The sequence below is a fragment of the Salmo trutta genome, chromosome 16 (assembly GCF_901001165.1).
Source record: "Salmo trutta chromosome 16, fSalTru1.1, whole genome shotgun sequence".
NCBI lineage: Eukaryota > Metazoa > Chordata > Actinopteri > Salmoniformes > Salmonidae > Salmo > Salmo trutta.
In genome coordinates, this window is record NC_042972.1 from 52,659,165 (window position 1) to 52,718,490 (window position 59,326).

At 42.0% G+C, this 59,326-nt stretch overlaps 3 protein-coding genes across 9 annotated transcripts; 2 read left to right on the top strand and 1 right to left on the bottom strand.

The window, feature by feature from the left end:
* The first annotated feature begins 2,514 nt into the window (after window positions 1-2,514).
* smpd2b (sphingomyelin phosphodiesterase 2b) lies at window positions 2,515-17,354 on the top strand. 3 transcript variants are annotated; one of them, XM_029694905.1, is made up of 11 exons: window positions 2,515-2,819; window positions 4,011-4,237; window positions 4,351-4,447; window positions 10,952-11,028; window positions 11,804-11,897; window positions 12,009-12,098; window positions 14,061-14,143; window positions 14,233-14,365; window positions 14,527-14,631; window positions 14,813-14,987; window positions 15,151-17,354. In XM_029694905.1, the coding sequence occupies exons 2-11, from the start codon at window positions 4,188-4,190 to the stop codon at window positions 15,573-15,575; spliced, it is 1,329 nt and encodes a 442-aa protein (XP_029550765.1). In that variant the 5' UTR covers window positions 2,515-2,819; window positions 4,011-4,187; the 3' UTR covers window positions 15,576-17,354. The 3 variants fall into 3 exon arrangements, with proteins under 3 accessions (XP_029550765.1, XP_029550764.1, XP_029550766.1); XM_029694904.1 differs by having other exon boundaries at window positions 4,089-4,237; XM_029694906.1 differs by having other exon boundaries at window positions 4,089-4,237; window positions 14,813-14,966.
* A 1,867-nt stretch (window positions 17,355-19,221) lies between these two features.
* On the top strand, window positions 19,222-39,012 carry LOC115151014 (plakophilin-1). The gene is made up of 13 exons (XM_029694903.1): window positions 19,222-19,508; window positions 25,976-26,073; window positions 27,237-27,718; window positions 27,824-27,965; window positions 28,059-28,266; window positions 32,016-32,175; window positions 32,614-32,731; window positions 32,997-33,176; window positions 33,382-33,552; window positions 33,744-33,897; window positions 34,331-34,517; window positions 35,746-35,830; window positions 37,117-39,012. The coding sequence occupies exons 1-13, from the start codon at window positions 19,316-19,318 to the stop codon at window positions 37,189-37,191; spliced, it is 2,253 nt and encodes a 750-aa protein (XP_029550763.1). The 5' UTR covers window positions 19,222-19,315; the 3' UTR covers window positions 37,192-39,012.
* A 10,120-nt stretch (window positions 39,013-49,132) lies between these two features.
* tnnt2b (troponin T type 2b (cardiac)) lies at window positions 49,133-58,347 on the bottom strand. 5 transcript variants are annotated; one of them, XM_029694916.1, is made up of 14 exons: window positions 58,217-58,347; window positions 57,992-58,033; window positions 57,841-57,851; window positions 57,418-57,438; window positions 55,415-55,441; window positions 55,235-55,256; window positions 55,073-55,142; window positions 54,691-54,807; window positions 54,372-54,449; window positions 54,159-54,260; window positions 53,938-54,050; window positions 53,639-53,729; window positions 53,082-53,122; window positions 49,133-49,476 (listed from the first exon to the last, which is right to left on the bottom strand). In XM_029694916.1, the coding sequence occupies exons 2-14, from the start codon at window positions 58,018-58,020 to the stop codon at window positions 49,437-49,439; spliced, it is 762 nt and encodes a 253-aa protein (XP_029550776.1). In that variant the 5' UTR covers window positions 58,021-58,033; window positions 58,217-58,347; the 3' UTR covers window positions 49,133-49,436. The 5 variants fall into 5 exon arrangements, with proteins under 5 accessions (XP_029550776.1, XP_029550777.1, XP_029550778.1 ...); XM_029694917.1 differs by lacking the exon at window positions 57,418-57,438 and having other exon boundaries at window positions 55,235-55,259; XM_029694918.1 differs by lacking the exon at window positions 57,418-57,438 and having other exon boundaries at window positions 58,217-58,346.
* Between the last annotated feature and the right edge of the window lie 979 nt (window positions 58,348-59,326).

Sequence of the window (59,326 nt, forward strand, 5' to 3'; positions counted from 1 at the left end):
ATTTCTCTTCTTAAAATCTAACTTTATACCCAACCTTACCACACTGCTCATCTTATTCCTAACCTTAAATTAAGACCAAAAAGCATATTATAGTTCCAATAAAGGGAACTTTGTGGCTGTGGAAACTACTGGAAACACGCACAGGAAGCAATGATTTAAACTCCCATAGAGTACCACAGTATGAGTCAAAATACCCATAAAACCGAGCAATCAAACAGGAAAATGGTTCCAATTGTTTTTCCCATAGGGGATGTCAGAAACACTTCAAATAAGAGCTGTGTTTGGTGTAGTCTTACCCCGGTGTGACGTTTTGATAACCATGTAAATATCTCCAGGACAAGGTGATTTTAAGCAATATATTTGCGTTGTTTACCCGCAAAGAAATGAAATGCTAATTGGCTGCTAATGTGGCTATCGAAGAACTACAAATACCATAGTGATCTGGACGAGACTGCCAAAGCGAGGCAAAGGTAAGAATCTCTGGATTAACTATCTAATGTTAGCTAAATGTAGTAATGAATAAATTGGCAATTGTGTGAACTGCAAGTTTTAAATTGACACAATACCTGTTTAGCGAAGGTTTCAGCTGGAGACAACGTGCAGGAGCGTTGTGGGATTTTTAGTCTTGCATGAAGGCTACTTTAATGTTAAGTAGCAGTTTCGAATATGAAAGTAAAGAGCCGAATATGTAACCTTTATTTAACTTGGCAAGTCAGTTAAAAATAAATTCTTATTTACAATGACATACTACTGGGAAACAGTAGGCTGTCATTGTTCGGACAGAATGACAGCTTTGCACCTTGTCAGCTCAGGGACTTGATCCTGAGCTGTGGCCCCATCATCGGATGGGGCCACAGTGTCTCCTGACCCCTCCTGTCTCAGCCTCCAGTTTTTATGCTGCAGTAGTTTATGTGTCGGGGGGCTAGGGTCAGTCTGTCACATCTGGAGTATTTCTCTTGTCTTTTCCGGTGTCCTGTGTGAATTTAAATATGCTCTCTCTAATTCTCTCTTTCTCTCTCTCGGAGGACCTGAGCCCTAGGACCATGCCTCAGGACTACCTGGCTTGATGACTCCTTGCTGTCCCCAGTTCACCTGGCCGTGCTGCTGCTCCAGTTCCAACTGTTCTGCCTGCAGCTATGGAACCCTGACCTGTTCACCGGACGTGCTACCTGTCCCAGACCTGCTGTCCCAGACCTGCTGGAACCCTGACCTATTCACCGGACGTGCTACCTGTCCCAGACCTGCTGTTTTCAACTCTCTAGAGACAGCAGGAGCGGTAGAGATACTCTCAAAGATCGGCTATGAAAAAGCCAACTGACACTTACTCTTGTGTTACTGACTTGTTGCACCCTCAACAACTACTATGATTATTATTATTATTATTATTATTATTTGACAACGCTGGTCATTTATGAACATTTGAACATCTAGGCCACGTGCTGTTATAATCTCCACCCGGCACAGCCAGAAGAGGACTGGCCACCCCTCATAGCCTGGTTCCTCTCTAGGTTTCTTCCTAGGTTTTGGCCTTTCTAGGGAGTTTTTCCTAGCCACTGTGCTTCTACACCTGCATTGCTTGCTGTTTGGGGTTTTAGGCTGGGTTTCTGTACAGCACTTTGTGATATCAGCTGATGTAAGAAGGGCTACATAAATACATTTGATTTGATCCAGCAGCCTTTCGGTTACTGGCCAAACACTCTAACCACTAGTTACCTGCCGCCCCGAATATATTGATAAGTAACCTTGTCCAAGAGATTTACATGGTTATCAAAACCTCATGCCAGGGTAAACCTAAACGAAACAGAGCCCTTACTTTAAGTGTTTCTAAAATTCCCTATTGGAAACATTTATGGTGGGAAAAGGAATGAAACCATTTCCCGTTTGACCGCAGGGTTTTATGGGTATTATGTCACCGCTACTGTGGGGCTCTATTAGACAGTTCTGCAAGCATTATAATGTCAATATAATTTTGTTACTCACCAAATATGAAGTTTCGCTGAGCAACTATCTTCATTTACTCCCGGTACAGCCAGTATGTACTTCCAAAAACGTTCTGAATAAAAACGTACAAGCAAACAAAAACAATCCTCTTCGGCACCTCCAATGTATTGAGCTGTTGTAGACTTCCGACCTGTGCGTGGCAGTAATGAGGGATTTAGGCCTACATTGGCGGTGCCGAAAAGTCGTTTTTTTTCGGGCGCTTGTAAATTTGTATTTTTTTTAGAGAAGATACACATCATACATTCACGACATCTCTAACGCACAAATACTGGGGCAGGTTTCGTAATGCTTACGATGTTACGAGTGTACTGATATAAGTAGGACACGTGACATCACGACAGTTTGAAAAAAAAAATACTTTATACCGGAGTTGTTTCGAGATAGCTATGCATATTAATGACACGAGGCTAGTCGCGTAGCATCTCTCTCTCCATTGAATACTGTTGGTTGACGTCAACAACCCTCATCGAATATTCCACCCAAAATTACAAGCTTGAGATGTGTCCACCAATCCAAAGAAAGGATAGGCGGTCGCTAGACAGCCCACAGTGCCGCTTTGTGGACAACGACTCCCATTGTTAGGGCGGAGAGACATGTATCTTGTCAGAATATTCATAATCTTTGGTCAAGCACAGCAGCGATGGGACAACTGCATTGGCTGGAAACAAGCTGTTTGTCAGTAAATAAAACAAAACCCAAAGTAAGGTATTATGACGAACAGGGTTGCAAAAGTATCACCCTGTTTTCTTGACTTGTCAGCACTCGACATGTGACCAATTGCAGTCACACGGAACTTGCTAGTAAGCCTGCTTGTAAAGGTTGGTAAATTCATTGAAATCATTGGCTATCTAGCTAAAATAATTTGGTAGCTTGATATATTATTATTAAAGTTAACTCGCACCAAGTTGTCACCCATCTGCTCCATTTATGTAACTAATGTTAGCTAGCTAGAGTCTATAAACAGTTAACAGTAAGGGTCTGTTTCTGTGTCATGAAAGTCAAAGCCTGCTACCTAGCTAGCTAGCTAAAGTCTGTTTTGCTTTATGTTGTGTTAGCTAGCCATGTTGATGGTGCACTAACTTAGATTGTCTCTGGTTGTCATTGCAAACTAGCTGTAGTGGTGGTCAATTAGCCCGCTAAGGATAGCAAGCTGGTCTCGAGACAGTCCTACTCCCCGTAGAACGATGTCTCGAGCTCTCTGGCGCCTAGCTAAGAATTTAACTCGTATTGTAAAACGTCTTCTCTTTTCAGCCATATATATTGCTATCTGGCGCCTAGGGAAGGCAGTTGGCTGTGTCTAACTTTAGGATCATAAACGTATGTTGCCTGCAAGGTTATCTATCTGTTTTGAATACATAGCTAACGTTAGCTAGTTACATTATTGCATGCGCAAATTGACAAATCAGATACTTTGTGTGTGTTTGGTAACATTTAAAAAAATGTTTTTATAATAGTTTCAATTCACATAGGCCAATCATCACATTAAAACATACATCAATTAGGGGTATATACAACCAGTTTTGGATTCACCTGATGTTTGTATGGCCTACCTATTAAACAAAGAAAAGACCTCCTTTAGGAATGCGTTTTGCTTTTGTTGACTACGGTAATGAGTATTGACGCTGGGTTAAGCTTAGGCCCACTCTTTGTATTCAGTGGAAGGCCTCTCATTCTAACGTAACCCTCCAGGTCTTTTCACCGGCTCTCATTCCTGTGTCAGTGTGTCTCCTATGTCAGCAGTGTGTTGGCTTAGGTTAGGTCAGTCTGCTATGCCCCCCCTGCAAGAGAGGAGACAGACAGTGAGTGTGGTGGCCCGCTGCTTTGTTGGACTGTGTGGGTTAATGATTTAGTGCTGCCAGGTATATTTACATAGCTGTTTTATTGAACTTCCAAGTAATGTTCTCTCCTCTCTCACATAGGATTGTGAGCATACAATAAAAGTTGCTTAGGCTGGCTATAGACACTTAGAGAGCATTCAGCCTCAAAGTTGACTAACTCTGCTCTGTCAGTGTTTTGTCTTGTTGGAGTTCCAGTCATAGTCCTCACTGCTGATCCTAACCAGGCATGTGGCTTCATCCACACAACAGGGACTAACCTCAGCTGCCACACAGGGACTAGCCTAACCACACAGGCAGGCATTGACCACCGTTGAAGTCTGCCATCACTGTTCATTTATTCCTATAACCATGGCTGACAGCAACACCATCAGGCTCCGAGTCTTCTCCCTCAACTGCTGGTGAGTGCTGTTTTGTTTTTAGTGTGTGCAGAGTAAGCATATATATTTTTGCATCGCACACATACTAGGGCTATAATGTGGTAATGTTGTCTGTCTGTCCTTCCTGTTCTCAGGGGTATCCGTTACCTCAGCAAGCACTGTCGGGAGCGCTACGCCATGATCGGAGAGCTTTTGAGCAGAGAGGAGCATGATATTGTCCTGCTGCAAGAGGTTGGTGCATACTGGTCTGTTCTGCTCATATTTTGGTGAAGGAGGTCCACTGTGTTACACCCCATTCCAGCACTCTCACAGCTGTCTCCACTGTCTGGGCATTTTGCCAACGATCAGATAGATATAGATATATATATATATATATATATACTGCTCCAAAAAATAAAGGGAAGACTTAAACAACACAATGTAACTCCAAGTCAATCACACTTCTGTGAAATCAAACTGTCCACTTAGGAAGCAACACTGATTGACAATAAATTTCACATGCTGTTGTGCAAATGGAATAGACAACAGGTGGAAATTATAGGCAATTAGCAAGACACCCCCAATAAAGGAGTGGTTCTGCAGGTGGTAACCACAGACCACTTCTCAGTTCCTATGCTTCCTGGCTGATGTTTTGGTCACTTTTGAATGCTGGCGGTGCTTTCACTCTAGTGGTAGCATGAGACGGAGTCTACAACCCACACAAGTGGCTCAGGTAGTGCAGCTCATCCAGGATGGCACATCAATGCGAGCTGTGGCAAGGTTTGCTGTGTCTGTCAGCGTAGTTTCCAGAGCATGGAGGCGCTACCAGGAGACAGGCCAGTACATCAGGAGACGTGGAGGAGGCCGTAGGAGGGCAACAACCCAGCAGCAGGACCGCTACCTCCGCTTTTGTGCAAGGAGTAGCAGGAGAAGCACTGCCAGAGCCCTGCAAAATGACCTCCAGCAGGCCACAAATGTGCATGTGTCTGCTCAAACGGTCAGAAACAGACTCCATGAGGGTGGTGTGAGGGCGCGACGTCCACAGGTGGGGGTTGTGCTTACAGCCCAACACCGTGCAGGACGTTTGGCATTTGCCAGAGAACACCAAGATTGGCAAATTCGCCACTGGCGCCCTGTGCTCTTCACAGATGAAAGCAGGTTCACACTGAGCACGTGACAGACGTGACAGAGTCTGGAGACGCCATGGAGAACGTTCTGCTGCCTGCAACATCCTCCAGCATGACCGGTTTGGCGGTGGGTCAGTCATGGTGTGGGGTGGTATTTCTTTGGGGGGCCGCACAGCCCTCCATGTGCTCGCCAGAGGTAGCCTGACTGCCATTAGGTACCGAGATGAGATCCTCAGACCCCTTGTGAGACTATATGCTGGTGCAGTTGGCCCTGGGTTCCTCCTAATGCAAGACAATGCTAGACCTCATGTGGCTGGAGTGTGTCAGCAGTTCCTGCAAGAGGAAGGAATTGATGCTATGGACTGGCCCACCCGTTCCCCAGACCTGAATCCAATTGAGCACATCTGGGACATCATGTCTTGCTCCATCCACCAACGCCACGTTGCACCACAGACTGTCCAGGAGTTGGCGGATGCTTTAGTCCAGGTCTGGGAGGAGATCCCTCGGGAGACCATCTGCCACCTCATCAGGAGCATGCCCAGGCGTTGTAGGGAGGTCATACAGGCACGTGGAGGCCACACACACTACTGAGCCTCATTTTGACTTGTTTTAAGGACATTACATCAAAGTTGGATCAGCCTGTAGTGTGGTTTTCCACTTTAATTTTGAGTGTGACTCCAAATCCAGACCTCCATGGGTTGATAAATTGGATTTCCATCGATTTATTTTTGTGTGATTTTGTTGTCAGCACATTCAACTATGTAAAGAAAAAAGTATTTAATAAGATTATTTCTTTCATTCAGATCTAGGATGTGTTGTTTAAGTGTTCCCTTTATTTTTTTGAGCAGTGTATATATATATATATATTAGTTGAAGTCGGAAGTTTACATACACCTTAGCCAAATATATTTAAATACAATTTTTCACAATTCCTGACGTATTATCCTAGTTTAAAATCCCTGTTTTAGGTAATTTAGGATGACCACTTTATTTTAAGAATGTGAAATGTCAGAATAATAGTAGAGTGATTTATTTCAGCTTTTATTTCATCACATTCCCAGTGGGTCAGAAGTTTACATACACTCAATTCGTATTTGGTAGCATTGCCTTTAAATTGTTTAACTTGGGTCAAATGTTTTGGGTAGCCTGCCACAAGCTTCCCACAATAAGTTGGGTGAATTTTGGCCCATTCCTCCTGACAGAGCTGGTGTAACGGAGTCAGGTTTGTCGGCCTCCTTGCTCGCACATGCTTTTTCAGTTCTGACCACACATTTTCTATAGGATTCAGGTCAGGGCTTTGTGATGGCCACTCCAATACCTTGACTTCGTTGTCCTTAAGCCATTTTGCCACAACTTTGGAAGTATGCTTGGGGTCATTGTCCATTTGGAAGACCCATTTGCCACCAAGCTTTAACTTCCTGACTGATGTCTTGAGATGTTTCTTCAATATATCCACATAATTTTCCTTCTCATGATGCCGTGTATTTAGTGAAGTGCACCAGTCCCTCCTGCAGCAAAGCACACCCACAACATGATGCTGCCACCCACGTGCTTCACTGTTGGGATGGCGTTCTCCGGCTTGCAAGAGTCCCCCTTTTCCCTCCAAACATAACTATGGTCATTATGGCCAAACAGTTCTATATTTGTTTCATCAGAGCAGGGGACATTTCTCCAAAAAAGTACCATCTTTGTCCCCATGTGCAGTTGCAAACCGTAGTCTGGCTTTTTTATGGTGGTTTTGGAGCAGTGGCTTCTTCCTTACTGAGAGGCCTTTCAGGTTATGTCGATATAGGACTCGTTTTACTTTGGATATAGATACTTTTGTGCCTGTTTCCTCCAGCATCTTCACAATGTCCTTTGCTGTTGTTCTGGGATTGATTTGCACTTTTCGCACCAATGTACGTTCATCTCTAGGAGACAGGACGCGTCTCCTTCCTGAGAGGCTGCGTGGTCCCATGGTGTTTATACTTGCGTACTATTGTTTGTACAGATGAACGTGGCACCTTCAGGTGTTTGGAAATTGCTCCCAGGGGTGGACCAGACTTGAGGTCTACAATTTTCTTTCTGAGGTCTTGGCTGATTTTCTTTTGATTTTCCCATGATGTCAAGCAAAGTGGCACTGCGTTTGAAGGTAGGCCTTGAAATACAGCCACAGGTACACATCCAATTGACATCATTTATCAGAAGCTTCTAAAGCCATGACATAATTTTCTTGAATTTTCCAAGCTGTTCAAAAGTACAGTCAACTTAGTGTATGTGAATTTCTGACGCACTGGAATTGTGATACAGTGAATTATATGTGAAATAATCTGTCTGTAAACAATTGTTGGAAACATTACTTGTCATGCGCAAAGTAAATGGCCTAACCGACTTGCCAAAACTATAGTTTGTTAACAGTACATTTGTGGAGTGGTTGAAAAACAAGTTTTAATGACTCCAACCTAAGTGGATGTAAACTTCCGACTTCTACTTTGTGCATGACAAAAGTAATTTTTCCAACAATTGTTTACAGACAGATTATTTCACTTTCAATTCACTGTATCACAATTCCAGTGGGTGAGAAGTTTACATACACTAAGTTGACTGCCTTTAAACAACTTGTAAAATTCCAGAAAATTATGTCATGGCTTTAGAAGCTTCTGATAGGCTAATTGACATAATTTGAGTCAATTGGAGATGTACCTCTGGATGTATTTCAAGGCCTACCTTCAAACTCAGTGTCTCTTTGCTTGACACCATGGGAAAATCAAAAGAAATCAGCCAAGACCTCAGAAAAAAATTGGAGACCTCCACAAGTCTGGTTCATCCTTGTGAGCAATTTCCAAATGCCTGAAGGTGCCACGTTCATCTGTACAAACAATAGTACGCAAGTATAAACACCATGGGACCACGCAGCCGTCATACCTCTCAGGAAGGAGACGCGTCCTGTCTCCTAGAGATGAACGTACTTTGGTGCGAAAAGTGCAAATCAATCCCAGAACAACAGCGAAGGACATTGTGAAGATGCTGGAGGAAACGGGTATAAAAGTATCCATATCCACAGTAAAACGAGTCCTATATCGACATAACCTGAAAGGCCGCTCAGCAAGGAAGAAGCCACTGCTCCAAAACCACCATTAAAAAGCCAGACTACGGTTTGCAACTGCACATGGGGACAAAAATTTTACTTTTTTGGAGAAATGTCCTCTGGTCTGATGAAACAAAAATAGAACTGTTTGGCCATAATGACCATAGTTATTTTTAGAGGAAAAAGGGGGACGCTTGCAAGCCGAAGAACACCATCCCAACAGTGAAGCACGGGGGTGGCAGCATCATGTTGTGGGTGTGCTTTGCTGCAGGAGGGACTGGTGCACTTCACAAAATAGATGGCATCAGAAGGCAGGAAAATTATGTGGATATATTGAAGAAACATCTCAAGACATCAGTCAGGAAGTTAAAGCTTGGTGGCAAATGGGTCTTCCAAATGGACAATAACCCCAAGCATACTTCCAAAGTTGTGGCAAAAATGCTTAAGGACAACAAAGTATTGGAGTGGCCATCATAAAGCCCTGACCTCAATCCTATAGAACATTTGTGGGCAGAACTGAAAAAGTGTGTGCGAGCAAGGAGGCCTACAAACCTGACTCAGTTAAACCAGCTCTGTCAGGAGGAATGGGCCAAAATTCACCCAACTTATTGTGGAAGGCTACCCAAAACATTTGACCCAAGTTAAACAATTTAAAGGCAATGCTACCAAATACTAATTGAGTGTATGTAAACTTCTGACCCACTGGGAATATGATGAAAGAAATAAAAGCTTAAATAAATCATTCTCTCTACTATTATTCTGACATTTCACATTCTTAAAATAAAGTGGTCATCCTAACTGACCTAAGACAGGGAATTTTTATTAGGATTTAAATGTCAGGAATTGTGAAACATTTAAACTCAGTTTATTTGGCTAAGGTGTATGTAAATATCAGACTTAAACTGTGTATATATACGCCACAAAGTTATCCCTATCTATTGAACAAGCTTTTCAACACTTGTCTTGATGCTATAAATTAGCATGGTGAAGCCTTTGCTAACGGAACGCTTGTTATTCAATGTCTTCAAGTACAGTGCCTTCAGAAAGTATTCATACCCCTTGACTTTTTCCATATTTAGTTGTGTTTCAGCTTGCATTTAAAAATGAGTACATTTAGATTTTTTTGTCACTGGCCTACATAATACCCCATAATGTCAGTGGAATTGTTTTTCCAAATTCATGAAAAATTAAAAGCGGACGTTTCTTGAGTAATTAAGTATTCAACCTCTTTGTTATGGCAAGCCTAAATAAGTTCAGGAGTAACAATTTGCTTAACAAGTCACACAATAAGTTACATGGACTCACCGTGTGGGGTATACTAGTGTTTAACATCTCTGTACCCCACACATGCAATTATCTGTAAGGTCCCTGAGTCAAGAAGTGATTTTCAACCACAAAGACCAGGGAGGTTTTCCAATGCCTCGCAAAGAAGAGCACCTATTGGTAGATCGGTGTAAAATAAAAAGCAGACATTGAATGTCCCTTTCAGCATGGTGAAGTTATTAATAACACTTTGGATGGTGTATCAATTTACCCAGTCACTACAAAGATACAGGCTTCCTTCCTCATGCAGTTGCTGGAGAGGAAGGAAACTGCTCAGGGATTTCACCACGAGGCCAACAGTTACAGAGTTTAATAGCTGTGATGGGAGAAAACTGAAGATGGATCAGCAACATTGTAGTTACTCCACAATACCAACCTAATTGACAGTGGGGGAAAAAAGGAAGCCTGTACAGAATAAATCCAAATATTCCAAAATATGCATCCTGTTTGCAACAAGGCACTAAAGTAATACTGCAAAAAATGTGGCAAAGTAATTTGTTCTGAATACATGGTGTTATGTTTGGGGTAAATATAATACATTACTAAGTACCACTCTCCATATTTTTAAGCATAGAGGGAGCTGCATTATATTATGGGTATGCTTGTCATCGTTAAGACTGGGTAGTTTTTCAGGATAAAAAAAGAAACGTAATTGAGCTAAGCACAGGCAAAATACTAGATGAACACATGGTTCAGTCTACTTTCCACCAGGCACTGGGAGATTAATTCACCTTTCAGCAGGACAATAACCTAAAACACAAGGCCAAATCTGCTCTAAAGTTGCTTACCAAGTAGACCGTGAATGTTCCTGAGTGGCTGAGTTACAGTCGTAACTTAAATCTGCTTGAAAATCTATGGCAAGACTTGAAATGGGTGTCTAGCTATGATCAACAACCAATTTGACAGAGCTTGAAGAATAATGGTCAAACATTGTACATTCCAGGTGTGCAAAGCTCTTAGATGCTTACCCAGAAAGACTCACAGCTGTAATCACTGCCAAATGTGATTCTAACATGTATTCACTAAGGGGTGTGAATGAGATTTTAATTTTCAATACATTAACATTTCTAAAAACATGTTTTCACTTTATCATTATGGGGTATTGTGAGAAGGGGAAAAAAAGCTATTTAATAAAGGTTTTATTCAGGCTGTAACACAAAATGTGGAATAAGTCAAAGGGTATGAATACTTTCTGAAGGCACTGTGTGTTCTCAATGTTCCCTTGGGTTTATTTTTCAGGTCTGGAGTGAAAAAGACTTCCTCTGCTTGAAAAGGAAACTTTCCTCTACCCATCCGCACTCCCATTACTTCAAAAGGTACCATTTTAAATCTGGTTCAATCTGTTGGTGTTGCTGGCCCTATAGGACCTCCATGTAGTTAGTTTTCCTAGTAATCCCTTCATAAACTCTCAGAACATATGTGGAAAATATTTAAAATCCGACTCCAAGTTTTCATTTATTTAAGGACTTAATTTAATGGGAACACAGCAAACACACTGATCCCTGTGCTTTGTATTGTACACTGCGTTTTCATGTCAACCACAAGAAACATTACTATTCATTTGTAAGAATTATTTTGTAAGAGAATGACCTCAAAGCAGGAAGATTAGTTAGCTATTGCGCAATGGAATTTCTCCAAGTTAAGCTTAATACTTGCTTGACCTCCCATACCAAGGCACAGGGTTGAGATTAGTTCAAAAGCCTTGCGTTTCTAATCCTCTCAGTAATTCACTAAAAGAGTGGAGGAGATATTTAAGTCTGCAGATTTGAGTGAGTTGGTTCTTACATTTTAGTCAGAGGTGGATTACACTTTTCAGCGTATTTACTTTATCTGGACTGGTGTAGTTTGCAGTCTTATGTCTGCAGCTGCTAGACATAAGAGAAACGGGACTAAACACTTTACTTGAACAGTACCTACATTAGAACTTCATAACCCATGCATACCACATTCATAAGCAGTACATAGGTATGAATGTGTTATAAAGGCCTTCTGTATGTAGCCTACCCTTAAAGTAAGGTGTGACCAAACCCTCTAGTAACATTTGGTAGCCTACACATGTATCTTAAGGCTGTACGTTGTTTGTCTCCCCAGTGGAGTCATAGGCAGTGGAATGGCCACGTTCTCCAGACATAGAATCCATGACGCATTTCTCTACCGCTATTCATTAAACGGCTACCCATACATGGTAAGTCATCTAGTCCTCAGACATTTGTGTGTACGGTATGATGAGTTTGGCTTTGGTAGGTAGTCAGGCATTCTCTTCAGTCCTCACTGTGTATCCTGTCCTCTGTTCCAGGCCCACCATGGAGACTGGTTTGGAGGCAAGGCTGTGGGGATGGTCATATTAAACATAGGCAGTCTGGCAGCACACGTCTACATCACACATGTAAGTGTTTCTATCCAGACTTCTCATCCACACCTGGGAATAAGATAATGGTGCCCTGGTCCAAGGGCAGTTTAGTTCATTTCTCCATAATGTTTTAAAGGGAAATCTGTAGTTGCTACATACATTTTGTTTTTTAAGAAAATGACTTATACCGTGCATTTGGAAAGTATTCAGACCCTTTGACATTTTCCATATTTTATAACAATACAACCTTATTCTAAAATTGATTAAATACATTTTTACCTCAATACACCATAATGACAAAATGGATTAAAACACAGAAATACCTTATGTACATAACTATTCAGACCTTATGCTATGAGACTTGAAATTGAGCTGAGGTGCATCCTGTTACAATTGATCATCCTTGATGTATCTACATGTTTGGAGTCCACCTGTGTTAAATTCAATTGATTGGACATGATTTGGAAAGACACACACCTGTCTATAGAAGGTCCCGCAGTTGACAGTGCATGTCAGAGCAAAAACCAAGCCATGAGGTCGAAGGAATTATCCGTAAGCTCTGAGGCACGATTGTGTCGAGGCACAGATCTGGGGAAAGGTACCAAAAAAATGTCTGCAGCATTGAAGAACCCCAAGAACACAGTGGCCTCCATCATTATTAAATGGAAGGAGTTTGGAACCACCGAGACCCTTCCTAGAGCTGGCCGCCCGGCCAAACTGAGCAATCGGAGGAGAAAGGCCTTGGTCAGGGAGGTGACCAAGAACCCAATGGTCACTCTGACAGAGCTCCAGAGTTCCTCTGGACATGGTTGTCCTTCTAGAAGCTTCTCCCATCTCTGCAGCACACCACCAATCAGGCCTTTATGGTAGCATGTCCAGACGGAAGCCACTCCTCAGGAAAAGGCACATGACAGCCCTCTTGGAGTTTGCCTAAAGGACTCGGACCATGAGAAACAAGATTCTCTGGTCTGATGAAACCAAGATTGAACTATTTGGCTTCACGTCTGGAGGAAACCTGGCACAATCCCTACGGTGAAGCATGGTGGTGGCAGCATCATGCTGTGGGGATGTTGTTGGGACACTAGTCATGATCGAGGGAAAGATGAATGGAGCAAAGTTCAGAGAGATCCTTGATGAAAACCTGCTCAGGATCTCGGACTTGGGCGACGGTTCACCTTCCAACAGGACAACGACCCTAAGCACACAGCCAAGACAACGCGGGAGTGGCTTCGGGACACGTCCTTGAGTGGCCCAGCCAGAGCCCAGACTAGAACCCGATCAAACATCTCTGGAGAGACCTGAAAATAGCTGTGCAGCAGCGCTCCCCTTCAAACCTGACAGAGCTTGAGTCAATCTGTAGAGAAGAATGGGAGAAACTCCCCAAATACACTTGTGCCAAGCTTGTAGCGTCATACCCAAGAATACTCAAGTTTGTAATAGCTGCCAGTGGTTCTTCAACAAACTACTGAGTAAAGGGTCTGAATACTTATGTAAATGTGATAAACTAGCAAACATAAAAAAAACATTAAAAAAAAAAAAGTTTTTGCTTTATTATGGGGTATTGTGTGTAGATTGATGAGGGGGAAAAAAACTATTGAATCAACTTTAGAATAAGGCTGTTACGTAACAAAATGTCAAGGGGTCTGAATACTTTCCGAATGTACTGTACATGACTCATGAGCTTAGTTCCAACTGTAGTACCCCATCAGAACCCTAAATATATAAGCTTTTTCAAATCAAATGTATTGGTCACATACACATGGTTAGCACTGTCAATGAATTTGAGAGTGCTTACATTTCTCCAAACCCATCCCTCAGCAGTGGTGGGGAGTCCGCTTTGTTGTTTGAACTGCAGGTTGCCCTTTTTAAGGTTTAGATTTTGGGGAGTTTGCTGATCCTGGATCTGTGCCTAGGGGTAACTTCTACCTGTAGCATACAGATGCATATGAGATGTATCTATCGCCAATGTGGTGTCCTCTTCCTGTGTGTGTTGTCCAGCTGCATGCAGAGTACAGCAGGGAGAAAGACTCCTACTTACCTCATAGAGTGGTACAGGCCTGGGAGCTGCAGCAGTTTATTCGGTAAGGAAGCTAACGCTCAATGCACACTGCCTCTTGCCATTTTATTTCAGTGCCATTTTAATGGGTGTTATTTTGATCTATTCTGTTAGTCATACCTCCAGTGGAGCAGACCTGGTGATTTTGGCCGGAGATCTGAACCTGCATCCCCAGGACCTTGGCAACCGGTTGCTACGGACATACACTGGCCTCCGGGACAGTTACACAGAGACTGCTAAGTTTGATGTATGATGATCAGTCCAGTGTCATTCTTTTTTTTTTTTCACTTGAAATCGAACTGAAATATCTTGCAGAGGAGAGGTTGATTATGTTTTATTAGTTGTGGACATGCCTCTAATGCTTTATTAAAATGAACTGAAAAGCTTTTAATCATCTTTTCACCGTAGGGCTGTGAGGACGGCATCACTCTTATAGCAGATAACCCTTTCATCAATCCCAAAGAGCTCTGCCCCTTCGAGAAGGGCATCAGAATAGATTACATCCTCTACAAGGTGACAGTGGGAGAGATTGTTGGATATCTGGCTTTTGTTGTAGTTTCTAACAAACTTTCATATTTGACTAACAGTCTGCCAATATGTACTGGATGTTAAATGTGCCTACTTATTATAAAATAGACATTGATCATTGTATTGATGGTACATCTTGTACACTAAAATGTGTTGTCATTCCCAGGGGTCAGGAAGAGTGTCTATCCAGTGTGAGTCTCTGTCAACCACCAAGGGTTCTGTCCCCGACCATCCCTTCCCTTACTCTGACCACGAGGCCCTGAGCGCAGAGCTGCAGCTGCAGACCCTGACCCAGCAGGCAGGAGGAGATGAGACCAGAGGTGAGCAGGACTGTGCTACAGGTACTCATTCTAAGCCCAGATGTGGTTCACAATGATTTGAAGTGTAACTTACAGGTTTTTAATATTGTCATTACAACTCTTAAAGCTGATGTATGCATTTTGTCAGTAATCTTCCAAATGTGATGGCCTAGGGTTTGACTTGCTATTTCCCTCCTTCCCTCAGGTAAGCTGGCTGAGCTGGTGGACATTGTGACGGAGGCCCGTACTGAGGTGAAGGTGGGCCTGTACTGTGCTGAGAGGATGCGCTACACGGCAGCTCGTACCGGGGTGATGGGCCTGGCCCTGCTGCTGTTGGAGCTGGCCATTGCTGCTGTTCCCTGGCTGGCCCTGGGAGCTGACCAGCCCTTCCCCCGGGCCTCCTTTTACCTTCTGGGGGTGCTGTGCTTTGCCATCCTGATCACTACCTTCCTGCTCTACATCTTCTACACCATGGAGGTGAAGTCTCTACAGGGGGCAGAGGACCAGATGAGGCTGGCTGTGGGGAGCCTCCAGGAGCGCCTGAGGCGATTCCCCCTTGCCCAGCCTCTGAACCCCCTCTGTAGGCCACCGGACAGACAGGACCCCTGCCCTCTGGAGCCAGAGGAATAGAGGGGGGAGGGGGGTATAAAATGAACGGTAAGGAACTGATCTTAAAGATGGTATCTGCAGTAGGGGAAACAATGCCCAATGGCTGTTTTTGTTGATGAAGCAGCGGTGGGGAGCGTCGCGGATTAAGATGAAACAAATTACAGTACATATGCCGCTGTTCTATCGCGTATTGAATGATGTCCGATGGGGAAAAAGTGTTTGCAGTTACTTATTTGCTGTTGTAATATTGCAAATGGACGTGGCGGTTTCACATTTAAGGATACCAGCTTTAAAGAGGTCCTGGGACTTGTCTGTCTGCATCGACTGAATGTACTTTATGCTATTGAGGATTCACTGCAGTAGAAGCATGCAGCATAAGGTTTGACTTAATGACTTTAACCGAAAGAAAAGGACATTTCTTGAAGTGGTTTTGCTCATGTGCTTAGCTGCTATGTTTTGTTTAGTTTTAACTTTGTGCATCTGTAAATTCCACTCGACAATCTTTGGATTGCGCCGCACTTACTCATCTTCCCTCTCGAACAATGACAGCTTCTCGTGACAATTGGCCATGAGACAATCGGGTGATAAACACATTCTTAACGTACATCTTTCCTATAGTCCAGACCTGAGGATTGCATTGGCGCTAGGAGGTTCCTCAGGTCTGGCTTGCATTCCACCACTCAGGGTGTTGGTGGGACCAATTCTTTCCTCTGTTTCATGAATTCCTTTACAGTGCATAGCAGCTTAGAGCCTCTTTAGCACAACTCGGGGACGGTGTATGACGTCTGCTTTTAGTGAAGCCATGTTTTGTTCAGTTGTTGTGAATATTACACTAAGTTCCAAATTGATCCCCCTAGCCCTTACACCCTAGGCACTCCTGTTGATTTGAAAGGCTTGGATAGGTAGATGCATTGCTGTAGTAGCTTTGTCTTCTGATTGGATGGGTGGAACTATTACCATATTGCTTCCACCTATCCAAGTCCTCTCAGATCAGCAGGAGTGTCTAAGGAGTTGAGTCTTAAGGGTCAATTTGGAATTCAGCATCCGAGTGCCCTGCAGGACAAGAGCTCCTGTGACATGGCCAGTTTTTCAAATGGACTGTGGGGGACAAAGCACAGTTCCCCTCTTGAGCTGTACAGTAGGCTTTTATTTCATAGACGTGTTGGAGGTTGATGATCAGATCTCTTGAGCGGTGGCTGCACTGTCCCAAAGGGAGAGATTTGAACGCATTCGCTTGTCTTGTGTAGTGTGTTTTTTTTAGAAACTGTTGATTTAATCAAGTCATTTGCTCTAATGATTTATTTATGACATTAACAAATTGATGTGGTAACCAATCAATGCACACTTGTAACGATTCACATAGAGTTGAGAAGATCAAGTTGTTTGGGTACCTGCACTTGATTAGCAAGATAAAGCTTTTAATGTACCTACCTTGTAATTGAATGTACTGTAGGCCAGTGCTGCATATGCAGAGATCGTCAATTTAAAAGCACAGAACTGTAACCCTGTCCTGCTTCTTTCAGGGGTTCAGTTTATTGCAATTAATGATGGGAAAAGACTGAATAATTTGTTTTTTATATTACACATAGATACATTAAATTATCTTCACAGATGTGGGCTAGTTAAATGTATTTTGGCACTCCTTTGAATCATCTTGGTTGAAATGGAACTCTACAATATTAGCTATAGTTACTAACAATCCATGGTAACATTTCAGGCAGTATTCAATCCACTTGATTATATGGATTGTTATTGACAATTGAAGGACATGATTGTAAATAATAAATCATCTATACAAATATTTGGATTTATGTGAACTGTGTTAGTGTGATTACTTCTTAGGATCTGTAAATGAATGACAATCCACTTAAATGTTTTTACAGTTTGTCATTTTAGCAGATGCTCTTATCCAAAATGACTTACAGTAGTGGGTGCATACTTTTTCAGACTGATCCCCCATGGGAATCGAACCCACAACCCTGGTGTTGCAAGTGCCATGCTCTGCCAACTGAGCCACATGGGAATCAACACTCAATGACACATTGACGCTGCAGCTTTGGAAGAGCCAACAGTCTTTCAGACATTCTGTTCATATCATCTGCTAAGCTTAGTTAGTAACTTAGTCGGTAGAGCATGGCGCTTGCAACACCAATGGTTGTGGGTTCGATTCCAGTCACAGTGTGCCATTCACTTTGGAGTAATGCGGTATAAGATATCTCCATTTCTTTGTGGTTCTAATTGACCGTTTTACCACTAGAGGGCAATGTTGCACATGTAGCAGATACTGACCACCTGAGGATAGCAATACAATTCTAATGGCAAACCAAACAAATAGACAGGCAAGATAAGGTGACCCATGTGATATACCTTTCAAAGATTAACCATGTGATGTCTCCCATCTGTGGTATAGTCTTTGCTGGAAATGCAGACACTTACACACAAAGATCTTCAACTTTAAGAGAAATAGATGTATTTTGAAATACGGACCTTTTGTACATTTACTTACCATATATAGGTATCGTTTCTCTGTTTACACTGACATTTGGGTTTATTACAAGGTAATCATATAGCCGACCACTGACTTCTGGAAACTACAAACCGTGAGTGTGCATAGAAAGTATGATTGAAAGATAGAAGTGTTGTTACTTCAACACAAAAGTTAAACTCTGCTCTAATAAGTAATTTAACATGTCTGAACATCAACACCTAATTCCATTTTAGGGTTTCTTCAGGTGGGAAATGAATGCTTGGTGCAGATTGCCAGGTGTAGTTTGGCCACCACCCATAGCAATAACTGCCCTAGGGCGCTAAGCTGTGCCCATGGGTGTGGTGCTGCTTTGTTTTGTCTACACCAGAGCATTTTGCCAGTGAAGAGGAGTTGCCTGGCCTAACAGCATATAATCTGACAATTGGGTATTTTCCCATGGTATTCTCACAGCCTTTGTTCTTCAAAATCGGGTCTGTTTGATCAACTGTCGTAAAGAGATAAGAATCATTAGACAAATAGGTTCACCATATTCAATATCACATTTGGGAGAGTGTTTTTACAAAAGACTCCGTGAAGGCTTATATCCAATGTAATTCATTTCAATTTCATTGCTCCAGAGTCTGACCTTTGCTCTCACACGTTCCTCATATAAAATCTGATTGTCTATCACACCTAGCCTTGTCTATCTCGCTTTGTTAGAAGTGTGTCACCGGCTTGAGAGATATTGAATAAGACGGTACAGAATGATCTATTCATGAACATATTGAGGGTCAAAAGGATGAAGAGCATAATTATTAATTCAACCAGTTGCCAGACTATTTGATTACTGAACTCTCTACCTTGCTCTGGGTCTGGTCTTGGGTGGAGATCACATCATGGATGTTGGCTACCTTAAACAGTCTTATGATGAATGCAGTGATCACTAGTGAATTCAGTTCATTTATCAAATGTTATTATTGAGCATATTGTTATTATTAAGATATTATTGCCTGGGTTGCCGGTTTGCCTGGGAGGGGGTCCCTGGGCAAGAAAAGGTTGAAGATCCCTGTTCTACAGAATCTTCAGTCGGCAGCCGCACAGGAAGACTAATATTTCCTAGTAAAATGAACCCTTACTTCATTCACACCCACATTCACAACCGTGTTATTGCTTTACAATGGGCGTGGTTCGTTGTTCAGGGTAGGGCAAGGTGCGTTGTATATTAGATTGCACGTACAAACGCCACCTGTACAGACCGTCGCATTTTTCGAATTACAGCTGGAAACGGACCTTCATGATGACAATGGACCCGTTGAAATCGGCCATGTCCATCGGGAATGTGGATGAGACATCTCTTGCTTTGCCTTCCGATAAAAAACTTCGGTCCAAACAGCAGCGAGTCTTGGATCAGGTGCAAACCATCAAGAGGGGAAAGTCGAAGTACAGTAAAAATGGATCTGTGTCGTCGCCAACGACATCCCCAACGAGTAAGCAGAGGTCTAATTATTATTATTATTATTATTATAGAAACATAGCCTAATAAGTTATTTGTATGCTATTTGATTTGACCTAAAGTCCAATCTGGTTATGGTTTCATTTTTTTAATTTTTTTTAATTTTTTTTACATACGATGTGCATTGTTGTGAATGATTTAGCGTATTCATTGTCAAATAGGAAAACAGCACAAATAAAATATCAGCAACTGCACTTTTGTAAAGTCTGTTAAGTTAAAAGTGCACCATTTGTCATTTTAATATCAAAATAAACATATATTTAGGCCAACTGATATATATTTCGAATCCTTTACTATTGAACCAATACAAACATCGACTTATTGATGACTTTCTTTACCTCATTGTACTCCTGCTTAACGTCAAAAAGTTATGAAACCTGTACAGAGCGATTAAAGCGTCACATTTGTTAGAGTTGCTCTTTGAGATGTATTAATTGATATTAGAAGCACCCCTATTTTTTTTTTTTTACACAAGCCAATGTACGGCCACAAATACTGAATCAGATTTTAGAAATGTGATATTACTGTTGACTTTTTGTAGCCATATATAATACAAATCTTGTGTATTTGTAAGTAGCACTGGAACAGTCTTATATTTCATAGCCAACCTGCCTAAAGTGGAAGGAATTGCCAGGAAACACCTGAAATCAACCTGTACACCACTCAAATATTGTTGAACTACTACATGAATCACCTCAACAAATGTCTTTAAAGGGTTAAAAACCTGTTATGTTATCAAGGTAAAAAAAATGCCAACACACCCAAGCAGTTACCATATATAGCAAATATTTTGAGAACATGGCTTGTTTCCTCTGAATATGACCTTAAACTAACATAGGCTTTTACATTACGCTACGATTTATGTAAAATCACCTTGATATGAAACTGTTACCCAGTGGATTTAAGCCTTACATTTGAAAGAGATACTCTTTGGGATGTATTAATTGCTATTAGAATGGATGCCCAAAAATTGGGGCATGGAACCCTGCTTCTTTTCAACATAATAATCCATTATAGTCGCCAATACTGAATCAGATTTTGGAAAGGGGATATTACTGTTGAATTTTTGTTGCCATTTATAATAAAACATATTGTGGATTTGTGAGTAATGGACCAGTCTTCAACAATATGCCATTATATTTAATAAGCAATGTGACCTAAGTGGCAGAAATCTATCTATAAACCACTTTTGTTGAACTACTACATGAATAACCTTAACAAATGTCTTTAAAAGGTTAAAAATGTCATGTTATCGAGCTTAAAAATACCAACAGACTCCAGGAGTTGCATTATTTAGCTAATTGATTGGGAACAAGGATCATTTCAAAATTACTTTAAACTGGAGATGGTCATTGTAACATAGGCTTTTACATAACCCTAGCCATGTCAAGAAAAGCTAGCCACAGTTTTTGTTCACCTAAAATATTAGTCTTGTTGGTTACCTAGCTAAAGGAAAACAACCGGCAACATATACTGACCAAAAATATAAATGCAACATGCAAAGTGTTGGTCCCATGTTTCATGAGCTAAAATAAAAGATCCCAGAAATGTTCCATATGCACAAGCTTATTTTGTCTCAAATTGTGTGCATCAATTTGTTTACATCCCTGTTAGTGAGCATTTCTCCTTTGCCAAGATAATCTATCCACCTGACTGGTGGGATATCAAGAAGCTGATTACACAGCATGATCATTACACAGGTGCAACTTGTGCTGGGGACAATAAAATGTGCCATTTTGTCACACAACACAATGCCACAGATGTCTCATGTTTTGAGGGAGCGTGCAATTGGCATGCTGACTGCACAACTGTCCACCAGAACTGTTGCCAGAGAATTTACTGTTTATTTCTCTACCATAAGCCGCCTCCAATGTCGTTTTAGAGAATTTGGCAGTACGTCCAACTGACCTCACAACTGCAGACCATGTGTAACCACGCCAGCCCAAGACCTCCACATCAGGCTTCTTCACCTGTGGGATCATCTGTGACCAGCCACCCGGACAGCTGATGAAACTGTGGGTTTGCACAACCGAAGAATTTCTGCATAAACTGTCTCAGGGAAGCTCATCTGTGTGCTCGTCATCCTCAACAGGATCTTGACCTGACTGCAGTTCAGCGTTGTACCCAACTTCAGTGGACAAATGTTCATCTTCGATGGCCACTGGCACGCTGGAGAAGGGTGATCTTCACGGATGAATCACGGTTTCAACTGTACCGTGTAGATGGTGTGTATGGTGTCGTGTGGGCGAGCGGTTTGTTGATGTCAACGTTGTGACCAGAGTGCCCTATGGTTCCGGTGGGGTTATGGTATGGGCAGGCATAAGCTACGGACTTTGAACACAAATGCATTTTATCTATGGCAATTTGAATGCGCAGAGATACCGTGATGAGATCCTGAGGCCCATTGCCGTGCCATCACCTCATGTTTCAGCATGATAATGCACAGCCCCATGTTGCAGGGATCTGTACACAATTCCTCGAAGCTGAAAATGTCCCAGTTCTTCCATGGAGAATATGGCAGTAGTGTCTTCCTGCCTTGGGTAGAGCACCAGTTGAAAAACTGCAATAGAATTGATATTGTGTGGGACACTCAACAAGAGAATCTAGGAAAATGCAACCGAATTAAAGTTGGGAAACAATCAAGCTTCCATGTAAATTATCCGATTTTCTCAGAAATCCTACTAACAAACAGGAGCTTTTCAAAATGATGACACAGACTGTGTGTGCCAATTAATTTGAAGATGGAAAAGAGATCTACAATATGTGACCAAGCAAGTATAGTGTAGAAAATCATTGTACCATCGAAACTTAGACTTGCTTTCAATGAGAATGACAGATCTATAACTCACATTTCTATGTGAATTTGGTCGGGCTCCCAAAAAGTTCCATATTGCAGCTTTAATTGAAGTGAGCATGCACCACTTTTGTTTGGTTAGCAGTGTTTCGGTAGTGCACACACACACAATGGAGTTTGCAAAACAAATGCCCATCTGGATTGATGCAAATAATCATGATTCTGCCAGGTAGGCATAGGTTACTTTGTAGTAGATAGAACACCTTTCCTTTTACCTGAAGACGGTTATCATTAGCATTGCAAATGGCTATATGCACCGCATACACACAGACGGGGGCATTCCTGTGCCGTTGCCTCTTCAGAAAGTTGCAGGGAATATGAATCACTGATGCATTCTGTTAATGTTTTATGATAAACTTCGGCAAATTAATACATATTCTAATAAATTCAATACATTATACTGGTTTCCAAATGTGAGATTCTTTCGGTTCATCTATCAAATGTAACAAAATTCTAGCACCAAATCGTTTTTCATGTTGTAGTGTCGAAAAAGTACAGAAGTTTCGGTGTACTGTGCGACACTAAGGGCTGCAAAAGCTGTCGGAAATATCAATGCCAGGATGCTGGATTATCATGCACTCCATTATGCCATTGTGCTGGCACATCTGAACCAGCGCCCTAAATCTTTTATTTTCTCCACTAATTAGAATACATTTGAAGTATAATTACTCAATTTCATTTTATGAAAATGTCATTAAAATCAACATCAGAGGCCAATTTTAATTCTGCCGCTTCAATGCATTTGCAATGAGCACCCCATTGCACATCATGGAAGGCCATGTCCACACCCATAGAATGATGTCCACACCACTCAGGCCTGTTCTACGTTTTCAAAAGGAAATTGAGAATTGACTATAGCTAATGTTCTCCATCACTAACTGTCTACGTAGCCTACATTGTAAATCTTACTCAACTGTATTTATTATAATAAGTAGCCTACATTGTAAATCTTACTCAACTGTATTTATTATAATAAGTAGCCTACATTGTAAATCTTACTCACCAGAGCTCTCACAATAAACCAATTTCAAGAAAGCAAGTTCAAGACAAATATGTACAGACATACAACAAATAAGCAATTATTTTACTTAAGTACTATAGCCGAACAATTTTTACATTACATTGGAGTAATTTAGTAGACACTCTTATCCAGAGCAGGGTTGGGCTCAAATCCGAATTTAATTGAGAATGCCTCATAAATTCCAATTCAATTATTGAATGTGAATTTGAATTGAAGTAGTAAACAGCACACATAGTTGCAATTATAATAACAATGAAAGGAAATAGAATTGAATTCAGTGAAATTCAAATGCCTCTGCTATTCTGTGTTAGGTGTACCCTATTTAAGTGATAATGCCAGAGAAGCCGGTGTTTGGAGGATATATTGGCATGGGGGTGTTGTTGAGGGCCGGCAAACCGTGCGGATATATCCTCCAAACACCGTCTTTGAGGGCATTATCACTTTTATACGGGTTACCAACATATTCTGATAATGATTAAAATGTTTTCATAATTTTTTAAATGTTGATTCATTTATTCATACTATTTCATCCTTCCACGAGATATAGTCCCGATACAAATCTGGAGTTGCTACCCAAGCCGGCTGGTCATTCGTTCTATCGATTCGGTTGCCAGAGACACAACCCAGTATTTCAGTATTTTTGTTCTGCATCTATGGAACAAAAAGACTTATGTATCTTTAGAACGAACGACTGTATCCAGTCGTTCGTTCTAAATGTTCCATTACCATACTGGCTGGCAACGTTCTTATCGCTTGCTTGCTAGCTAGCCAACTACGGCTAACTTATAGTCACATTAAAAGTGCAGCCAGAATAACAGCAAAGTAGCTGCATTTGCATTTGTTTAAGCTGTTTTATAGTGACATTTATTTGGATACATCCATAACAATGAGCTAATTAGGCGCAATTTCGCCTGGCATAGAAAATGTGTTCACTCGTCAGAACACTGTTGTTCAGAGGAGCTAGCTAACAACACAGCTAACGCAATCACTTCAAACTGAAGCTGGAAAGACTGCAAACTAGCTGCACTTCATTTCGTTTTACCTTTTTTCAATTGACATTTCTTTGTATATATATCCATAAAAATGATGCCAGCTGATTCATGGTTTCGACTAGCTGAGAAACGTTGCCTGGCTGTTTCGTCCTGACTCCCGACACGTTCATTACTATGGGACAGCTGGAGATCGAATTTGAATATTGAAACAATGTTGCAAATGTCAGAGAGACAGACAGCAAGGTTTATACAAATCTCCTCTGTTGAAAACTAAATGTTAGTCAAAAAAAAATGTGAGATAATGTCTAGATGCTTTTTATAGTGGAGATCAAGTTTATAAATTGCCTGGCTGGGCTGATGAAACAGTGGATTGCACGGTCAGATGGAGCAGTGTAAATAGGCATTTTAATGTCTTAGATTTAGCCAGTGGTAACTTGTGGAATAGACACCAGCTGGAATGCACTTTTAACCAATCAGCATTCAGGATTAGACCCACCCGTTGTATAAACAAATATACATACTGTAATGTACATAACATCAAACTTGTCATTATATGCATATAAAATATTGTTGAAACAACTGATTTTCAGAAACTCTTAAAATGAATGATCAATGAAAACAAAACCTGAATGTGAATGTTCTATGTTATTTAAAAAGAAAAATCAATATGGGGAAAATACTACCTTTCCAAGAATGCATTAGTTTGACCCTCATGTTGACCCTGAGGCCTTCAAAAGAAGTCTAAGAAATGAAATGGTTGGTGGAAACATAATTGGGTATTCTAAGCACTTAAAATAGTTTATGAACATTGTTTCCAGAGAAAAGTTAAATGTTCTTTGGTATCTGGAAGTGTGACTTGTCAGATTCAATGAAACTCTCATGTTCTATGACTGAGTGGAATTTATTTGAATTGCACTGAATTAAATTCTACTTCATGTCATTCAAATTCAAGTTATACCTCCTGTGGGGTGCGGCCAATTTATATTTGAATTTCAATTCATGAGTTGAATGGGAGTCAATTCCAAAGTTCTGAATTAAGCCTAACACCGATCCAGAGCGACTTACAATACATATTTCACTAGAACGCATAAGTTCCCTGTTTATTATCTGAAAGCATAAGACACTGTGGATGGCATGGCAATGATGTTAACAGTTCAATACCAATCATTTGTTTTTGTCAAAACAACAAATGGGTATAATACTTGGTTGGCAGGCTCATATGGAACATGTTCGAAAATGCATTTTGTCCCACCAAAACACATTTGATGTTTGACAGTTGGAAAAACATGGCAAAACATAATTACTGCATCTCTCATCAGTGCATCTCGTAATGTGATTAAAGATTTCAAACGTATTAGTCATTACAGCTTACAAGCTCACATTACGAGATGCACTGTGATGAGAGATGCCGTAATTATGTTTGCCATGTTTTTCCAACCTGCTTCCTCAAGCCCTCAATTTAATCACACCAAAGCAATAAACAGTGTATCTTTTCTCACACTCAATATTTTACAGTGATAACTAATATTAACAGATTTTAAGAGCCATTTACAATCTCTTGTTTTTCTCCGTAGGTCCTGTGTACGTCAACATATTCGCTGACTCCTTTAAGTCACCTACCAGTCTCAATGGAGGTGCCTTCTTTAATGGTACAAATGGCCTCTCAAAAACGGTATGAAGCTTTTCATATTTCACATCACATTCCCTTTTGTTTTAAATACAAAGACAGAAAACATTGTCCCATATTTTTGATAACTGTGCTTGGTTTATCAGTTGTATTTATCAGTATATCATTTAAGGATAAATTATGGTTCAGTGGTGATCAACAAAAATCCCCTAAAATCTCTTTTAAAGCTTTAGGCGCAGTGGATATTAATATGAAAGCAGTGCCATGGTCATCATGGGGTAGTAAATCTGAGACTATTCTCGGAACCCAGAACCATATCTCACATGGCCAGCTACTCAATGTATGTGAACATGAGAGTCTGAGTCAGGTGTAACCAGGTGCTGGAGATTACTGACTAACCACAGGACTGGGTGTGAATGTGAGATACTGCCCAGTCATTATTGCTCCAGAAATCTGGGGAGTGTTGTTCAGCTTTCTCTCCATCACAAGTGAGAAAAGTGAGGCATCCTCCCATAATGGCACCTGACTCATTGTTGAAACTGACTTCTTTGTCTCAATCATGTGCTTTTACTTATCCACCTCACACAGGTGAGGCATGATGAGTACTCCAAACGGAAATCTGGCCCATGCCAAGTTTCCACCTCAACCGAGCTCTGGAGGCCCTCGTTCTTGTTCATGAACAAAGAGAGAAAGAAATCCATATTGACACTGAACATATTATATAAATTAAACTGTAAATTATCGTCACACATTACCCTTACTTTTACTTAATACTATTACTAATTACTACTGTCTGTAAACCATTTCTAACACATTATTTACAAATGATATCTCACACAACTCACAGTCGGTGAGAAAAACAAGCATTCACAAAACGTTCTGTTTGTATGTCGTGTGTCTCGGCCTGTCCTGTTCCGTCATGATGATGCTTATCGCAACTGTTTATGTAACATAAATCTTATTCTGCCCACTACAAATCGTATATGAATAGTTCTGATTTCCTGATTTCCCACTGCCCTCTGCCAATTAGACAAGTCTAGAATAGTTATCAATAACAGTAGATTGATTAAATGCAGTACACTGTATTTATCTTCACCCAAAGTGGGTCTAAGCCTTTGTGTGTATTATGATTTTGGAATGAAGTTGAAAGTGTTACAATATTCCTGCTTTGTGTCTGCTAGCATTTACTAAATTCCTTCGTCCTGCAGCTCAGCTATGAGAAAAGCACCAAGCAAAGGGTCGTGGCCTCTAAGGAATCTACGGTTCAGAGGAACATGAGCAGCTCCAGCCAGTGGGAGAGACGATTCCCTCTCAGCCCCACCATAGGCAAGCACAACAGCAGCCGCAGTGTGCCTGACCTGGCCCCCTTCCCTACGACTACTATTACCACCAACACCACGCAGCAGCAACTGCAGTCCTCAGCCCCCGCCCGGCAGCTCCAGCCCAACAGGTCCAGCGTCTTCCTGACCGAGAGGAACAGCAGTCAGGTCATCTCCAATGGCAACAGCTCCTCTCAGGTCGCTGTCAAAGGCAATGAGGTGCAGAAAAGGAACAGCCAGTTGATTGGCACGCGTCAGACGAAAAGTAGCGGCCAGATTACCAGCAACCAAGGTCGTATTGAGAGGGCACCCTCAAACCTCTCCATGGCTGAGTCCAAGATATCAGGGATCAAGAGCAAGGGTGAAGCGGGGTGAGTGGAATGAGCGAGTGTGTAAATGCTGCTTTGGGCTTTGATGAGTTGCATTTCAAATGTTTGTGAACAGGTGTTGATACGTGTATGTGCTTTTCCCAACAGGATTAATGGTAATGGCCAGATAGCTGATATAACCATGAAGGAGGCGGTGGAGTACCTGTCCAGTGGAGATGAGAACTACCAGCTCTGTGGAGCCTCCTTCATCCAACACGCAACCTACTCAGAGGACAAGGCCAAGCAGGAGGTGTGGACACGCATCTGGGTCTCTTGGACCAGGATTAAACAACTCTGTCCTGTCCTGAATTAGGATGTCTTAACAGTTTTACATGTCTCTCAGGTGTTGCGGCTCAAAGGGATCCCCCCTTTGGTGAACCTGCTTAGGAGTCCCAGTCCCCAGGTCCAACAGACTGCCTCCGCCGCCCTGCGGAACTTGGCCTTTAAAGATGCGGACAACAAGGAGGAGGTCCAGCGCTGTGGGGGCATCACTGAGGCACTGGCCCTGCTCCGAGACACAGACTCTACCGAGACACAGAAACAACTCACAGGTAGAGAACACTATTCTATTTCTGTACACAACACTTCTCCGTCTAGTGACATTACAGAATGCTGACGCTTTGCAGACATGTGCCCCAGTGTGAATGCAAGCGGTATGAAAGCGAAACACGCTTGTGTTGCTTTCTGATGCCAAAACATGCATATTTACATTAAATGTATTCGTGCCGTAGAGCACAGGGAAACACTCTCACTAAACACGCTCCCCTTAATCCTGATCAGATCCCGCTGTCAGTCACACCAGTGTTCTCTTTGTGCTGCATTGTGTCAGGGGAACTTGATAGGTGAGACATCTCACAATAGTCTGTTCTGGAGGCTAGACCAGCCTGCTCTCACTATTGTTCCGTCTTCCAGAGGCTGTGTTTAATCAACTGGCTCTTGTGTAATCAAATATTTACCCTGGTTCTTGACTAGCAACAGTACATAGCTACAGTATCTTTGATATATATGAATCAAATCAAATTGTATTAGTCACATGCGCCGAATACAACAGGTGTAGACCTTACAGTGAAATGCTTACTTACGAGCCCCAAACCAGCAATGCAGTTTAAAAAAATATGGATAAGAATAAGAAATAAAAGTAACAAGTAATTAAGAGCAGCAGTAAAATAACAATAGCGAGACTATATACAGGGGGGTACCGGTACAGAGTTAATGTGCGGGGGCACCGGTTAGTTGAGGTAGTATGTACATGTAGGTAGAGTTATTACAGTGACTATGCATAGATGATAACAACAGAGAGTAGCAGAGGTGTCAAAGAGGGGGAGGAGGTCAGAGACCTGGCTGTGTGGTGCCAGGACAACAATCTCTCCCTCAACGTGATCAAGACAAAGGAGATGATTGTGGACTACAGGAAAAAAGAGGACTGAGCACGCCCTCATTCTCATCGACAGGGCTGCAGTGGAGCAGGTTGAGAGCTTCAACTTCCTTGGTGTCCACATCACCAACAAACTAACATGGTCCAAGCACACCAAGGCAGTCGTGAAGAGGGCATAACAAAACCTTTTTCCCCTCAGGAGACTGAAAAGATTTGGCATGGGTCCTCAGATCCTCAAAAGGTTCTACAGCTGCACCATCGAGACCATCCAGACTGGTTGCATCACTGCCTAGTATGGCAACTGCTCAGCCTCTGACCGCAAGGCACTACAGAGGGTAGAGCAAATGGCCCAATACATCACTGGGGCCAAGCTTCCTGCCATCCAGGACCTCTATACCAAGCAGTGTCAGAGGAAGGCCAGGTCTCCTCCCTGTCTCGTCATTGTCGGTGATCAGGCCTACCACTGTTGTGTCATCGGCAAATGTAATGATGGTGTTGGAGTCGTGCCTGGCCGTGCAGTCATGAGTGAACAGGGAGTACAGGAGGGGACTGAGCACGCACCCCTGAGGGCTACCTGTGTTGAGGATAAGCGTGGCGGATGTGTTGTTACCTACCCTTACCACCTGGGGCTGGCCCGTCACGATGTCCAGGATCCAGTTGCAGAGGGAGGTGTTTAGTCCCAGGGTCTTTCGCTTCTTGATGAGCTTTGAGGGTGCTATGATGTTGAACGCTGAGCTGTAGTCAATGAATAGCATTCTCACGTAGGTGTTCCTTTTGTCCAGATGGGAAAGGGCAGCGTGGAGTGCAATAGAGATTGAATCATCTGTGGATCTGTTGGGGCGGTATGCAAATTGGAGTGGTCTAGGGTTTCTGGGATAATGATGTTGATGTGAGCCATGACCAGCCTTTCAAAGCACTTCATGGCCACAGACGTGAGTGTTACGGGTCGGTAGTCAATTAGGCAGGTTACCTTAGTGTTCTTGGGCACAGGCACTATGGTGGTCTGCTTAAAACATGTTGGTATTACAGACTTGGACAGGGAGAGGTTGAAAATGTCAGTGAAAACACTTGCCAGTTGGTCAGCGCATGATCGCAGTACACGTCCTGGTAATCCGTCTGGCCCTGCGGCCTTGTGAATGTTGACATGTTTAAAGGTCTTACTCACATCGGCTGCGGAGAGCGTGATCACACAGTCTCCCGGAACAGATGGTGCTCCCATGCATGTTTCAGTGTTATTTGCCTCGAAGCGAGCATATCAGTAGTTTAGCTCGTCTGGTATGCTTGTGTCACTGGGCAGCTCGCAGCTGTGCTTCCCTTTGTAGTCTGTAATGGTTTGCAAGCCCTGCCACATCCAACGAATGTCAGAGCCGGTGTAGTACGATTCGATCTTAGTCCTGTATTGACGCTTTGCCTGTTTGATCGTTCGTCGGAGGGAATAGCGGGATTTCTTATAAGCTTCTGTGTTAGTCCTGCTCCTTGAAAGCGGCAGCTCTAGCCTTTAGCTCAATGCGGATGCTGCCAGTAATCCATGGCTTCTGGTTTGGGTATGTACGTACGGTCACTGTGGGGACGACATCATCAATGCACTTATTGATGAAGCCAATGACTGATGTGGTGTAGTCCTCAATGCCATCGGAGGAATCCCGGAACACATTCCAGTCTTTGCTAGCAAAACAGTACTGGAGCTGAGCATCTGCTTCATCTGACCACTTTTTTTTATTGATCTAGTCACTGGTGCTTCCTGCTTTAATTTTTGCTTGTAAGGAGGATAGAATTATTGTCAGATTTGCCAAATGGAGGGCGAGCGAGAGCTTTGTATGCGTCTCTGTGTGTGGAGTAGAGGTGGTGCAGAATTTATTTTTCTCTGGTTGCACATTTAACATTTTGATAGAAATTTGGTAAAATTGATTTAAGTTTCCCTGCATTAAAGGCCCCGGCTATAAGAGCGTTTTCTTCTTTGCTTATGGCGGAATACTGCTCATTCAATGCTGTCTTAGTGCCAGCCTCTGACTGTGGTGGCATGTAAACAGCTATGAAAAATACAGATGAAAACTCTCTAGGTAGATAATGTGGTCTACAGCTTATCATGAGATACTCTACCTCAGGCGAGCAATAGCTCAAGACTTCCTTAGATATCGTGCACCAGCTGTTATTTAAAAAAATACATAGTCCGCCGCCCCTTGTCTTACCAGACGCCGCTGTTCTATCCTGCAGGTACAGTGTATAACCAGCCAGCTGTATGTTGAAAGTGTCGTCGTTCAGCCACAACTCTGTGAAGCATAAGATATTACCGTTTTTAATGTCCCATTGCTAGTTTAATCTTCCACGTAGGTCATTGATTTTATTCTCCAAAGATTGCACGTTTGCTAGCAGAATAGAAGGAAGTGGGGGCAGCCCGAACTTCGGCCCCTTTTTCTCCGCCTTCACGCAAATCACAGGGATCTGGGCCTGTTCCCGAGAAAGCAGTATATCCTTCGCGTCGGGCTCGTCAGACACGTGAAAGGAAAAAAAGGATTCTGGTAATCCGTGGTGAGTAATCGCAGTCCTGATGTCTAGAAGTTATTTTCGGTTATAAGAGACGGTAGCGGCAACATTAGTGACAATGACAGAGCTGTACTGTAGTTAAGTGAAAATTAAACACCTCGTATTTCGTGTCAACCCTGGTCGTGGGGACTCGAAGGGTGCGCAAGCTTTTGCTCTCTTCCTAGTTATGCTGTGGGTAGTACACGCCGTGCCCGTGTCATAACAGTTTGATCCATGCGCACTGTGTTGGCTATCTAGTATTGCTTGTGTTGAATTTATTGTTTGTGTTGAGCTTGCTAAGATCAATGGTAATAATGCCACATGAGTAGCAGGTACCAGCAATTTGAACAACTGCTGCTTCTACTACCACTGAACTACTGCAACTTTGTCCTTTCTCTTCAGGTCTCCTTTGGAACCTGTCATCTGCAGACAGTCTGAAGCCAGAGCTGGTGCGTAGTGCTCTGCCTGTCCTGACTGAGACTGTGGTAGTACCATACACTGGAGATGAGACAAACAACAACCAGGACCCAGAGGTCTTCTACCATGCTACGGCATGTCTACGGTGAGACGCATCAATCAATGCTGTAGACCAGGAGTGCACATTGCACAGATCAATACTGGCAGTTAGCCAGGAAGTTAGAGAGACAGATTTATGAACTGGCAATGGGAGGGGCTAATGATGACAGATCCCAGGTACCATCTACGCTTGTTTTGGCATTGAGTGATGCGCTTAATTAAATTTGTTCCAGTGGCACTGTGCTGGCTGAACCTGTAGCTTACTCTCGATACTACTCCTAGCCTCTTAAGTTGTGTCTGTGCCAATCTCAGAGGATTGGGTGAATAGCATAATACAAATTCTTACTGTCACTCATGGATGAAAGTACTGTTTTGTTTCAGTCTGTATTGTTATCCACTGTCAGACTATACAATGCTGGCCTGACCTGCCTCTACCTGATGTATGACAAGACCAGTTTTTCATTTTCCCCGACTGTCCCAACAGAAACCTGAGCTGTGCGACTCAAGGCAACAGGCAGGCCATGCGTAACTGTCGAGGCCTCGTCGACTCTCTGGTCAGTTACGTCCAGCGTTGTGTGGCTACAGAGAGGCCAGATGACAAGGTGAGCATGGAACATTGAATTACTTCAAATAAAGTTTAAACAAGTAATGTTGAATTCATGGAATATAATTATTATTATAGAAAGTCTAGCTCTAACTGCATGTGAACGTTTCATGGAATACATTTTCTCCAATGGTTACATGTTTGTTGGTACCTACTTTCTAACTTGGAGTTGGATGGATCATACTATGAACATGTGTGTGCTACAATAGAGACACAGTACATGCTAAGCTAACCCTTTAATACTTTGCCTCTGTCTGTGTCAGTCTGTGGAAAATTGTGTGTGTGTCTTGCACAACCTGAGCTTCCAGCTGGAGAGTGAAGCCCCGGCCCTCTTCAGCAGGATCACTGCCCTGGCCAGGACCCCCAGCAGGGCCAACACCCCCAGTGAGACCGGCCCCATTGGGTGCTTCAGCCCACAGAGCAGCAAGGTCCAGGAGCAGGAGGTGAGACAGGCATATTGGTCAAATAAAATCCAGGGAGAGCGGAGAGAGACGGATACACAATAACATATCGTATTGAACGAACTATACACTTTTTATCATTACACACTGCAATTACATGTACATCAACTTCCGTCGTATATTTTCCATCACCTAAAAAAATCTGATGATTGATAATAACTTGGTCCTCCTCTTTTTACTCTTGTAGAGTCACTTTGACTACCCTGTGATAGAGGAGCAGAACCCTAAAGGAGCAGGCTGGCTCTTCCACTCTAAGACCATGCAGAGTTACCTGTCTCTGCTGTGGTCCAGCCAGAGAGAAGAGACCCTGGAGGCCTGCTCTGGAGCCCTGCAGAACCTCACTGCTAACAATGGCATTGTATGAACAACACTCATCATTTTGATTATTTCATTATTTATTCACGCAAAAAGTATTTTAAATGCAATAAATGTATAGAGAAAAACATGCACCAAATGTGTGTAGAAAAACAACAACATTCACATCATGGTCCCACTTAACTTAATATGCTTTATAAACCCTTCATAATGTCTTCATCTCTGTGTCCACAGGTATCTAGTGTGATAAGCCAGAGCATCGTGCAGAAGCTGAACGGCCTGCCTCACATCTCTCCCCTGCTGCAATCCTCCAACCCCAGCCTCCAGAAAACTGCTGTGTCTCTGGTAGGGAACCTGGCCAAGAACCAACGCCTTCAGAGCACCATGGGTGAGCATGGACACCAATCATAGCCCTGTTCTTTGTAGAACAGATGGAACCTAGAATGTTTGGTCGGAGGCAACCTTGTTTCAATGATTGTGTAGTTTGCATTGAGAGCAAACATCTCGCAGGGCCAGTTTATGCAAATTTTCTCCTGGTATTTTAACGCTGCCTTCCCCCACCTCTCTGATTCTATCTAAGCGGTTGGGTAGTTGGGTTAAATGCGGAAGACACATTTCGGTTGGATACATTCAGTTGTGCAACTGACTAGGTATACCCTTTCCCTTCACTTTCCCCTTCCCTTCAGAGAGGATTAAACATTTAATTTACACCTGACCTTTTGGCTGTTTTAGCTTTTAACATTTTGTGGTTGAATTAGCAACACTTCATAGAGTGCGTTTGCTGGAGGTGAATGACCTAATGGGATGTGTCTTGTCTGAAGCCCGACAGACCCTACCAGAGCTAGTTGGCATCCTCAGCTCATGGACCAAGGAAGAGACGCCGTGTGACGACACCCTGGCCACGGTGTGCCAAACCAGCCACAGTCTGCTGATGAAGGAGCCTGAGCTGGGGAAACCCCTGCTGACCAACAAGCTGGTCAACTCAGTTAACAACCTGAGCAAGAACAGGTAAGGTCTGGTCAATATTTTGTATTGCAAAAAAATGTTTAATGTTGGCCGTAGTTATTCCTGCGGCTAAGGAGTTGGACCCGTGGCTGGAAAATGGCCGGTTCGATCTGGCAAATAGATGGAGGGCTGCTGGGCTCACATCCTCAAGGATACAGAGACTATGAGGACCCTGGCAGCATCTCTGATCCAGTGCCACTATGACTATGCTTGTATCTCATGGTTCAGTGGCATAACAACAAATCTGAAAGACAAACTTCAAACAGCCCAAAATAAACTGATGAGAATTATACTCAAGCTCAGCCCTAGGATGCACATTGGTCCTAATATTTTCAGGGAACTGAACTGGCTTCCAGTTGAAAATCAAACTGTGAATGGTTTTTAAAGTTACACATGGCCTTGCCCCCAGTTACCTGTCTGGTTATTTTCATTTCATTTGAGACTCATAGCCAGTCATTCTTTTTTATTTTTTTTGAGCCAGTTTTGCCAATATCAGACCGGTGCACTATAGAAGCATAGCTGAAAAAAGCTATTTCCTTAACACTGGTCAGGTGCACAGGAATGGAATGGTGTACCAATCCGTATAAAATCCATCCCTACGCTAGGGAGTTTTAAGGTAAACCTTAAGAAATGTTTTATGGAAACAACACTTTAAAACTGCACATACTTGGTCATCTATTTTATTCCTTTTACTGTTCCCTCCCTACTGATGAGATGTATTTGAAATGTATTTTGTTTTCGTGTTGTGTATATTTATTTTTTCATGTATTTTCAACAGGACCACAATGGAAATGCGTGTTTGAACTTTTTTGTCATCCTCAATGATTTGAATGGCATTGTACTGTATCCACATGTGTGGTTGTATTGTGTTTAAAACTGTCAAAAAATGTAATAATAATCCCCTCCCATTCCACTACCTTTGGGCCCTTGAGCAAGGCCCTTAACCCTACAACATGCTCTCCATCCAGGGGCACTGCAGCTTGACCCTGTGCTCGTCTCAACTGTGTGTGTGCTGCCTAGGGCAGAAGACATTTCCTTGGTTCACTGTAACTATTGGACAATACATTAGAGCAGTTTGCAATATACAATACTATATAAAGAAAAATGTTTAGAAATCTAACAGTTGTGGGCAGCCACTTTGGGGACATTCTAAAGAACCCAGATAACAGAGGTTTTGAGTATAATAGAAAGAATACCCCAGTCTTACATGGATTGTTCTTTCTCTTGATAGGGATTTCCCAAAGGCCAGCAAAGCTGCTGGTGTGCTCCTCTACAGCCTCTGGTCAGAGAAGGACGTACAGAGTTTCCTGAAAAAGGTACCAATTTTGGGCTGATATTTCAAACAAATTCTGTTTTTGTCAGATGCAATGTGATATCCCTGTTGCAGATGTTGACCTCTTTTGTCAGATATGCATTTTATCTACCAGTTTACTCCTCAATACCAAATGAAATCGAAGACAACACGTGATTGGGTGGGTTTTACAATGGAGGCAATAGAAAGGACAATCTGAATAGGCAGGCTCAGTCAGGTCAAATACAGTAATCTGTGTGATGACTCATCACCCCTTCCCTGAAGGTAGTTGCTATTATTTCTGCAGGTTCTTTTTTTTTATGTTGTGAAAACACAGTATAGAGATCCACAGTATCTGTCTGTACTCGACTGGGTGGGGTGTGTCGAGGGTGTGTCGAGGTTATTTCCTCAGTTCTGTGAACCTGATCCACTCCCCAGTCAGGTAATTATCCAAAACAGTGGAGGACGGATGGAGAGGTTTTGTTCTGTTTGGTGGTATTCTGTACACCTGAAAAAGATGCACGGGAACCATAGAGACTCATATCTCCCTCACTAGCTTTAAGCACCAGCTGTCAGAGCAGCTCACAGATCACTGCACCTGTACATAGCCCATCTGTAAACAGCCCATCTATCTATCTACCTCATCCCCATACTGTATTTATTTATTTATTTATCTGGCTCCTTTGCACCCCAGTATCTCTACTTGCACATTCGTCTTCTGCACATCTACCATTCCAGTGTTTAATTGCTATATTGTAATTACTTCGCCACCATGGCCTATTTATTGCCTTAACTTACCTAATTTGCACTCACTGTATATAGACTTTGTTTTCTTTTGTTCTACTGTATTATTGACTGTGTGTTTTTGTTTATTCCATGTGTAACTCTGTGTTGTTGTATGTGTCGAATTGCTATGCTTTATCTTGGCCAGGTCGCAGTTGCAAATGAGAACTTTATTCTCAACTAGCCTACCTGGTTAAATAAAGGTGAAATAAAAATAAATAAATAAATAGGGGTGCTGAAATGGTACAGCCAAGGAATCCAGAGAAACCGGTTCGACGGTGCTCGGCTCTGCAGACCTAGGACATCTTATCCCTTGTCTTTTAACCTTTAACTGATAATGACTACAGTTGGGTCTTGATCTCTTCCATCAGTTGCTTGACATTTCAGCTTCACTTGGGCAACACTTGGTGAGAAACCTGCTGTGAGCTAGTAACTGTAACTATGCCATAACTTATTATTTTGTCAAGGGGGGGAATAGTCAGTGTCAAGGGGGAACTCTAATGTCTATTTTAATCATTTTTCCTACAGCAAGGGATGAATAAGGGTTCCTTTGTGAACGACATCACCAGCGCGGCTCATCGGTCTGTGCAGGTCATTGAGTAACCAGACAACTGGCATGGATCTCTTGGCACAACCTCCGGATGTTACTAATGAACTTGTGGACCTAATAAACCTACTACGGTACATATCAGATTGGGTCCAGTTAATCTGATTACAACATTTTTACTTTAGATTTTGAAAACAATTTCTAGCTAATCAGAATGCCTAGCCATTGTGTTTAGTTGTGTCATTCATCTCACGTCAGTATAAAGGTTTGATCTTGCACTTATCTTTCTGTTATTTTCTAAGCTCTTTTGTGTTTACTAGAAATCATTTGTTTCTGTTTTTCCACTATAAACATGATGATTTTGTATTGATAATGCCTGGTTACTGGGATTGCTTGAATAGGGCCCCTTTGCTTGCATGGCAATTATGGTTGATAGCATAAAAGCTAACATGGGCTACTGAAATGATCAGATGTAACTCATTTCATTTAATTGTATTTATCTAGCCAGGATAGTCCACTCAGTAACAATTGCCACTGTTTGTCAGGTAGTCCTGAGGGTATACTACAAAGCAGGATCAAGGAGTTAGCCAGCTAACTTGCCTGAATATATATATATAACAAGTTTGAAATGGGCATGGTCAAATTGATTAATCAAATTAAACATATCTAAGTTTAGCTTTTTAATGAACCAGAAAATCAATAGTTATTTCTGGTTGCTTATCAAGGTTAGCTGGCTAACTAATTGATCCAGCATGCCACTCTGGGTTCCACAGAATCGAAAAAATATATATAGAAAAACGTACACATCACAAAATAGACATTGTAACGTCACCGATGTTTAACCTTGTGTAGCTACTGTGCTCCTCCATATGGTATATTCATACTTTAAGCATGTTTGCTACATTGATGTTTTTGTCCATCACTAAATGGTTTAGAATTTTTTTTTTTTGTCACTTGACATTTTAGTCACTAGCTAGGTCACCATCTAATTGGCGTCAGATTTTCATGCAAATATTCAAAAATCTGCATAAAAACAATATGCACATTTTCCAACCAGAAATGTGTTTCCATCAAATTGACTTGTTGCAGATAAAAGGCTGTGTGTGTGATGACGTAGTGCACATACAAATATTTTTTGCTTTAAATTCCCATGTACCTAATAAAAATACAAGTTAAATGGTTTTCCATTGCATTTTGAAATCTACATATGGTTTTCTCACAGTTTTTGTTTTGTTATATAGGGAGTTTGTCCACTCTGGTATTGGCACGTGCTCTCTAGCCACGTATAGGCTACATGATGAGATTATTATGGGCAAAAGAGCAAAATTATTTGTATTTGTCAAACTGCAGCCAAGCATCGATGATCATGTCACCAGAGTAAGACCCTCAATAATTATTGGAAAGGAGCATCAAGCTTATTACCTTGCACTTTCACCACCCCCGTGAAGTTCAATTTATTTAATCTGTAGCCTAATAAACTGTGTGCTTTCTCGATGAGTCGTAATGGAAGGACCACACATGTCATCGCGTGACTCCAAGTTTACTTTGATATGATGGTTATTATATCAATATTTGCGCATAAACGCGTTTCCACCGACATTTCTCGCATAATTCATTTTACAACACAAAAAGATCCCACCTTGTCTAGCGTGTTTTGTCAACTTTTGGAAAGTTTACAGAAAAATGTTCTGTTTCCATCAGGCATGTCATGACATTTTTTATCCAACATGTACTTTACTCTCATAAAAAGGTTGCTGAGAAACTGGTTACTACTGTGTATTTTAAATTCAGATGAGGTATTGTAAGTGTAATGTATCACCAAAGATATTTGCTGTTCTGTACTCATTGGATAATGGATAAAGTATATTTTCAAAACATTTGTTCATGAGAACTCATTATGCTTGTTAGCTTAGTGTTTTTTTTCCCAAGTTCACGTTAGATGATACATACCAGTACTCGTGTGAGTACATGCTATACTTAACAGAACCATAACAACCATTGGCAGAGGTAGTAGTTCAGCAACTGGGGAATGAAACTATGTGAAGCCTGAAGACAAATGTGTTTGAAACATGAGAATAGAAATTCCAGAAATGAAAAATATATTAGGGGGCAACGGAACTGACACCAGGTGAAAATTATTTTATGACTGATTATTTTATGAGGTAGTGTGGTGCGCGATGCACGCATGTTGTGATGAGTAACCTTGGCAGGGATCGGGAAAGACTTGTCTTACCTTCCCAAGCTAATGCTTAGGCTTAAACTCGGTGTGTTAACATAGGCCGGGATTCAATACAAGTTATCGGGTGAAAGCGCTGTTGACAATGTGCCTTTTTAAATGCAATGTTCCTGACATTCACAGAGATCGCGTTCACGGTAAACGCTGCAGATGCCGGCTCAAAATGGAAAAATAGCAATAAATGTCAAGCACACTACAACACGCGTTGGATTGCATCCCGGCCATAGTCTCAAAGTCTCGAGACACAGAGACGACTCCCGATACCCACTTGGTCAAACAAGGACTTCATAAAGCCTTCATAATACCTCCATAAGCACTACATAAACATGTTACAAAGCATCTATAACCGTATGTCATGTTTTATGAAGGGTGTAATAAATGTAGAATGTCACTATGTTAAATATAATCTAAACGTGCTTTAAAAAGGACGACATGTTGTGCTGAAGGAGGGCACACACTCTAAAGTGAAGTCATGTCAGTCACATTACACCTACAGTAATCTCATTCACAGAAACTTCTGCCCAAATGCGTGAAAGGTATGTTGGACCAACGCATTGAAGTTGGCCTTCTTTAGTTTGGGTTAGGTTTAAAATGTAATTTTAAGAAGATAAATTGTGTAAATGGGCAGGGTTTAGCCATAACTATGACGTTGTGGCAGTGTTGACGAGTGATGATGAGGGAGAATATTTTTGCTAGCAAAGGATGACAAATACTTTACTCAGTAAGGTCACTTACGTAGAATTCTATGGTCACTCCCACTAAGGCCAACTTTGAATGGTTGATATTCCAGGCTTATGTGTGCTGTGTGCAATAACCTGGGGATGATGTTACACCATGAAACACCTTGATGAAAGCTCCCAACATAAGGAAATTGAAAGTGGCTTTCTTCTGGCTGTCTACATGTTCCTCAGTAAACAAACACACACTCAACAATATAATGAGCCATACCATGCGGTGCTGGGCCCAGTCAGGTCTTTGACACATTCACCCCCTCCCCTACTGAAAGATGAGCCAAAAAATGTTGGCACCATTGTAACAGGTAGTAATCAAGCCTTGGTCTCCAGCATGGGAACAGAAGAGGAATACCTGGTGCGATAGTCTCAGGTTGAATTAATCCAAATCATCTTGGCTCTGATACACACACACACACACACACACACACACACACACACACACACACACACACACACACACACACACACACACACACACACACACACACACACACACACACACACACACACACACTTTGCAGGTCCACTAAACCATTTAAATACCTCTAACTCCCTACAGTAACCTGTGGATCATGAGAGAACCTTCATAAATCAGCAGAATGTATGCAGTGTCCTGTTATACTTTGTTGGAAGTGAGACACCTTCTGTCATTCAAACACATCCATTACAACACATCCATTACAAACACATCCATTACAACACATCCATTACAAACACATCCATTACAACACATCCATTACAAACACATCCATTACAACACATCCATTACAACACATCCATTACAAACACATCCGCAATAACATCTGCTAAACATCTGTATGTGACAAGTAAAATTGCATTTGATTAAGACTCTATATCGCATAATGCTGTACTTAATTTAAAGTCAGACCCCTTTGGTATTTATAACACATAAATGCCTTGTATCATATGACGCTATACTTACTATAAAGTCAGACTCCTTTGGCCATTCATAACACATACATAAAGGCTTAATGATGCAAACACAAATGTATTAAGACTTATGGAATTATCACTAACAGCTAAAACAAATAAACATTAAAGACATGTTAAAACCATAGATCACTTTTATTTTTTTATTTTAAAACAATACAAATACATTAAGTTTAAAAATTCCAGCAGTGCAGTTACATTGAACATTTCACAGGGCTGTGAATAGTCTAGAATGCCTCTGCCTGCTGGAGGTACTGCATGTTGGTAATGTCACACAGTTATGCCACATTTAGGAACCCTTTATAGAGCCTGACATACGGTTATAGATGATTTGTGACACATGTATGTAGTGTTTATGAAGGCTTTATGAAGCCTTTTATAAACGGCACATAATTTAAAGCGAGACCGATATTTGTATGGTAACAACAAACAATTGTGTGGTTCCTTTGAATTTATAGATTTGTGGACACGTTTTGTTAAAATAAACTATAGGTAATGTATATGGAATGGCGGTGGGTAATGTTTGACCTTTTAGCGTGAGATACACTGCTGTTCAAAAGTTAGGGGTCACTTAGAAATGTCCTTGTTTTTGAAGGAACAACAGTGAAGAGGCGACTCTGGGATGCTGGCCTTCTAGTTGCAAAGAAAAATACATATCTCAGACTGGCCAATAAAAAGAAAAGATTAAGATGGTCATTAAAACACAGACACTGGACAGAGGAACTCTGCCTAGAAGGCCAGCATCCTGGAGTCGCCTCTTCACTGTTGACATTGAGACTGGTGTTTTGCGGGTACTATTTAATGAAGCTGCCAGTTGAGGACTTGTGAGGTGTCTGTTTCTCAAACTAGACACTCTAATGTACTTGTCCTCTTGCTCAGTTGTGCACCGGGGCCTCCCATTCCTCTTTATATTCTGGTTAGAGCCAGTTGGCGCTGTTCCGTAAAGGGAGTAGGATACAGCGTTGTACGAGATCTTCCGTTTCTTGGCAATTTGTCATATGGAATAGCCTTCATTTCTCAGAACAAGAATAGACTGACGAGTTTCAGAAGAAAGTTCTTTGTTTCTGGCCATTTTGAGCCTGTAATCGAACCCACAAATACCGATGCTCCAGATACTCAACTAGTCTAAAGAAGGACAGTTTTATTGCTTCTTTAATCAGAACAACAGTTTTCAGCTGTGCTAATATAATTGCAAAAGGGTTTTCTACTGATCAATTAGCTAATCCAAGTTTATCATTTTAAAAGGCTAACACAACGTGCCATTGGAACACAGGAGGGAGGGTTGCTGGTAATGGGTCTCTGTACGCCTATGTAGATATTCCATAAAAAAATCTGCTATTTCCAGCTACAATAGTCATTTACAACATTAACAATGTCTGCACTGAATTTTTGATCAATTTGATGTAATTTTATTGGACAAAAAATTTGCATTTCTTTCAAAGACATTTCTTAGTGACCCCAAACTTTTGAACGGAAGTGTACATTATTTGCGTACAAAGAATACGATAGCCACTCTCTCACATGGTGTACAAGTACAAAAACACAGTGTCAAAAAATGCAGGATGATTGACACTTGTGAGACTTGGCACTGGCAACCAGGTTGTCAATTATGACCATCAAGGAAGGTGTGGTTGGGATTTTAATGCCATTGGCATTAATCCGTAGAAGAATAGATGTTTCAGGTTCCCACCAACTCAGCCATGGGTACAGAGTCATGGGTACAGTCACAAAGACATAAGGCTGAAGGAGTGCAATGTACTGTCTGGATCTTGTGAAGAACCACCCTGTGACGTCATTCTTCCACCTCCAGTGTTTCATTGTCTAATTATGAACTAGGCAGTATATTTAACTGGCAGAAAATGAATGGCGGCAGACAGCGGTATGCTAACCCATAGTTAACTGCTATGCATTTACCAAAGCCTAACCCTTACATTTAAGCTACGGTTCTTAGCTGAAACAATAACAAAGCAGTCACCACGCTTCTGTTTTGGTAAAAATCTGAGGGATGGGCCTGGAGAAATAAACCACTCTTAAATTCATAAACCGAGCTATGGATCCAATGATATAAAAATTATAGTTTTAACCATGTGTTTGTTTACATTTACATTGTTTACAAACATTGAACTCTCTGGATAACATGAAAACTGCCTAACCAGCTCTGCTAGGGCGAGTAAAATGGTCAGAGTGGTCTCATTTGTGTCTGGAAGTAGCTAGCAAGCTATCCAACATTAGCTTCGGTGCTTGACTGCCATTGTAAGGCCAGTACGCTCAAACCAAGCCAACTCCTCGGCCAGAGCGTCCAGTGTGTGCTCCGAGAGGTCTGAATTTATAAACGGACAATCTGACAACGCTCTGAATTTATGTGTGCACTCTGGCACTCCAGATTGAATTAAGAACACACCAGAAGTCGTAAAATGTCTAAATAGTAATTTTGTATGCTTAGTTGTATTAGTCATATGTACGGGATACGCATGGTATACATCGTCCAATGAATTGCTTACTTGCAGATTCCTTCTCGACAAAGCAACAACAATAAAACATTGTAAAACATTTCGGCAAATCTGACCACGACTCCACTTTGTTGCTCCCAGCCTATAGACAGAAACTAAAACAGGAAACGCCCGTGCTCAGGTCTGTTCAATGCTGGTCCGACCAATCTGATTCCACGCTTCAAGATTGCTTCGATCACGTGGACTGGGATATGTTCCGGATAGCATCGGACAACAACTTGATGTATACACTGATTCGGTGAGCGAGTATATTAGCAAGTGCATCGGTGATGTTGTAGCCACGGTGACTATTAAAACCTTCCCCAACCAGAAACCGTGGATTGATGACAGCATTCGCGCAAAACTGAAAGCGCGAACCACTGCTTTTAATCATGGCAAGGCGACCGGAAACATGACCAAATACAAACAGTGTAGCTATTCCCTCCGCAAGGCAATCAAACAAGCTAAGCGTCAGTATAGAGACAAAGTAGAGATGCAATTCAACGGCTCAGACACGAGACGTATGTGGCAGGGTCTACAGTCAATCCCGGATTACAAAAAGAAAACCAGCCCCGTCGCGGACACCGATGTCTTGCTCCCAGACACACTAAACAACTTCTTTGCTCGCTTTGAGGACAATACAGTGCCACTGACATGGCCCGCTACCAAAACCTGTGGGCTCTCCTTCACCGCAGCCAATGTGAGTAAAACATTTTAACGTGTTAACCGTCACAAGGCTGCCGGGCCCAGACGGCATTCCTAGCCGCATCCTCAGAGCATGCGCATACCAGCTGGCTGGTGTGTTTACGGACAAATTCAATCAATCCCTATCCCAGTCTGCTGTTCCCACATGCTTCAAGAGGGCCACCATTGTTCCTGTTCCCAAGAAAGCTAAGGTAACTGAGCTAAACAACTATCGCCTTGTAGCACTTACTTCCGTCATCGTGAAGTGCTTTGAGAGACTAGTCAAGGATCATATCACCTCCACCCTACCTGACACCCTAGATCCACTCCAATTTGCTTACCACCCCAATAGGTCCACAGACAACGCAATCACACTGCACACTGCCCTAACCCATCTGGACAAGAGGAATACCAATGTAAGAATGCTGTTCATCGATTAAAGCTCAGCATTTAACGCCATAGTACCCTCCAAACTCGTCATTAAGCTCGAGACCCTGGGTCTCGACCCCGCCCTGTGCAACTGGGTCCTGGACTTTCTGATGGGCGGCCCCCAGGTGGTGAGGGTAGGAAACAACATCTCCACCCCGCTGATCCTCAACACTGGGGCCCCACAAGGGTGCGTTCTCAACCCTCTCCTGTACTCCCTGTTCACCCATGACTGTGTGGCCATGCACGCCTCCAACTCAATCATCAAGTTTGCTGACGACACTACAGTGGTAGGCTTGATTACCAACAACGACGAGACGGCCTACTGGGAGGAGGTGAGGGCCCTCGGAGTGTGGTGTCAGAAAAATAACCTCACACTCAACGTCAACAAAACAAAGGAGATGATCGTGGACTTCAGGAAACAGCAGAGGGAGCACCCCTCTATCCACATCGACGGGACAGTAGTGGAGAAGGTGGAAAGTTATAAGTTCCTCGGCATACACATCACAGACAAACTGAAATGGTCCACCCACACAGACAGTGTGGTGAAGAAGGCACAACAGTGCCTCTTCAACCTCAGGAGGCTGAAGAAATCTGTCTTGTCACCAAAAACACTCTCAAACTTTTACAGATGCACAATCGAGAGCATCCTGTCGGGCTGTATCACCACCTGGTACGGCAACTGCTCCACCCACAACCGTAAGGCTCTCCAGAGGGTAGTGAGGTCTGCACAACACATCACCGGGGGCAAACTACCTGCCCTCCAGGACCCCTACACCACCCGATGTCACAGGAAGGCCAAAAAGATCATCAAGGACAACAAACACCCGAGCCACTGCCTGTTCACCCCGCTATCATCCAGAAGGCGAGGTCAGTACAGGTGCATCAAAGCTGGGACCGAGAGACTGAAAAACAGCTTTTATCTCAAGGCCATCAGACTGTTAAACAGCCATCACTAACATTGAGTGGCTGCTGCCAACATACTGACTCATCTCTAGCCACTTTAATAATGAAAAAATTGATGTAATAAATGTATCACTAGCCACTTTAAACAATGCCACTTTATATAATGTTTACATACCCTACATTACTCATCTCATATGTATATACTGCACTCTATACCATCTACTGCATCTTGCCTATGCCGTTCAGCCATCGCTCATCCATATATTTATATGTACATATTCTTATTCATTCCTTTATACTTTTGTGTATAAGGTAGTTGTTGTGAAATTGTTAGATTACTTGTTAGATATTACTGCATGGTCGAAACCAGAAGCACAAGCATTTCGCTACACTCGCATTAACATCTGCTAACCATGTGTATGTGACCAATAAAATTTGATTTGATTTAAAAGACAAGAATACAAACATAAAGTAAATGTAAACATTTTGGCATAAGTATAATACAGGAAGGCACAATTTATAGTCCAATATTTACATGTGTATTGGGGAAGGGGGGATGGGGGGCAGTCTATAAACTGAGCATTATAATAAGAGTCTGGTAGCAGCAGTTGTGATGTGTGTGTGATGCATGAATGTATACAGTGCCTTCAAAAAGTATTCATACCCCTTGACATATTCCACATTTTGTGGTGTTAAAGCCTGAATTTAAAATTAATTAAATAGATTTTTTTCTCTCACCCATCTACACACAATACCCCATAATGACAAAGTGAAAACATGTTTTTAGACATTTTTGCAATATCGAATTTATATAAGTATTCACACCCCTGAGTCAATACTTTGTTGAAGCACCTTTGGCAGTTATTACAGCTGTGAGTCTTTGTGGGTAAGTCTCTAAGAGCTTTCCACACATATATCGTGCAACATTTGCCCATTATTCTTTTCAAAATTCTTCAAGCTCTGTCAAATTGATTGTTGATCATTACGACACAACCATTTTTAGGTCTTGCCATAGACTTTCAGGTAGATTTAAATAAAAACTGCTCAGGAACATTCACTGTCTTTTCGGTAAGCAACTCCAGTGTAGATTTAGCCTTGAGATTTAGGTTATTGTCCTGCTAAAAGGTGAATTTATCTCCCAGTGTCAGGTGGAAAGCAGACTGAACCAGGTTTTCCTCTGGGATTTTGCCTGTGCTTAGCTCCATTCCATTTTTTTCATCCTGAAGAACTCCCCAGTCCTTAACGATTACAAGCATACCCATAACACGATGCTGCCACCACCATGCTTGAAAATATGGAGAGTGATACTAAGTAATGTGTTGTGTTGGATTTGCCCCAAACTTAACTTTGTTTTCAGGAAAAAAAAGTTCATTGATTTGCTGTATTACTTTAGTGCCTATTTGCAAGCAGGATGCATGTTTTGGAATATTTGTATTCTGTACAGGCTTCTTTCTTTTCACTCTGTCAATTAGGTTAGTATTATGGAGTAACTACAATGTTTTCATCATCCTCAGTTTTCTCCTTTCACAGCCATTCAACTCTGTAACTGTTTTAAAGTCACCATTTGGCATCATGGTGAAATCCCTGAGCGATTTCCTTCCTGTCCGACAACGGCGTTAGGAAGGACGCCTGTATCTTTGTAGTGACTGGGTGTATTGATACACCATCCAAAGTGTTATTAATAACTTTACCATGCTCAAAGGGATATTCAATGTCGGCTTTATTTATTTGGTTTACCCATCTACTAGTAGCTGCCCTTCTTTGCAAGGCATTGGAAAACCTACCTGGTCTTTGTGGTTGAATCTGTGTTTGAAATTCACTGCTCAACTGAGGAACGTTACCGATAATTGCATGTGTGGATTACAGAGATGAGGTAGTCGTTCAAAAATCATGTTAAACACTATTATTGCACAGAGTGAGTCCATGCAACTTATTATGTGACTTAAGAAAATGTTTACGCCTGAACTTACTTAGGCTTGCCAATACAAAGGGGTTGAATACTTATTGACTCAACGACATTTCAACTTTTCCGTTTTTATTCATTTCTAAAAACGTAATTCCACTTTGACATTATCGGGTTAATCCATTCTAAATTCAGGCTGTAACACAACAAAATGTAGAAAAAGTCAAGAGGTGTGAATACTTTCTGAAGGCACTGTATGTGTGTGTGTGCATGTCTGTGTCGATCTGTGCTATTGTGCAGAAAATTAGAACAGCTGGTCAGTCAAGTTCAAGTGTTCAGCAGTCTGATGGCTTGTAGATAGAAACTGTCTCTGAGCCTGTTGGTATCAGGCCTAATGCTGCGTTACCATCTGCCAAACAGTAAGAGAGATTACAGCTCATGGCTGGGGTGTGTGGAGTCCTTTGATGCTGCGCGCCTTCCTCAGTCACTTTTTCGGGTAGATGTCCTGGATGGGTGGGAACATGGTCCCAGTAATGTACTGGGCCGTCTTCGCCATCCGCTGGAGGGCCTTGCGGTCGGGGACGGAGCAATTCCCGTACCAGGCCGCGATGCAACCGGTCAGGACACTCTTGATGGTGCAGCGGTAGTATTTGGAGAGAAACCGGGGCAGTATGCCTAATTTTTTCACAGCAGCCTTAGGAAGTAGAGACGCTGTTGTGCCGTCTTGACAAGAGTTGTTCCACGGCAAGTCCTCAGTGATGTGGACGCCGAGGAACTTAAAACTTGTGACTTGATGTGGATCGGGGCATATTCCCTCCTCTGCTTCCTGCAGTCAACAATCAACTCCTTTGTTTTGCTGATGTTGAGGGAGAGGTTGTTTTCATGAAACTACAATGCAAGTTCACTTACCTCCTCCCTATAGGCTGACTCTGCGTTGTTGGTTATCAGGCCTATCAGGTGGTGTTGTCAGTAACCTTTATGATGGAGTTGGTGTCGTGCAAAGCCACGCAGTCGTGGGTGAACAGATAGTACTGCAGAGGACTGAGGACACAGCCCTGGGGGGGCTCCTGTGTTAAGAGTCAGTGTGGAGGAGGTGTTGTTGCCAATCCTCACAGCACCCTTAAAGGGGCAATAAGCAGTTGACTTATAATTTTATAATTTATTTTCATGAGCTTAGTTCAACTGTCGTGCCCCATTAGAACCCAAAATATAAGCTTGTATGACTCCAATGTTTGTAAAGAAAGTAAATGTAAACAAACACTGTACAGCCTCAAAACATAGTTAAAACTATAATGTTGATATCATGGATGGCCAGTCCTTGCATCCATAGCTCTGTCTATGAATTTCAGAGTTGTTATATTTCCCCAGCCCCATTCCTCAGCTTTTACCGAAACAGTTGCAGAGAATGTACTTTGTTATTGTTTCAACTGCTGATTGGCGCTTCAAAGAGCCAATCTGCTGTTGCTACATCCATTTTTGGACTTATAATTAAACATTGGCAGGAATAACCTTTGTTGTTGTTTCAACTGCTAATTGCCACTTTAACCTTAACCCTCATTTCTAAACCTGACTTTATGTCATATGTGTATCAGGGTGCATATGTAGAATATTGAGGTTATGTGTCCTTACTGAAAGGATAAGAGATTTAAATGGACAAAGTTGCCATAACAACGTTCAACATTTTATTTCCTCCATTGCAACACAAGAAAGGTCACCATCTTACCTTCTTAGTCATCTATGCTGTTGCTCATCACACGTGAGGAGAGAGACTTTCAAACATATTTTTGGGGGTTTATTATGACACATTTTTCCCTAAAAATAACAATCCACATAAGTTAATTCCAAATATTTTTTCTGAAAAATATTCCATATGTCACACAAGTCTTCCTTGTCTGTAGAGTACCAGGATGTCCATCAGGCAAGGTGGTATGAATGGAATGGACTCCTATGGTCTCAATTCTGATCTGCAACATTATTTCCTCAAGCCCCGTTTGCTCCTGGTCCCTTTGGTACTGAGAAGAGACACAAGGTTAGCACTGTTATATCAACCAGGCCACCCACCAGCCAAGAAGACAAGTATGTCTCCAAGTGAATCCACACTCAAGCCACCTAATTACATTGCTTGAGAGGTTGGCACTGCAAGGTATGAGTGTGAAACCCAGTACTATACCAATAGGTAAACCCAATAAGGAAAGAAAGAATTCAGAAAACAAACAATCTCACCAAGTGTTTGGCTTTGTTGTCCTATGGCAATTGGTTTACCCTTCTCAGATATACTGCTATACTACAGAAACATGGGTAATGGATTGTATAGTAGTTAGAATGAAGAGTCAGCACAACCATTGTGGTCTGATCCAATGATGCGGAACAGCTTACAAGGGGAGACATCGCACGTTTCATATGCATTATCAACGGAACCTGCCATGCCTTCTCCTCCTGAAATATGTTACCTTCATTCTAACCTTTGAATGAAGCCATGTTCAGTGTTTTTATGTGTGTAAGCCCCCAGGCATGTGTAGCATGGTGCAGATCATGTCCCCATACCCTGGCAGTGGTTTGAATGTGATGCCCCTTTAGAGAGAAGCCAGTAAAGGCTGTTGAAAGCAATGTGTCATGAGACAGGGATTAAGCAAATTCATAGAGCTTGACTCTGCCACTGAGAATAACTGCGTACTCATTTTATGTAGCTACTCTGGTAAGTGATCTTTTTACTTTATGCTGGCAATCAGCCAGCCCATTACTCCACATCGCCACATGTACTATGCCACAACGTGTGATTTCAGCATTCGGTTCACCTCCCCAGATATTAAATTACACACTGATGTTTTAGACAATATCGATAGTATTGATTAACACCCAGATTGAAGTGGGATTAAGTCTGGCAAATTGGTGCAGGTCTGAAACCATTGAGAAATAGCCATTTCATCCAACAGTGTGGGGCCCGCAGCCTTATGATAGCTGTTTCATGTCCTTCTTAGGACACGTACTGACATGCGCAGGCTAGTTTACTAGAGTCTGGGAAATAAACAAACTGTCAGATCAGACCCAAATATAGTGTCTTCAGAGGTATCTGAAGGTAGGTCTGTTTAGAATACCAGTGTTAAGTGTTCTGTATTTTATTGTGGGGCGTATTACTAGTTGTGACCTCACAGGTAGATTTGGGGCCTTTCAGCTGTTGCAGTTCCATTGTGTGTGTGTGTGTGTGTGTGTGTGTGTGTGTGTGTGTGTGTGTGTGTGTGTGTGTGTGTGTGTGTGTGTGTGTGTGTGTGTGTGTGTGTGTGTGTGTGTGTGTGTGTGTGTGTGTGTGTGTGTGTGTGTGTGTGTGTGTGTGTGTGTGTGTGTGTGTGTGTGTGTGTGTGTGTGTGTGTGTGTTGACGTGCATGCTTGCATTTGTTGTTCAGGCGCCCTATAGGCTGCTCTCTTCTCAGACCATTGTCTTTAATTAACCCCCAGGCCTTTGTTGTCTGGATCCCGGTGGGCTGGGTGTGCAACAGCAACAGCGCCAGCCCCACTCAGCCCCTCTCAGTCAGCCCCTCTCAGTCTGCAGCTGTTAGTAGAGTCACTTCAAACAACTGGCAACAGGCGGAGGGTGGAGGGGATGGAAAGACAGGAGGGGGCAGAAACTTGATTAGGCTCAAGGTGAGCCTCTACATTGGGACGGCTTATCAGTCTTAGCAGGGTATTATCACTACTGGAAGGAAACTAGGCAGAATATCGAGAGTTTAGAAATTACAAATACGATGAAGAAATGACAAGATAGAAAATATAGGAGGAAATTAGGATTCTTGGAATGTGTTGTGTATGTTTAAGAAGCATATAGAAGTGGAGGCTCCTCAGAGGAGGAAGGGCAGGACCATCCTACTAAGTGAATTTCAGGAACATGTATATAGTGAAAAATTAAGAAAGGTATCCTTTAAAGAGAAAACTATACTATATATATTAATGTCAGCAAATAACTAATTAAAACACACTGTTTTGCAATGGTCTACAGTATCCTCAACAGCACCCTCTAGGGTAGCACCATAGTGTAGACGGAGGACAGCTAGCTTCCGTCCTCCTCTGGGTATATTGACTTCAATACAAAACCTACGAGGCTCATGGTTTTCACCCCCTTCCATAGACTTACATTGTAATCATGACGACTTCCGGAGGATGTCCTCCAACCTATCAGAGCTCTTGCAGTATGAACTGACATGTTGTCCATCCAATCAAAGTAGCAGAGAATGAATCTAGTGCTGAAAGCATAAGCTACAGCTAGCTAGTGCTGCAGTGAATAATGTGTGGTGAGTAGTTAACTCAAAGACAGAGAAAGTTTTGAACAAATTAATTTCTAAAAACATTAAGGAGAAGCAGTTTACCTTTCACTTAGCTAATACAGCTAATTTAGTCTACTCAACAACCTGACTCAAACAGAGAGTAATGCTATTTATGTCAGCTAGCTGGCTAAGGCTATCCAACACGGCAACTCTTTCAAGTCAAGGTAAGCTTTCAGTTTTATACATTTATTGCCCCGGGGCCCTCTGGTGTAACTGGTAAACTGCTTCTGTACACTGTAAAATGGAACGAAACAGGGAGGGGACCTACCTTTGTCCAATAGAAACTCTTGTTTTAGTTTTCCATTTTGCAACTGTTAAGATGAATGATTACTCCCCAGCGGGCTAGATGCATGCAAGACTGTGCAAGGCGGTATTGTATGTGTCACTATCTGTCACCTTGATGGCCCCAATTTGTCTTTCAACCTGTGCACCTATGTTATAAACATTAATTTGTGTGCTAGGTTGTAGCAACCTCATGATAGGTATAGGGCAAATTGAAGTATCATGTAGTAGCCTAAACCTACCAATGTTAGATTGAGCTGGGTGAATGGAATATGAATGATAGTCATCCAATATGCTGTAATAGTGAGGTCTGCACAATGCATCACCGGGGGCAAACTACCTGCCCTCCAGGACCCCTACACCACCCGATGTCACAGGAAGGCCAAAAAGATCATCAAGGACAACAACCACCCGAGCCACTGTCTGTTCACCCCGCTATCATCCAGAAGGCGAGGTCAGTAGAGGTGCATCAAAGCTGGGACCGAGAGACTGAAAAACAGCTTTTATCTCAAGGCCATCAGACTGTTAAACAGCCATCACTAACATTGAGGGCTGCTGCCAACATACTGACTCAATCTCTAGCCACTTTAATAATTAAAAATTGGATGTAATAAATGTATCACTCGTCACTTTAAACTATGCCACTTTATATAATGTTTACATACCCTACACTACTCATCTCAAATGTATATACTGTACTCTATACCACCTACTGCATCTTGCCTATGCCATTCGGCCATCACTCATCCATATATATTTTTATGTACATATTCTTATTCATTCCTTCACACTTGTGTGTATAAGGTAGTTGTGAAATTGTTAGAGTACTTGTTAGATATTACTGCATGGTTGGAACTAGAAGCACAAGCATTTCGCTACACTCACATTAACATCTGCTAACCATGTTTATGTGACAAATAACGTTTGATTTGATTTGAATAGAAATAAGGCCATGCTCCTCCCTAACTTCAAACGACACCGACCGCCACTGGTATCTAGGTCATGTCTTTTGTACTTACACTTTCTGATGATCGCTGACTCGATTCCTGAGTACGGTGACCTGTATAATTGAGAGTTTTGAAAGTAAATACAACCATCTGCACACACAATACATGTTAATGTTTTTAAATTGCAAAGTCTTTATGTTGTTGTCTGTAATGTATTTTTCGTTATGTATCGAACCCCAGTAAGACTAGCTGTCGCTAATGGGGATCCTAATAAATCAAATCTTTAATCAACATCTAACATATGTCTTTTTATTTCTCTTGGATCACAGCCAATTGACTTTTCTATGCCTCCCTGTCAAGTCCATTGAGATATAGTTTATCAGATCTTGAATGAACTCTAGTTATAAAGAGGGTGAGGTTTTGTGGTGTTGTGCATGTTAATTTATACGAAAGCAGTATTTCAATCTCTACTCATGTCACAGGAGGTGTTAGCAAGGCTGGTGTTTATTTTTTTTTTAAAAAGCATGCTTATACTTTCACGTGAATCATATGCACATATCATTTTTGTTCATTTCAGTTTGATGCTATATCCTAAAGTCTAGAATGAAAAGAAGGTGGCATAATCTTACATCATATTTCTGTCGTGAGTGTTTGTACTGGAGATCAAATTTCTCTGCCTCAAGTTGATGTATCCACTTCCACAGTTCAGTAGCCTTCTCTCTATATGAGGGAGAGAGTGGAAATAATCGAAAATAGCGGAAATTAGGACAATCCTATAATGCTGCTCAGTGGTAAACTGAATATCTGTGGCATAATGAGAGAGTAGTCATTCATCTCGTTAGGGTGAGATTATAACATTATTAATTATTGAATACTACCCCTTTCATACTGTATATTATCACTACATGCCAGTGTAAAAAAAACATACCTTAGTTTGTCCTCTTTGAGATGGTCAATATTCAGCTCCTTATGTCGTTCACTTAAGATCGCTCTCTTCTTCTCTCGCTCTGTTTTCTTTTTTGGCCCACCTTTCTTTTCTGTCTGTAGTTACAGTATAACGAGATGTACAGATATTAGCTATAAATTAGACTCTGGTAACAATTCAGAAAGTCTGGTGCTGTAAGGGTGTTTTTGGATGATTTCTGTCACCTTGTACCCGCTGAACTGCAAGTTGGTGAGGACCTTTTTTTTCTTGGCGTCATCCTCCGCTTTCTTCTTAAATTCCTCTTCCTCCTTTCTTGCCTTTTCCTCCTGGAGATGCAAGGAAAAAATACAACATTACCACAGTTGTCCTACTTTCTACTAATGTGCGGTGTTCATGCTGTCCATTGCCGTTCCTTGTGTTGCTATGGGGATACTCACGTTTATTCTGTTTTGACGCTCCTTTTCTTTCTCCGTTCGGATCCTCACTTGCTCTGCTCTCTCAGACCTGCGCTTCTCCTGAGATACAGAGGGGATAGTATTAGATTAGTTATAACCCCATCGCACAGATATCCAGTGGTGTAAAGTACTTAAGTAAAAATACTTTAAAGTACTACTTAAGTCGTTTTTTGGGGGTATCTGTACTTTACTATTAATATTTATTTATTTTAAAATAATTTTTTTAAGGGTACTATTATCTGAACACAGAATGGTGTAACTGTAGGCTATCTGAATACAGAATGATGTAACAGTATCTCACAATACGATCAGTGAGGTTGATGAGCTCCTCTTCTTCCTTCTTGCGACTCTCAAAATGAGCCTCGATAAGCGTCTGCAGCTCAGTCAGGTCCTTCTCCATACGCTTGCGGTGGATATCCTACAGGCAGGACAGGTTCCAAGGATGCGAGGTCAGAGGACAGGGTGAGAAGACATGCAGGGAGGACATGGTTAGTTGCTCGAGGTAGAAGTTGCACTTAACCACAGATCTAGAATCAGATAACCCCTACAACTCCATCCTAATCTTAACAATTAGGGGATGAAAAAAACATATGTCAGTGGTTAGGGGGAACTTAATCCAACTCCAGGTCAGTATAGGTCCTTATATTCAGTATACTTGTGTTGCTACAGTGAGGCAAACTGACATCAAAGTCCACTTTCTCTCCATCTGGGATTTTGGGAGGCACCAGGCTGGTCTGAGGCATGAAGGCTGGTCTGAGGATGATACAAAATACATCAGTTTTCTCTTGGATGTGAAATATTTCCTAAACTGAGTTCAGATTATCCATATTAATTTTGAATCTTACTTTGGTTTAGGTTTTGCCCAACCTTCTTGCCGAGTGGGAAAAAGGAGAACTCAGTTAATGACACAGTTAAATGTACTTGACAGAACACTGCAAAACTGGTCAATGTTTAACTTTCACACACAAATGTAACTTTCACACATTCTTTCATAACCAGGTATTGATTGATAAGCCTTTCCCTACCTCCATCCTCCTGCTCCTCCTCGGCATCTGGTAAAAGAAGTCAGGGTCAATACAATGTCAACTATGACAGACGTGAAAAGGTGCCGAGAGCAGAGACTGAAATAGAGCCATGATAAGACCAATGGAAGCCCAGGGGGACAGCGGTGATAAACCAGATTAGAAAAAGGTCTGTGACCTGCTTGATCACCCTTCCCCACCCCAGCCCCTGCTCACATCTCTCCTCTGCTGGCTGTGTTGTACCTCATCCATACGATCCTTTCTAACACATGCCCCGTCATGCATGTCAAGCAGTGATGTTTTTTGCCACCAAGAATGTGGTTTTTCAAAAAAACAAATACTATAGCTTCCATTTTCTAAATACAATTTTGGATTTAATATTAAATAGAGCAAAGTGCTCACCTTGTTATCTTTAATTTAACCTGACTTCATTATATAAAAAAAAAGTAACCTTTATTTAACTAGACAAGTCAGTTATGAACAAATTCTTATTTACAATGACTTGCCTACCCCGGCCAAACCCGGACGACGCTGGGCCAATTGAGCGCCGCCCTATGGGACTCCCAATCACGGCCGGATGTGATACAGCCTGGACTCAAACCAGGGACTGTAGTGACGCCTCTTGCACTGAGATGCAGCCTTAGACCGCTGCGCCACTCGGGAGCCCTGATGTCAAGAGCCATGTAGAGCGTTGAACCCTACTATTCTATTCCAGCTTGAGAATATACATAATTGCATTTCACTGAAACAGCCATGCTGTCAGGATCAATACACACAGGTGAAAAATGTGTGTGTATACAGTATGTATAGTTGTTACTGTCCGTGTCACTATGCTAGCTAGCTTGCATGCATGAGCACAAGCAGTACTACATTCTACCTCCTCCTTCTCCTCAGCAATCTCCTCCTCCACTTCGTCTGTTGCAAAGCCAGCGCATATTGTGAGAGCAGAGCAGTCATTCTCAAGCCAAGACATGGGCATACAGAGTAGGAATATAAGCAATGCACTAACTAGAAAGGCAACGTAGTAATTAAAGGCAGCATTCTATTTTTCTTTTAATCAAAGAAATTATTTCTGCCAGTTTGTCAACCCTTAGTCTCACACTGTGAATTGACTGAGTGTAACAGCACAGCTGCCTTTTATTCCCTCATAGGATTGGTGTCCTCAATGTGAACAGCACTCCAGGTAGAGTGATACAGCTCTCTAAAGCTCTCTCATTGTTGCAGTCAGTGCATTTCATGCCTGAATATCAAAGGTCACCATTCATTCCTCAGTCCGAGTGCCAGTCACAGCACAGCAGTCGGTAACACTGACTCTGTTGCTCCGCTTAGAGGGAAACATGAACCACATCACCAGGAGTTCTATCTCGGCCGAGAGTGGCATTGTGCATCTTTTCCCTAGGGTCCCCTATTCTGGACTACCTGACCCACATAGCACTATAACACCAACTCTAACGCCACATGAGGATGAGACACGTGCTTGTTGAAGTCAAGGACAGCCGCGCTGAAGCCCAACAGCATGGCGACAAGACGGGACAGAAATAGAGATAGGTGATGGGTACCCAGGCACCAGCATACCTTTCAGTAAAAAATCATAATAAAACAATTCCCCAGGGAACATGCTTAGGGGGCAGGCAGAGAGAGGCAAGGAAGGGAAGTGGGGTTAGGATGGTCGACCTGAGGGCCAAAGACAAAAGTTGTCTGTATGGCGCAGAAGCTTATACCACAGCGGTTGCTATACAGTAGTCCCATGCCTAATTTATGCATCCTTGCGGAGACTCCAGGGGCTTAGTGGACCCTGCTTTTTTGGTGACTCAAGCTGTAGAGGAAGCTGTGGTGTGTAAAAAGGGTAGCAAAGTGGCAGAACTAATAATTGCTTCAAAGTTTTAATTCCGACAATTCAATAATGTCATTTTACATTCAATATAATAGTATTACATTATTCGGTTTTTATAGTAAACAGCCTACTAAATTCACTGGTTCTGTAAGATATTGTTTGTCATACATACCAACAATATCCTCCTCTCCCTCTGACCACATGCACAGAGAAGGAAGATCATTAGGTACAGTACCAGCCACATGTGAAAGCAGTACATGAACACAACAGCAGCATGGACAACTATGTAAACAAACAATAATAAATCAGTATAAAGTATACTTTACACTAAACTGTATTTAGACACTCACATTAGCAATTAGTTGTGCCTAGATTATTCTTAAGCGTTCTGTAAAAATCATATACTGTGTATTGGCAATGGATGAAATAAAATTCGAAACGAGTTTCACTATCCCCCATGATGAAACGTTGACATACCTGTAGCTGCACCTGAGCCCTTACTGTGTAAAGTATGTCTTAATTCACAGTATGTTTATCAGCATTTAGTTATGTTGTTTTTCCCCAAGATAAAATTTGAATTGATGCAATGACTTACGTTCTTTCTCCCTGAAAGAATAACACATACAAATAATTGTGTTATGATCCAATTCCATTATGGAATCACTCACAAGCATTGATCAACAAATAAATAACAACTGGTAGACAGAATACAGCTGATTCAATTGATGAACTGGTCATTTACTTACTCATAATCAACCTCTTCTGTGTCTGACATCTTTAGAATTTACCTGCGTAAATGTGTGTGGAGTACCATAGAAAAATCAAAGCAAATATTCCCTGTTATCTATAAAATGTATAGTAATTCATATTATTTTACATAGTGTACCACCTATAAGCAATAGAGCCAAAGAGTTAAATTGTTTCGGCATAGAAATTGATTCTGTATGTAAACGCACAACATGAAGACTTACCCAGAGTGGTGCAGTGTGTGGGCTTGAGATGGGGGGACAATGTGGGATTGTGTTGTATACCAGTCTCTGTTGGAACCATAAGCTTTTAAACCCTGTTGAGGATCACATGGCCCTCTCTGGCTGTGTCTACAATGGGTGGGCAGATACCAGTTAACAGATGGTAGCCAGCATCACATACAATGAGTAAACAAGTGTTCTCCGTAGGCTTCACTTCAGTCTATTTTTACATAGACTGGGACAGGACAACCCTAGATGCTCCCAAATAGGGATGAATGTCAGGTTTGGTGGGGAAAGGGAAGGATTAAGTTTATGCCCCCCCTACATGCACGAATGTACAAAAGCATGCACACCCTCCCACAGAAATGTACACTTACTATGTTATGTTGACCTCTAAGTGCACGTTGCGCACACACGCACACACACACACACACACACACGCACACACGCACACACACACACACACACACAAAAGCATTCAAACAGGAACATCATAACATCTTACCCCAGAGCAAAGTCTGACATCACTTTACAAATGCAAAGAACAAAAGAGCATGGGTCAACATCTCTGACCTGAGTTACTGCAGGGCCACTATCTTCCTGGTTAGGTCACCAGATACACTATTAGGTGCTATGTAGAACCTAAAAGGGTTCTTCGGCTGTCCCCATAGGAGAACCTATCAAGGCTCAGGCTAAGACGCAGATGCAGACACATGAGGTGGATACTACAAGTTTAAGTTTATTATAGTACAAGGGGCAGGCAAAAGGTAAGTCAAGGCAGGCAAAGAGTCGTAATCCAAATCAGAGTCAGGCAGGTACATGATGGCAGGCAGGATCAGAGTCAGGACAGGCAGAAAGGTCAGAACTGGGAAGACTAGGAAAAAACAAAAACTAGAGCACAGGAAACAGGGTAACACGCTGATAGGACTTGACAGGACAAGATGAGACAAAGGGGTGTGAGACAAAGGGCTGTGAGATAGAGGTTTAATCCTAGACACATGAAAAGTGGCATGTATACGGAGGGTGCGGGGCAACAGAAGACAAACAACAGAGGGGCTAGGGATTTTAGAGATGGGGAAAAAGCCGATGAAACAGGGGGAAAGTTTCCAGGAC

Excerpts from the sequence above, each read along its gene's own strand:
- smpd2b (XM_029694905.1), top strand. The coding sequence starts at position 4,188 with ATGGCTGACAGCAACACCATCAGGCTCCGAGTCTTCTCCCTCAACTGC. Across the intron at positions 12,099-14,060 it reads CACACGTCTACATCACACAT|CTGCATGCAGAGTACAGCAG; the intron begins GTAAGTGTTTCT and ends TGTGTTGTCCAG. Across the intron at positions 14,988-15,150 it reads TGAGCAGGACTGTGCTACAG|GTAAGCTGGCTGAGCTGGTG; the intron begins GTACTCATTCTA and ends TCCTTCCCTCAG.
- LOC115151014 (XM_029694903.1), top strand. The coding sequence starts at position 19,316 with ATGATGACAATGGACCCGTTGAAATCGGCCATGTCCATCGGGAATGTG. Across the intron at positions 26,074-27,236 it reads CAAATGGCCTCTCAAAAACG|CTCAGCTATGAGAAAAGCAC; the intron begins GTATGAAGCTTT and ends TTCGTCCTGCAG. Across the intron at positions 28,267-32,015 it reads GACACAGAAACAACTCACAG|GTCTCCTTTGGAACCTGTCA; the intron begins GTAGAGAACACT and ends CTTTCTCTTCAG.
- tnnt2b (XM_029694916.1), bottom strand. The coding sequence starts at position 58,020 with ATGTCAGACACAGAAGAGGTTGATTATGA. Across the intron at positions 55,257-55,414 it reads GGAGGAGCAGGAGGATGGAG|GTTGGGCAAAACCTAAACCA; the intron begins GTAGGGAAAGGC and ends CTCGGCAAGAAG. Across the intron at positions 54,051-54,158 it reads TGCAGTTCAGCGGGTACAAG|ACAGAAAAGAAAGGTGGGCC; the intron begins GTGACAGAAATC and ends CTGTAACTACAG.